The sequence below is a fragment of the Miniopterus schreibersii genome (assembly GCF_964146895.1).
Source record: "Miniopterus schreibersii genome assembly, chromosome: 1".
In the NCBI taxonomy this organism is placed as follows: Eukaryota; Metazoa; Chordata; class Mammalia; order Chiroptera; family Miniopteridae; genus Miniopterus; species Miniopterus schreibersii.
Window position 1 is genome coordinate 4,708,839 of NC_138101.1, and position 71,287 is coordinate 4,780,125.

Below are 71,287 nucleotides of genomic sequence, written 5' to 3' on the forward strand. Positions count from 1 at the left end.
TTGGGTCCTGCCCTAAGGGTCCTGTAAGACAGGTGGGTCCCTGATGGAAGTCACTACTTCTCTCAAGCACATGGAAGCTGGCATTTGTCGCATCTTGTTCATTTTATTAGCCCAGGTGACTACACTGCCCTTGTCCTTCCCCTGCAGGTGGCCCATACCTTTTGAGTTGGTCCCACCGAGAAGCCCACCTTAAGTTCCCCCACTATCAGTTTCCCTTCTGTTTCTCGCCCAGGCCCTGACTGCTGCAGGCTGCTTCTAACCAACTGAACGATCTTCCTGATGGATGCAAAGGGGCCCTTTGTCCCATCCTCTGGAGTCAGACAGAAAGGGTCCCACACATCTCTCCAAATAGAAGCCCTTCAAATCCACAAGGTGGATCTTCACAGAACCCCCAATATCTGGACACTGCCACTTCCACGGATGAAGCTGTTGTGACAAAAACCCTGAGATATTTTGTGAAACATCAAATTTAAAAGCTGTTGTCCCTACATAGTCTACTGAACTCGACAACCCTTTGTACACTTTCCAAAAACTCTCCAAGTCCTTCAATAATCTGCTTCCACGTTTAGTCACCACTTCCTAGAAAAACACGCTCCCTGCGTGCCTCCCCCTATGACGCGGGACAGTCGCTCTGAGGGTGTTGAGTGAAGTGTCACAGCCTTTACTTTGTCCTCAGTTGACTGTGCTCAAGCTTCCCCGGAAGACACGCTGGACATCTGTCATGCTATTGTATTTTATTGTAGACGGCCAGTGAAAGAGCTGGGGAGCAGGAGGCGGAGGGGAGAAAACGGGAAAAGGGAGCATGGATCCTAAAGCTCACAACCCCCCCAAGTAACCGTTTTCTGAATAATTTAATAATAATAGTCCTTTCAGTGAACAGAGTGTTGTTTTCCACATATGGTAATTATATATTCTTTCTTTATCCCACATTTTCCAATTAACATTATAAGCATTTTCTCATATTTTCATGTGGCTTTCTGACAAATCCTACGTTAAGGCTGCGAGATATACCATTATGCGCCATGGTGCGTCTGTGCCACCGGTTACCTCCCACAGCCTGTCCCTGGATATGTAGGCTGGTCCTATTTGATTTGTGTACAAGCTTCGGCTATTATAAATACTATTACAGCGAATGTCTTTGGAAGTTCAGACTTACCGTGTTGACTTTTGTAAAATTTCCCTTCTTAGGTTTCATTCTCAGAATTAAGCTGAGATGTGAAAATATTTGAACAGTCACCCATACCCGGTACTGTGACATGTGTAAGAACTTCCACAGAACCACATCTTGGCCAGCAAGAGGTTGTCATCAATGTCAGCCCTGCTCGTGTTTCAGTTCCAACCTTGCTGGCATTGTTTGTGGTCCCATTTAGTGCCGAGCAGTTAGGGAAATGATTACTGACCCAGGGACTTACACCACCAACCATCAGAGAGTGTAGCCCCCAGACAAGGATTTCCTTCCTGACTTTATGCCAGAGGGGCTGATGCTTGTGAAATATGAAGCAATCTCTCTCATTCTCTATATTTTATAGTAATCATCTTTTATTTTATATGTATAAACATATAGTATATATATATCTTCATAGACACTTTTGTTGCTTTCAATATCGCTTTTATGATGTAACTACTACAATATCACGTTAATGCAACATTTGTTCTTAAGCCTTTGCTTCAGGTATTGTAATTTCCTTAAAATATATTCATTGCGGCAGAATCAGTCAGGGAAAGACTAGTCATTGTTAAGGACCTTGGCACATATTGTTCAGTTCCTTTCTAGAATGTTTTTACCATTTGCACTTGAAGTTGTATGATCATGTTCCATTGACAGATCTTATCAGTGTTAAACATTACTCACACAGATTATACACATAAATATTTCATAATTTGCTAGGTGAAGCGGCCATTCATTTTATTACAGTTAACTTAAAATATTCTTAGAGTGTCTGAGCATTAGCTATATTTTTGAGTAGTAATTATTTTTTACCTTTGGGTAGTATGCATTTCTCTCTCGCTCCCGGAATTATGGGCCTTGATGAAAAGTCTCCTTGCTCTGCTTGTACATCTCTTAAAGTTGACCACAGCACCCCTCAGTTTCTTATTTTCCAAAATGTGGAGATCAAATGTCACGGGCCAGGGAGGGAGGACACCCAGCTTGCGTCTGGTCCTTGGTATGAAGCCCAGCTGCGGGAGCCCCAGTTCTGAGCCCCAGTTCCAGCCCCTCTGGCTCTGTGTGTGGTTTTTCTCATGCTCAGTCAGTTACAGAAATGGTTACTGGCCCAGAGACTCCAGCTGTGAAGTGCAGGCCACTGTGCGAGATATCATGCAGGTGAGTCTGATGCTCGCAAAATATTCAAGCAAAATCCAACACCCATCAACCAGGGTCCCTAAAAGTGCCTATGACGGGGGGGGGGGGGTGTATATTCTGAAAGGCATATGCATCTAGAGACAACATGAGATGCGGAAAGGAGAAAGAGATTTTCCCCTAAAAATTTCTGTTCAAAGCCACTTAATTACCTTCCCTCAGCTCAGCTCTTTAGCACCTAGGACCGTTGAGGAAGACAGTCGACGAGAAGTGACTTTCCCACTGTTTAGCACCTGTTCCATGCATTAGCCCAAGCATTGCTACTCAATGACTGTGTGACCACAAGTAAGTAGCTCAACCTCTCTGAGCTTTCACTGCGTTATGTTAAATTAAGGAGCCTGATGAGATGACGCTGGTGAGCTCTGTGACTGAAAGGAGTCAAAATACACAAACCATAACTCAGGAGTGCGGCACAGACCAGAGGGGAGAGGAGGGGTGGCACCCGCATCATTTGTTCATCTGGGTCATAGGGCGGACAGTAGGAGATGATGCTGAGGGAGGGGGAGACCCTGAGCCCTCTGCCGGGTTCCCATCCCCAGTTCTCCCACCCACAGAACGAGCCACAGAGAATGGCCCTTGGACAAAACACACTCTATTTCTCTGCCAGGCTGTGCTCTGTGCCCAGATTTTTAAAAAGTGAGGAGTGTGTGCTGAGCACAGCTGGGCTGCAGAGATAGGCCCGAGGAGGGGATTTAGGAGACGGGTAACAGTGACAGCCGTGCCCTTACTAGGGCCTTGCAGGTGCCGTCTGAACTGTCACATCTTCCCAGCTCGGGGCTTCACCCTCTCTCTGCTCTCTGCTATGAAGCATCTTCCCCACCCTTCCTGCTCTGGCCCCTTCTCCTCTCCCAGACCCCGGCTCGCCGGGCACCCCCCCCCAGCCACCATCGCCGCTGCTGCTATCCCGGCCAGGGGCGCCCTCCCCACCGCGATCGCAGCGTCCCGGGATGCTGCCCCGAGAGCGGTGCCACCCCTGAAACCTGTGCGTGTGTGTCCCGCTTTTCCCCTTTGCCCCTCCAGCTGGAATCCAAGCCCGAGACGTGGGGAGCTCTCTTCGGTCTTCCTTGTGCTCTGATGCCTGCCGAGTGGTGCTCACTGTATACTGTTCGCCGGGTGACTGAGGGGTGAGGCAGCCAACGGACCCCGGAGCAAGCCCTTCAGAAACAGTCCTCGCTATGCCCCTGGGTTCAGAAGCACGCCCCCCCTCCATGTGGCCAGAGGAAGCGTTCAATGGGGGGGGGGACACCGACATCCATCACTGCCTGTTCAGTATGAGCACCAGCATCTATTAACTGCAAAGAGGCTTCCAAGCCACATTTGTTGGGCGCGTGCTAGAGGCCAGTCCGGGTGAGGGGCAGGCTGCACGTCTGGTTGGGGACTCGGCCCGGAGGGAGCAGGACACGGGTTGCTGAGGCCCGGCCCACAGACCATATCTTATAAAGTGCCTCGGCTCTGCCTGGGAGAACCGGGGGGAGTCACGTCCCAGAGGTGGCACATCGGGGGGCTGAGAGCTGCATCTGCCACTGCTGGAAAGCAAAGGGAGGCCAGTGTGCTGAGCAACTTGTGGAGGCACAAAAAACGAGGGCAGGGTTGGGATCCAGGCTAGTGTGTCCCGCACATCCGTGGCTTAAGATGCGGTCAGAAATGTAGAGAAGCAGAGAAAGAGGGCAGGAAAGTAGAGCTGGGCCAGCTTGCAAAAACCCAGAACCGAAAGGCAGCCTTGCCTTCTGCCCGTGGGCGGCCATCCGAGCCCGTGAAGGCCGCAGCCAGCAGCAGGGTGACCTCGGCGCGCAGGCCGCCCGGCTGGGGAAGCGGGGCCCCGCGCGTCACCTGCCGTCGCGTGGGAGTTCCCATCCCGTAGCAGCAGGCGTGTATCTTGTCCTCAAAACTACTCTTGTTTATTAATGACTGTCTATAGCACATTGCAAAACTTGAGGCTGTTGAAATACAAGATTGCCAGAGACACAAAAAATTTCCCTGCCTTTGAAACCCTTTCCAGGGTACCAGCCCCCACGGATTCCACGCAAGAGCGCAAGGTTTCCAACCCCTAAGCGTTCTCCACAGGGAAAGGAACCAAGCAGAAGGAGTCCAAATAGTTGTTGCTTTGTGCACGATGGATGTGCCAAGGTTTTCAGCAGGGAAGACCCACTAGCTCTCGTGTAGTGGGAACCAAGCACAGACGTGACAGGGTCGTGTGTGTGTGTGTGTGTGTGCGTGTGTTAAAGGACTACACAGGAGGGGGCACAGGGACCAGAGCAGAGCAAACTGGAGACGGAGTCAGTGCTGCGTGATGGGGAGAACACTGGCCATAGCCGGAGATGCCCTGGGCTCAAACCCCAGCTTCAGTTTCCCCTCCTCTAAGGGATCATTGTCAGGGTTCAAGGAGACAGAATACACCAAAGACAAAGACATTAACTCTATGTCCACGCAAGGTCACATGCACAGTTAATAAAGAATGATAGTGCCCTGGAACCCTCCTAGCCTGATGGCAGGGTTTCCTTTTCTCTAATGCTCTCAGTTCCAGTTCTTTCTTGGGTCTTCAAAAGGCATAGATCACGTGCCCACAATTACCAACTCGTTGTCACCACCTGTGGGCTGTTAATCTGGTTAAGTTTAGGTTGCTTTCTACCACCTAAGGTTTCTACCGTAGCAACACCCCAGAATCTCAAAGGCCTTGAACCCCCAAATTTGTTTGTCCCCCATGCCACTTGCTCCCGCTGTCTGTGTGGCTGCTCCACCCGGAATTCCGCAAAATCCCTCCCGAAACCAGCTCCCTCAGCTCCCGCCTTCCATGACTTCTCTCCTATGCACAATCTCAGGAAACAAATTCCAGACGCCACCTCCGATGACAAGGCACAGTTTTCAGAACATTCTAAATCTGTGTGGTCACGGCAGTCCCTTGCCAGGCCCCAGTCCTGGACCACCCCAACCTGACTTAGCCACCCCCCTCACACACACACACACACACACATCGCAGACCAGTGTCTCGTGTGGAGTGGAAAACACGTGTACCTCGCAGAACCCCTCTGCCCAAGCCGGGGGGGTGCCGGGCAGACCGTCCAGGGTGTGAGAGCGGCGGACAGAGGGCTCTCGGGACGGAGGAAACCTGGCCACAGAGGAGCCCTCAGTTTTCTGGTCCAAGAACGTCACGAAACAGTTACAGCTCAGAAGAGATGATTTTTCTGGCTCCCGCCCAGAGCGACTTCAAACATTTAAGGTATTCATTTCAGTGAGAACAGCCAGTTACCTAAAATTTTGGCACAGGAAAAAGAGGCGAAGGAGAAGACAGAAAGAGTAAAAGGACAGAAAGGAAAGTGGAGGGGGGGGGACAGAGAAAAATGGGAAGGAGAAAAGACAACGCTTCCTTCTCCTGGGTTTTACCTTAGCAGAGTTAAAGCATTTTCGAACTTGCCAGGAACTTAAAGGCCGTCTAGTTCTGTGACCTTCTTCAGAACAGGGAACCTGAGGCTCAGAGAGGTGCATGAATTTGTCTAAAACCACAGAGCCAGCAAACAGAGGAACCGAAACGCTGTCTGGCAGGTTCACAAGCCCCTGCTGTCTCGATAGACAGCAGCTCAGGTGCCAGGGGAGCCCTCCCAGGTTAAACCAGGGGGTCCGGCTGCCCGGCTGTGTAGAGTCACTGCATTTCTGTGAAGAGAGCACAGCGTTTCTTTGAGCATCTGGCCACCTTCCAGAGAACTGGGCCTCTTCAAGGGGTTTGGGGGGATGGCAGTGAACGGGAGGGAGGCTCCCCGCTGGGAGGTGGGGAGGATCTTGGCTCCCCACTGAGGAATGTGTAAGAACCTTGCACAAGAAACTATTGAGAAATCCCTCCAGGATGGTCAGAAACAGCAAGTGCCCAGGGGCTGGCCCAGGATAACATGCGAGGTGAGCCAAAAGCCAAAGAAGTGCCCTACTTTGTCTCTTCTCCCCCAAACCTTCTCTTTCTTCCAAAAGCCCTAAGGTGATTTGTTTTTTCAGGTATCTAAACCCCTCGGTGATTAGAAATCCCAGCATCTATTTTACATGGAGTATGTGGCGGAGCCCACAGCGTAGAGACTTTGTGACACTAACTGCCCATCCTTTCTTATTTCTTCTAGTCCCCGATCGGTAAGCCTGTGCAGTACTCAACAGATGCAGTAGATAGAGCATGGAGCTGCTGGTTAAAAGACCCGGGTTCGGATTCAGACTCTGTCTTTCTCTGGCTGTGTGTCCTTGAGGATGTTATCTGATGTCTCTGGGTCTCACTTTCCACAGCTGACCACGGGGGATCCTGAGGGTGAAATGCGAGATGCATCCCATCACCAGTTCTCTGTCCGTAAGAGATCTTCGAGGCTTGCCCTCCTGTGCAGGCACTGTTCCAGGCCCTGGGGATTCAGGAATGAACTGAAGACAGAGTGTCACTGCCCTCATGAAAATGGGATTCTAGTGGGGAAGGTCAAAAAGTCAACGCCACATAAAAAAGCTTCGTGATGGAAAGAACTTAGTCCATAGTCCATTTATTTACTGCTTCATTATCAGTCCCATGAACAGTGGCTGGCACATAGTAGGTTCTCAGTTAATACCTATAGAATAATTGAACAATTTACATTTGGCACAATAAAATTGGAATAAGGGAGAAAATTTAAAAACCACATTTAATCTACAAATATATATATCATTGATAATAATCAGTTATTTGAAGAAAAATAAAGGAGACTAAAAGAAATAGAAAGTTATAGGGTAGGGGAAGCCCCTGCGAGGGAGGTGATATTTGAGTAGAGCTCTGGGTAAAAGTGAGGGAGCAATCATGGTGAACACTTACTAAGCACTGAATTAAGAAGCCCAGCGCTGCCCAGCCAGCGTGGCTCAGAGGTTGAGAGTCGGCCTAGCATCCAGGAGATCAAAGTTGGATTCCCGGTCAGGGCACACACCCAGGTTGCGAGCTCCATCCCCGGTGGGAGGCATGCAGGAGGCAACCGATCACTTCTCTCTGAAATTAATACAGATATATATATTTTGAAAAGCCCAGTTCTTAGAGTGTTCCATGTGTTCAGTTATTCAGCTCTCAAATTGCACATTGAAGAGGTAGCATTATCACTGCCATTTTAATGCTGATGACATGAGGCTCTGGGAGTTAGGTGACCTTGTCCACAGTCACACAGGTAGAAAGAAGGGAGGTGGAGATTTGAATCCAGCAGCCTGACACTGATCTGTGTCTTCAACCACGATGGGACACTGCCTCTATCCCATCACATGGGGACACTTCCCAAGCTTGGACTCCTCAGATCCAAATGGCAGAACAAAGGTTCAGTCATTCTGTGTGCTTCAGAAAAAGCTGTGGCACCTAAAACAAATTCTGATTCCTGAGACTCAGCTTCACCCCGTGAACCAGAATCTTCGGGAGATGGAGTCCGGTTGTGCTTTCTAAAAGCTCCCCTGCCGAGGACTTGTATACGCAGCCATCACTGAGAACACTGGTGGGGGAGGGATGGGAAGGAGAGTATATATTCAAGACTCCCCTGAAGAATAGGGGCTGTGGCCAGTGGCGGCATGGAGGCGAACTCTGGTCGAATGGCCCTGTCTTGTGATGCCTTCCCCAGCCTAGGTGACCACGAGGCCACCTTTGTGCCACCTCTCTCTGTTGACCACTCTAACAGGGCTTGCAGGATGAGCACCTCTGTCTCCTCCACTGGGCCGTGGGCTACTCTAGGACAGGGACTTTGTCTGAGCCCCTTGTCCCCATTTTCCATACATGAGAGGCCTCATGGAACATACTGAAAGAAGGTGCAGGAGTGCACATGCTAGGATTTTAGGGTGCAGAACAAAAGACACAAACAATGAAAAGGGAAGACAGGACAGAGTGACCTGGGGAGAGAACTGAGTAAGACAAGCCCGACTTGACCAGCCCCATCTCTCAGAAACTTTGCGCTGACTCACCGGCACTCTTCATCACTCTCTCCCTCTCCGGCCCCTGATAACCTCCAATTTGCCTTTTGTCTCTATGATTTCCCCACACTAGAAATGCCATGTGGTTGGAATCATATGATAGCCACCTTTCGTGTCTGGTTTATTTCAGTTAGAGTGATGTTTTAAGGCCCTTCCATGTCCCCGCATGCATCAGAACAACACTCCCTTTCGTGGTGATTAGCACTTCATTGCATGGAGAGACTACATTTGTTTACTGGGTCATCTGTTGGAGGACACTTGAGTTGCTTCTGCCTTTTGGTGATTGTGAGTAAGAATAAGTGAATTTTAATAAATAGATGGGCGTGGCTAAATATCTCTTCAGTTTGAAAACTCCTTTAAGTTTCTTCTTTTTAAAAAAATGTCTTTATTGATTTCAGAGAGAGGAAGGGAGAGGAAAAGAGAGAGATAGAAACATCAATGATGAGAGTCATTGATCGGCTGCCTCCTGCACGCCCCCTACTGGGGATCGAGCCCTCAACCCAGGCATGTGCCCTGACCAGAAGTCGAACTGTGATCTCCTGGACCTTAGGCCAATGCTCAACCGCTGAGCCACGCCAGCTCGGCAAGTTTCTTTTTTTTTTTTTAAGTTGTTATAACCCCTCGGGGCCAAGGGTAACTAAGTAGGACATACATTGGGAGAAGGGATAAACTGAATTTTAAAGGAGTAATTTTGTGAAAAATGAGAGAAATGACAGCTAATTGAAAAATAGTCATTTTATGTCCTTAGAAAACAGCTGGGAGCCTTACTTGCTGAAATGAGTACATTTCCAAATGATTAGGAGAAAAAATTTTCTATTCAAATTGCCTCTATTCTGCATCTGTCATGTGTAGAGAAGGAAGGAACAAAGAGACCACGCAGCCTCTTTTTTTCTTCTTCATTATTTGAATATTTTGGAAAAACATAAAGATCTTTATCATCCAGACAACTGTCTCAAAAATTGTGTTTGTCAGTGGCTTGGATTTATATGAAAGTTTATGTTTAGAGGCACACAAAAAAATCCATTGACTTTGAATGTGTTGGCCTTGACATTCACAATGGGCAGTGGTGGCTGAAGGGCTGTTCTGATAACAGCAGTGAATTCCTATTCTGAGACCCTTCGGATGTGTCCGCGGAAAGTGCTTTGGAAGAGCAATGAATGCACATGCATTGCATGCCTGTGTGCCTGGCTGTCCACAGCCTTTAAGATGCACCATAACTCCTTAAATGAAGTCTTATTCCCAGTTCACTCATGAGCCAACTGACCCTCTGAAATGGTTAATTGAATGTGTCCAGTGTTATGTCAAGATTCAAAGCCCGGCTTTCATACTGGGAAGAAGATAAACAGATAGAGAAAAAAATGCAAATCACAGCTGGATTGGATACTTGAAGTGTAAATTAGAAGTAGGTACAGTCTTTAATTGTGTGGAAAATGTAAATTGCTACTAAAGATAGAACTTCCAAATTGTGGAAAGTGGAAATGGAATCTGCCAGGCTTTCTTTTTTGAGCTCTGTGTTCAGCTTTCAACATGCGGTATTAAAAGCCTCAGCAACACTCATTCATGTTTGACAAATTACCTAAGAGGTCTGTAGGTCTACCAGGGTTGTGCCTACACAAGACAAAGTCCGCCAAAGTGACCCCAGTCTGCAGTGTGCAAAGTATACCTTTTTCTCATATGGTTTGGTTGCGCTATAATAAAATTCAGGAAAGCATCACAGTGTCCATGCCTGTATCCTACTTATGGGACAAAAGGTGTTTGCAAAATCACTTACTCACTGTCACATATGATCAAATGATTGGGCTGAACATAGTTAAATGCCTTAGGTGAAAATAGTTAAAATTACATAGCAGGCCCAAGGACTTATAATAATGACAGCTTGCATTAGTATAATGGACTCATGAGAGCTTCCACTTGTATTTAAGTATGACCAGAGATCCATTCGGTAGGTGTTCTGTCCACTTGTTTGTCAAGGAGCAACCAGGTGTAGGACCTAGTCTCCAAAGAGGGCCTGCAGTGAACCACGCCTCCTATTTTTCAGCTCCTTGTGGGGTCCTTTCCTCACACTGAATCTGGGCTGGCCCCATCGAAACAACAGAACATGGCAGTAGTCTCACTATGTAACACTTGTGACTTCCACTTGAGTCCTTTGGGCATTCACTCTGAGGAAAGACAGCTGCCATATCCAAAGTCCCACCAGTGACACCAAGCCTGCCATGCTGTGAGGAAGCCCAAATGGCCACCTGGAGAGTAAGAGAGGATGATGCCTAGGCGGCTCCCAGGTGTTCCAGTCACCCCACCTGAGGCCTGAAACATGTAATTAACGAAGCCAAGTTGGACACCCAACCCAGTCCAACCTTCAGACAACTTCAGTCCTAGTCAGTGTTTGGTTACAACCAGGTAAGCACCCAAATAAGAGCTGCCCAGCTATTCCCAGCCCTGCACAGAACTACGAGAGATACTTGATTGTTACATTAAATCACTAAGCTGTGGGGTGGTTTCTTACACAGCCACAAGTAACTGGAAACCAAGTCTACCTAGCCTTTATCATTTTCCCCACTGCACCCAAAACACTAGTAAATGGGGAATATGACATTGATCAACACTACTGGCTGGTATCTTCCACGTGCAAAGAACGGTGAACCGCTGGCTTCCACCTGGGTAGCAAAGTGTCCGGTGGGGAGTTGGACAGTAATTACACAACAAAGATACAGCGTAGAAAGTATTAGGAATAAGCTCTGAGGTCTCATCTCTGAAATTCAGGGAGAATAGACATTTTTGCAAGCTGACTACCTCAGATTGGATGCCCTAGAAGCAAAGCACGAGATGCAGATTTCTATACTCTTGTGCAAGTCATTTGCTGGGAAGGGGATTACAGAAGATGTGGGTAAAGCAATAAAGACATAGGATAAAGGCGAGGTCTGGCCTCAGCCTGATCCATGAGGAGCTCTGGAAGATGGGTTGATGATTTGTACCGCAGAGGTTTTCCTGCCCAGAGACCAGGATGCTGGGCTGCTACCCTGCATCGGCAACCCCTCATCTCACATCGGTCAGGCATTAGTCACAGGCAGCCCCAAGGAAAGTGGAGAACAGAGTAGTCATAACTTCCCAGACCCCTCCAGCTAAGGCAGCTCCTGCCAACTAAAGGGTGAGCCATTAGCTGCCAACTCCTCTGGTGGCAGGGTGGGAGCACTTCCCTGCTAAATGGGAAATGGATGGGGAACTCCTAGCAACGGCTGCAGCCCCATAGTGGAAGTGGATGGGGAAACAAAGGCAGTGGGTGCCTGCTCTCAGGTTCAAAACCAGCCTGGGTTTGTCTACCAAAGTCCTAAGCCCTTTAACCACTAAGCCACATACCCGCCAAGTTTATAGTTTCCACCTACTTGAATTTATTTAATTTCCCCCATAGCAGAGTTAAGTTAAACATCAGCCCATTGAGATTGACAAGGAAATTGAAATTCTGAGAATGTGAACCTAAGGCCACATGGTCTAATCAATCAGTAGAGCGGGGATTCACCCCCAGGTCTGCTGGCTCTAGTTGCTTTGTCGCTCAGGTCACCTAATTGAGAGATTGAGGGAAAATGGATGATGATATCAGGGTGATGAACCAAGACCATTTCCTATATCAAGACTTCAGTAAAGGCAAGTCATCCAGAGTGTCCGTAGCTTCCTGCTGCTTGCTGGCCATTTGGAGAGCTCTTGCGTTGCTCTGGTCTCCAGCTCAAGTTCAGGCTTCCTCAATGAACTCCTCGGAGGAGGGAGCATGCTTTGTCATGCACCAGTCGTATCCAGGCCCAGCCAGTCTTTTGCTTGAAGAAGATCTGATGTGGTATAACCCATTCTGTGCACCCCCACATCCTGGATGCCATCATTTCCCCCATGGGCTCTGCCTAATAGACAGATGCTCACGCAATACGTCTTCCCCCCCTCCCCATGACTGCATAGACTTTATTGTAGCAAAACGAGGATGCTGGAGACTAAATTCCCGTTTTAACAATCAGTGTCTCTGCCATCATGGGCAAAGCCTTTAATCTCAGATTTGGAGCTTCTGCCTCTGTAAAATTAGTACCGTGCCATTTCCTATTTAGAACTGTCATGAGGATTAGCAGCAACATATTTAAAATACCAAGCACATAGCTGGTGCCCAATAAGTGATAGTTATTTTTATGTGACAGACACACCTGCACAGGAGACAGAGACGCATGGGTGCCTGCTAAGTAAGCTGCCACCAGTTGGAAAGCAGATGTCAAGGCCGCAGGTCTGGGGCACAGTGAGTTCTCAGTGCGTTTAACCCCTCTGCATGCCAGATAGACAGGTGTCTGCCTGCAGGTCCCCTACCTCCCTTCTCCTCCCCCTCACCACTGTCTTGATTCCTCCAGCTGCCCTTGTCCAGAATGCCCTGCTCTGGTTGCACCCATCGCCCTCCGTGCCCCGGCTCCGCAGCACATCCTCCAAGAAGCTTTCCCTTGGAAACAGCAGGGTCCCTGTGGCCCATCGGTTCTAAGGGATCTGGTCATAGCTCTGCCATGCGACCTTTGGGAAGACTGTTCATCTCTTACTACTTCTGAGTAATGGCATTGTGAGTGACGTCCCTGTCATTTCTCACCCTCTGTTTATGATCCTCAATGCCAAAACTCCCTATTTCCGGGATAACTACTCCGCTGGCATGAGTAGCAGTCCTCTCTTTCTTTGAGAGCAATGAGGGCAGGTCCATTTCTTACCTCAGTTTCCTCCTCTCTTTAATTCAGTACTTGTTCCTAAATTAAATGAGAAAGCACTGGCCAGTTCACAGTGTCATTTTCCCAGCCTTCCTGGCCCTTCCGTGTGTTTTTAAATTTAAACCCAGAATAGTTCATACGTGTTAGTTCCTGTTGTTGCATTTTCTTTTATATCCCAAGGACTTAAAACATATTAAGCACAGAGCGGGGGCTCAAAAGAAATATACAATTTTAATGAACATTGGAAGTCTTGGTCGTGATCTCTGATTTTTCCCATAAGTAGCAGGCACCCTGGCCTCGGCCTCTTCTTTCTGCTCCTCCCGTTCGTCTCCTGGTATAGAAAGAGCCAGCACCCTGAGCTTGGAGGCACAGTATTTTTGCTGAACTAGCACATATGCAGGCTGTGAGCTGATAACCAGTGTTAGCAGTGAATTTCAGTGCTATCTGATTCCTGGAGAGAAGGGGGGCAGGGGCTGTCTTGACTCAGAAGCTTCAAGTGCCATGAATATTCTAAATATAATAGCTGAGGATCCACTCAGCTGCTCTTAGCTGCCTCTTCCAAAAGACTTCACCTAGCAGCCCCCTGGGCCTGGACTGGTTTGGGCAGGAAACTCACTCTGTCCAGTTGGCATCTCTCTCTTTGTTAATAGAATGGGTATTAGGTGTGTTTGGGGAGGGACCAGGTGCTCATCTGGTTCCTGAGTCATGGCATTAGGGCCCCTATGAAGGTCAAATGCAGGGCATCTTCTGAATCTGAATTTTCAGATTATATCCAAGTTCCAGGGCTAGGTCTGGAGCCATGGCTCTTACTCCTTGAACCTTCCAAACAGATGTAGCCACTAGGAGGCCCCAACGCATTGTCGATGGTTGACCCCTACGAACACATTCTCAGTCAAGACCCCGCATCCACAAATCAGCAAGTATTGAATTCACTCCCACTGATCATTTTGCACTGGACCACCCCCACCATCGACTGTGCCAGCACAGCAGCTAGCTCATGTTCCTGGTGTGTGGCCTTCCTTCCTCCGTTCCTACCCACCACCTCTGAGCCCAACACTCCATGCCTCAAGCCTACCATCCCCATGAGGACACAGGCATTCATAGGTATTTTAAAAAGGCCATCCTCTTGGGAGTTGGAAAAATCATGCTGGGGTCTCCGCTGTCAGCAAATTCCTGGGCAGCCTTGGAAACTTGATTTAAGTTTTCTGGGCCCCTCATTGCTTCAGCTCTTACACCGGGTTGATGAAAACAAGATCCGGTGACCTGCTGCAGTGGGAAGCACCCCGGGGACTGCAGCATAAGGGGGGAGCCTGCTGCAAGGATTTCGGCCACGCCCTCGGGGGAGCTGGTGGCCAATGACCTCAGTGGGTTCTGAAGAAGAGGGCTTCCCTCTGAGATCCAGGCAGCGCCCGGGGTGGGGGGGCGTGGGCCATGGTAAGGTCAGGCCCAGCCACAGATGCTGAACCTGAACCAAGGTGACTCACTTCCTGCGAGCACTGCTGAGCTCGCGGGCTCTTGCTACCCTTCCCTGTGACTCACACGCACCTCCTGGGATGGAAGACCTTTGGCAAAGAGAAAGAATCTGCCAGGCTAAGCAGGGAAGGACTGCCTCTCAGTCCGGACCTTTTATTTTGAGTTCAGAAAGAGAAGTGTTGAGAGAAACAAAAGGTGGGTTTAGCTATAGGAGGACTCCAGGCCCTGGCTTATTCACAAAGTGAACTTGGGCACGTTCCTCATCTCTTTTGTGCCGTTTCCTCTGTTTTGAACTTGCCATAGTGATTCCTGCACTTCCCGAGGTAGCTTGGGGAAACATTTCAGTGAGTTCTTGGATGTAGAAAACAATATCAATAATGTCCATCTCACTCCTCTGCCTTCAGTATAAACCATGTCAGGAAATGGCTTTATTTGGCCTGCTCATATTTTTCACTTTACTGTAATGAGTATGTTTTGCTTTCATGAGAAAAAAAAAATCTATTTTATTTAATCCTGTAAAAGGCTGGTTGAAGGGAGACAGAATGAGAAAACTGAGGCTCTTTCAATGACCCAGCTGTTCGGGGGCAGAAGCCAAACTGAAACGGGGCTGTCACTTCTCGCCACAGGGATACGGGGCTCCTTCTGCGCCACCCTCTGCTTTGTGCTTTTCTCTTTTTAGCTCTGAACCCTTGGGAGTTTACATTTCTTCCACCTTCAGGACTCCAAGTTAAAAGGTGATTTTTAAGCATGCACATATCTACGTCTCAAAGCAGATGGCATACATGTCTATAAATGCATCCTGAGCTTTCAGAAATAGATCAACAGACACCAACCTAAGCAAAAGGCTTTCCCTTTAGTCAGCTTTTTTTCCAGAATCTACAAGACAGGGACACGCAGATTTCACAATCCCTCTTTTCTATTCTAAGCGGCTCTGCCAAGGCCCACTGCCACCTGGGGCAGCACACAGTCCCAAGGTCGTTCTGAAGGTCATTGCTTGAAACCCCTCTACTGTGGGTTTTGCCCTTTGCTGAGATGGGGAGTAAATGCGAGCACTCTCTGGATCACAGGTGCACCACGGGGGGCTTCTTGCTGGGCATTAACTGAGTCTCCCGTCTGAGCATCGCTTTGTCCACCTTGCGTTTCCACGGGGTTAACATCCCCCCTCGGGTTCCCGCTGGAGCCGGAGCGGGGGAAACTGCCTCCTCCAAGACTAGCGGGGGGTGTCAGGGAACATAAACCTTCCAGGGCAAGTAAAGAAACAAGCACGATGAACACAGCGAGACGCTAAAAATTAAAAAGAGCAATGAAGGAAAGAGAGGAGGAAAGGCGAACGCAGTAGCCAGCAAAACCTTTTTTTTCTGAAGTAACAAAGGGTTACGGGTTCTCCAACGAGTGCAACATAGACAGCTATTTTGAGTCAGGGGCAAGTTAACTATATTCAAAGAAGACAGCATCTCCAGAATGTTTTTCTTTTCTTTTCTGCAGTGAAATATTTTAGTTCCTTCATATAGAGACGTATTACACAATGTTAACAACCATGAAATACAATACAAAATGCCCTCGCTTTAACAAGTAGAAAAATATAACTAGTATATATGGCAATTGTGAATCTAATACTGTACAGAAGTAATTTATGGATTTTACAAATAAATTATAGCTTAAACGCCTTTTTTAAAACTCTTCCCCCCCCGGGGGGGCACGCCCCGAACTTACAGTAGGAAAGGTTCCGAGCCTAGCTTATGGCCTGCCAATCAGTGCCAGTCAAATGTTCTGCCCACGAGCTCAAAGAATTTCTTATTTGGCTCGTGGAAATACTCGTGCAGTTTACTGAGGAGCTTGGGGTCCACCTGGGGGTGCGCCCGGCCTTTGGACTCGTGTAAGCAGCGGTCCCGGCCGCCGTCCCGCAGGCAGTAAAAGCCCTTGGTTTTGTTGAAGTAGAAGTTCGAGGCGTTGATCCGCGGCGCCAGCTTCAGAAACCTCTCGACCTTCTGGATCTCGGGGAAGGGGTCCCTGATGAGGCGGTCGCCGTCCACGACGTGCAGGCGGCGCCGCGGGAAGAAGCGCAGCCAGTTGCGCAGGTGCACGTGGTAGAGGCTGCGGTTGAGCGCCTTGTAGTCCACGTTGAGGCGGCCGCCCCGCACCAGGAACTCCTCGATGGCCGGGTAGGGCTTGCGCTTCTGCACGTGGTTGTACAGCACCTGCGTGTAGTCGGACAGCACGCGCTCCGACGGGTCCCGCAGGATGAGCAGCAGCCGGATGGCGGGGTTCATGCCGTGGACGCGCTCAGGCACTTTGGGGGACGTGAAGTACGCGGGGGTCTTCTCCACGGTGAGCTGGTGCGGGGCGGAGAGGGGCATCTGGCTGAGGTACCAGCCCAGGCCTTGGCTGTAGTGTTCCTCCCAGTCGAAGAAGTGCACCTCGTTCTCCGCGGCCGCCACGTCGGGGTGCAGGCTGAGCATCTCCAGCAGGGCGCGGGTGCCGCCCTTGCGCACGCCGATGATGATGGTCTGCGGCAGCTGCCTGGCCGAGCCGTTGGGGGCCGGCGCGCCGTCCAGGGCCTGGTCCTGCGGGGTGGCCGCTTTCCCCACGAGCTCCTGCTGGCCCGGCTCTGCCCGAGGTGCTCCAGGGCGGGAAGGCGCTAGCTGGAGCTGCGCCACCAGCAGCACTGCGCCCAGGAGCAGCGTGGCCATGCTGGACCCCACGGTGGCTTCACTGGGCCCCGCGTCGCTGGGTCATGAAGCTCTCTGCCGCGGGAAATGCCTCCTGATCAGTGACACATGGGTGTCGCCTGCAGCCAATTACTAGGAAACAAAGAAGGGAAAATATTAACCCCAAATCCATAGGCTTAATGGAGCTGAACCACTCTGTAGTCCTGGGCAGGGCACCCACCTCCTTGGGTGTCTCTCAGGGTCTTGATCTTATAAAGCAGGGGGGTGGCAAAGCTTCTGTGCAGGGCCACGTAGGAATGGTTTAGGCTTTGGGACATACAGTCCCTGTGCCAACTCCCAAGTGTGCTGCTTTGCTCTAAAGCGCTCATAGACAATACACAAAGGAATGGGTGTGGCTGTGTCCCAATAAAACTTTATTTATGGACACTGAAATCTGAATTTCATATAATTTCCGTGTGTCATTAAATATTATTTTTCTCTTGTTTTCCAACAATTTACATGCTTAGTTCTATGTTTGCTGACAGAGAGAGAGAGAGGGAGAGAGAGAGAGAGATTTGGCTCTGCAGCCACAGTTTGCCAAACTCTGCTATAAAGGAAAGGGTTGGGAAGTTCTTTGGAACCTCGACAAACATCAGTGAACTATCTACCTGCCAGCCCCAGGCCAAGGGGCAGGTAATATAGGAGTAGACGGTCCTGCCACCCGTCCACCAGGGGCTCCTGATATGAAAGACTGATTGTTTAGTTTCCAATTCTTCACCGTGCCCAGCACCTAATTTTTGCTATGGCCTCATTGCGAGGGGGATGTGCTCTCCAACAATTTGATTTTAATTTGGCCAGTGGAGTGTGGATAGAAATGATAACGCGCCAGTCCCCAGCCCAGGCAGCAAGAGGCCTCATGGGTCCCCACTTGCCCTCTTGCCATGAGTAGAATGTGCCCTGGCCAACCCCTCGTCCCAGGATGAAGAGGAGAGACAGGTGCAGCAGGGCCACCCCGGCTCAGGGTGGTTTTCAGCCACTGAGTTTTGGGGAGGCTTGTGTAGCAGCAGGCACGTGGGAAAGGTGAGCTGATACAACCCGACTGCAGGCATCGACACGATACACATTATGATTACATTTTAGGCAGGGTACCAAGAGGCATGTGCTCATTCATTCTGCCTGAAGCAGCTGGGGAGGGCTTCATGGCGGAGGAAATGTTTGAAGTTGGGTTAGAGGGATAAACAGGTGAAAGAGCAGAAAGCTTCATGCGGGCAAAGCCTTACTGTTTATAAAGTGGTCTTGCAGCCTGCTCAGGTGACTTGTCATCACAACCCTACAGTGTAAGGTAGGGAGGCAGGGCAGTTACAGATGAGAGTCTTGCCCAAGGACACCAACATTCAGTCCATTTCAAAATTCAGAGTCCAAATGCAAAACTCTAAACTCAGGGCTCTCTTCCCACAAACTGCCTCCTTTACGCCTTCTCTCTACCCATCTGGGATTTATCACAGTTGGGCATTAAAGCCCCTCAAGCACACAGACACTGCTGGGCAGGATGGCATGGGGGTCCCAAAGGCAGACGAGTCGTGGTTCGTGTTTTCTGGATGTGACAAGCAATGATCCATGTCTGACCCTCTCTCAGAAAGAAGAGACTGCAAACTTTTAGTAATCCCTGTCTAAACACAGGGATGGCGTAGGGGCAGGCCAGGCTCGGGGGCCGTGGGATTTCCAGAGCTAGCAAGAAGTCCCCCATCAAGAGGGCCCATCACTTCTCTAGACCAGGTTTAAAATTCACTTAATTAGTTAAAAACTTGTCTGGAATTTATAAACAGAGAATCACAACCAGGGCTTCCATTTTTATGACAAACCAATTGATCTACTTTCCTCAGATATCAACTGTATTAACTGTTTGGGAAAAAAATGTATATTAAAGAGCAGGCAGTTAACTAGCTGGAAACCTTCAGACGCTCAGAATGCTGGAGGACAGACTTGCAAGAGCGGGTGGCATAATTGTTTTGGGGAAAAAAGAGAAATTTTTAAGGATGGCTGGCGAAACAAGATGTGGTTCAGGTTGGTTCTGCTGATTGGATAAGCTCAATTTAATGGGCCATTTGGCTTAGTCAATTGAATATTTCAGTATGTTTCAGGCAAATTCCATTTCCTTCTCAACTGCTCATTTGGGTCAACAGGATGGACCAGCTGCGCTTGCCTGTTACATGCTATTTTTGTGTGTGTGCACACGTGCATGTGTGTGCTTGCAGGAGTCTGTGCATGTGTGCACCTGTGCAGGGGGTGGGTGGGTGAAGTGAGGGAGAGAGCAGCTACTAGATCCTACCCTCTGTTTGGCAGGTGGTGCTATCTCCATCTCACTGCTCTGTTTTCAGGCTCAGGTCTTAACTCCAGGTCCCAAGCCTTCCACACCTGAGTGACAGTCAGAGACCAGATCCGAATGTCAGTGTCTGACTCTTCTCTCCACCCTGCTATGTGGCATCCTGGTTAGCATAGGGCACATCTGAGATCTTTCTTTTAAAGGGGAATGACCAGTAGTCATAGAGTGAAGAGACTAACTAATAGCTTGTCCTTTCAAAAATAGAAAAAAACAAACAAAAACTGGGCAGTTAGTAGTTTAAAAGCTCCTCATTTCTACTTTAAACTTTCTAAAAATGTATTTACTTATTGTAAGCCTCCTACATTCCAAAGATATTTAATATTTGAGCTATATGGAAAATAAGTGCTTAGCTAAAGTCTCATAAACATACAGCGACAGAGAGGGAAACAGAGAGAGAGAGAAGTCCATATATGTCTGAGCTGCACAGAGAGAGATCTATGTGCACAGCATATGCATATATGAAACTTTAGCCAAGTTATATGCACATATATATCATGTGTGTATGTATACATGCACACACATATGTACATCTAAATGTATACATAAAATATATCACACACACAGTGGCCATCAAGAGCCGGCTTCCTCCTGTGGAATGAAATCCAAACTCCTCTCCTGGCCCTGGAGGCCCTAGGATGGGACTTGCCCGCCCCTCGGCCTCACGCTGCTCCTTCCGACCCAGCTGCAGCCCCCCTGGCCTTTCTGTTCCTCTCGACACAAGGAGCTCTCTCCAGCCCTGGGCTCGGCATTCACTACCCCACCCTCATTCCAGGGCGCTGGGCCCCAGGTTTCTGAGGCTGGCTCTTCCTTGTGACTCATATTTGATTTCAAACACTGGCTTCCCTGCCACAGGAGCCCCCCCCCCCCCCCCCGCTTTCTTTTAATCACTTTCTTTCCCACCATCCGTTACATTCCTCATAGACTATCCGAAATCCTATCTGCTCGTTGCTGTCCGCCTCTCCAGCTGACGATGCCGCTTCAGAGCCGGCTCCTTGTGAGGGTCCCGGCCCCCGGACACCCCCTAGGGCCGGGGGATTTCCGAGACAAGTGGGTGCTGGAGATGCTACTTGCTGAATGGATGTGTCAACTGCAGTGGAAAGTGAGGCACATGTCCGAAGGGCCTGAGAAAGACTTTTAATTCAATAAAAAGGGATCCCACTGGTGTGGCTCAGTGGTTGAACATTGACCTATGAGCTTGGAGGTCACTGTTCGATTTCCAATCAGGGCACAGGCCTGGGTTTCGGGCTCGACCCCCAGTAGGGGGCGTGCAAGGGTCAAGCAGATTAATGACTCTCATCATTGATGTTTCTCTCTCTCCATCTCCCTTCCTCTCTCTGAAATCAATAAAAAACATATTTGGAGGGAAAAAAACCAACTTTAAAAACAGGGAAACTCAACAGCTCATCTATGAGAAAGACTGCATCGGGGCAGTGAGTTTTTCATGCCTAGAGAGTCAAGCAGGAACCAGATGTTGAACCAGGGGCTCAGCGTTTCTAATGGTAGTTGGACAGGGTCACCTGAGAGTCTAGAAAATATTTTAATTAAAAAAGAAGGGGAAGCAGTGAAACAACCCTTCAAAAATATTTTAATTTTGTCCTTAAGTCTTCTCATTCCATGATTTACATCATGACCTAGATTTCAAATGTAATTAACTACAATATATTCTCCGAGTGCCACTCTTGGAAGTTTCATGGATAGAAAGGAATACCAAGAGTATTTCATGGGAGGGAGGGACAGTCAGTGCGTCGGGAACAGTGGTGTCTGATTCCTCTGCCGGACAGCTCCCCAGCCCGGGACACGAGAGACATACAGCTGTCCCCGGCAAGCATGTCCCCCAGAGAACAGGGGTGATTAAAACATGACCACACATCCTTGAAGGGGTTTAACAACAGGTGGGAAAGGGAGAGGTTACTGACTGAGTGCCCACTGTGCCAGGCGGTAAGCACTCAGGTTTAAATGACCCCTTCGGATACTTGCTCACCACCAAGAGGCGGTGAGTCTCATTTTATTTTACATTTTTAAGCAACAAGAAGGTAGAATGCAGTTAGTGGAAAAACAGAGAAGTTTTTGCAATTGGACAGATCCAAGCTAGAATTCTTATCGCTACCTGACCTCCGATAAGCTTCGTACCTGTCTGGGTTCAACATACAATTCTGCCAAATGGGCTAAAACCTACTTCCTACGGATGCCACGGTGGTTAAACAAGACTCCCCACGCGATGGACAGTGCAGTGCCTTTCTCCCCGTGACAAAGAGGAAACCACGCCATTCAAGTTGAATGACCTTCTCAAGGTCACAGACCCAGGAAGTGTGAAAAGGAAACTTCTGCAGGCCACCGAAAGCCCGCTGCTCTTCTCCTGTGCCTGTGAGGCCTCCCCTGGGCAGTGGGAGTGCGTCCCAGACGGGGTGCTTAGCGAGAGCAGGATACGCTGGCAGAGAGGGCCAGAGCTTCCTTCTACTTTCAGCAGGGCCTGCCTCTCTCCCAGCTGCCCAGGGTGTTGAGTGACTTCATTTTCTAGAATGTACTGAAACCTGATTAAAGACAGTTGAACAACAGACCTGTCATTCCCTATCTGACCGATTTGGGACCTATCAACAGGATAAGGTTATCTGTTCGGCTGTAAGAGTCTCACATGTCTTCACTCTCATCCTTGCACAACTACTATGAACACTTTACAGTCATGTCAAATGTCCCTCCTGCAGGTCATCTTGGGAACCAAGAAAGAAGAAACAGATTAAGCCTGTGCCTGTCAATCTAGACATAAATATTTATTTTCTAGAAATGGCCTATACATAATACCCTTCAACAAATGTTGACACTCGCTTTGTTTGGATTTACTATGGCGATTGCTGTGAGGAGGTTGGGTGGACAGTTCGGGGTAGAGAGGACCCAAGGTCAGTCCATGTAACGCTGACAAGTTTCCCTGGGCCACATTTACTCTCTGGGACAAAGAAGTGGAACTGGCCTATTTTCTCCTTGGAAAAGGGGTGGGGTCTCCAGACGCTCCCTCCTCCAGCCTGTCCATGCTCCCTGAGTCCCCGCAATGCTGGGAGGTTCCATGTAACAAAAGGGTGACTGGACAATGAACAGGATTCCAGGATTGAAGGAAGGAGGTACCCAGGCAAGCCAGGGAAGGTGGCATGGTGCGGGGACAGGAGCAGGGATTCGGGGCCACAAGAAATAAATCGCAATGTTGTTTCTGAGCCTCTGAGACTCCAGGATGCCATGGGGATGAACAAGGCAGCCTGTCCCACAGGAAGTCTGAAGTCAACTCAGGCAGCCAGGTGATGGATTAGGGCAGAAGGATCTGGATTAGGAGCTGCAGGTGGCAGGTAACTGAAGCTTCCCTCCCAGGAGCTCTGGCTGCCTCATTATGATGGCCCAGCCCAGAGCTTTCCAAACTCTGCCGTGCACTCCAGTCCCCTAGTGATCTACTTCCAAGTGCTGATTCTGAGCCGAGAGGTCGGGAGAGGCTTGCGTGTCTGTTCCTAACAAGCTCCCAGGGAAACGGGCTGCCCACCCTGGGCCCTTGGACGGTGAGGGTCCCATGAGCTTGGAATGCCTGTGCCCATTTGGATTTGCATTCTAATCACCTTGGCCTTGAGCTGGGGAGGCCGATTTTCTTTTGGTTTTTGTTTCTTACTGTTGCTGGGCAGTTGTTTTTTTTAATATATATTTTTAATTGATTTCAGAGAGAGGAAGGGAGAAGGAGAGAGATAGAAACATCAGTGATGAGAGTCATTGATCGGCTGCCTCCTGCACCCTCCCTACTGGGAACTGAACCCACAACCCGGGCATGTGCCCTGAACAGGAATCGAACCGTGACTTCCAGGTTCATAGATTGACGTTGAACCACTGAGCACGCAGGCTGGGCGTGGGCAGTTTGTGTTCAACTGCAGGATGAAAACAACTGTGGAAGGCAAAATAGAGAGGGATGGGCCTGGCCTCAGAGTTGGTGTTATCCTCAAAGGGGGCTGACGGATTTCAGAGAGGACTTAGAGTCCCCAGCCTGGCTCAAGCCTCAGCTCTAGGGCTTACAATCCTGCAGGCAGCATGGAAACTCGGAGCCTTGGGTCGAATGTGCTGGCCCCACAGCCCAACCGCGAGGATAAATAACACAGCCTGTGTGGATGCTGAGGACATTAGCATATTGCCTGGCCCGTGGCAAGCCCTCAAATCACGGAGCTATTTCTGTCCCTAAAAAAGAAGACCGTGTGGTATAAATGGGATCCAGGGATAATTAGTCAGACTCATTTGTTCACGATCCAAAGTACTGCAGTGACTCAACCAGACCGAGGCTCGGGGAAGAAAGGACAGTGACACCTGGACAGCATCCAGGCTCTCTGTTTAGAAGGGACACGCTTCGTGACTGCCCCCGCGTGAGTGATGGACGGCCAGGTGCGTGGTCTGGGAGGGAACACGGGGAGGAGCTGCCTCTTGCCAGCGTGTTTAATCCGCGCCGCTGTGCGCAGGAGGCAGCGGTGACCTAAATAAATCCTTCATTGGAGGCAGCGCACGTGGAGCTCCGTGACAGGCGGGCGGCGGGCCTCTCTCATTACCGGGTGCAGCTGAGTGGAAAGGGGGGCTGGGGCGGCAGACGGGACGGGCGGCTGCCTCGGTGCATGCCAGTGCGCGGGCTTCAGGCCCAGCTCCTGGTGAGACCCGACCTCCACACAGGTGCCCTGGCTACGGCAGCCTCCTGGACGGCGTGGACGGTGGACACCACTCCGTGGGTGGTGAGCAACCCTGAACCCCATGTATTTCCCCAGAAATAACCAGGAAAGACACACGGGGCATCGGAGGCCAAAGGGCCATGAGCCATCATCTCGTCCTGTCCCCATCCCAGCGGAAGGGAAAACTGAGGTAGGCAGAGAACAGGAACCCGAAAGTCAAGAACGGAGGGGCTGAGCTGAATCAGAAACCAGGGTCCCTGGATGCCCATCCCTCTGGACCCCAAGGCATAGAAAGCTGTGCTGCTTTTGTGTTGGGCTAGAAAACATTAAGGAGTTTGCAGCTGAAAAGAAATATGTACAAACAAAAGTGATCTTCCCCTGGGCTGGCAAAGATGGGGGAGCAGTGGCCTCATTTCTTGAGCCAGCCTGTAGGGGCTGAATGTTTGTGTTCCCCAAAATGCATGCGTTGAAACCCTAATGCCCAGTGACATGGTATTTGGAGGTGGGGGCTTTGGGAGGGAAGTAGGGTTAGATGAGGACATGAGGGTGGGGCCCCACGATGGGATTAGTGTCCTTCTAAGGAGAGAAAGAGAAACGAGAGCTCTCTCTGTCACAGGAGCACACGAGGAGATGACAACCACTTGTGAGCCAGGCAAGAGCTCCCAGCAGGAGCTGAATCTGTTGGCATCTTGGTCTTAGACTTCCCAGCCTGCAGAACTGTGAGAAATAAATGCAGCTGTTGTTTAAGCCACTGGGTCTATGGTGTTTTGTTACAGCTGCTGAGAAGACTAACACATAGCCCTTAGAAGAAATATTAAGTTTCTGCTGTGTAAATCTTCCTAGGAGTAGTGCTCACCTGTCTCCTGGATTCAGGCAGGTGACATCAACCTATGAAGCAGGTGTACCAAGAGGGACTGCAGCCAGAGGCCGCGTGAGCGGTCTGTCTAAAAAGCCAGCTGCTGACAGTTCTGCAGATGTTGGAGGTGAGGGACCAGAACGGTCTGCTCTTTTGCTTTTACAAGATTCAACCATGGATATTTTTGTGAAAACTCCTGATTTTTATGAATGGAATAAATGGATATTAGTTGCCACATAAGGTGAACTTGAGAAAAACAAATAGACTGGAGGGCAAGTCTGCAGAGATTGATGCCTGAAGTCTCTACTTTGCCCACAGGTGATTGCTCACACTTTTACAAAGCTCCTAGGATGTTTCTGAGATTGTACAGAGTTGCAGGGGATATAGAAATAATCTAGCCCGTCAAGTAGAAGATACTCATGCAAGGAAACCAACCACCAGGTTAGTGTGAGCATAGATCTGGCCACAGGTGCGCGAGAGCCCAGAGGAGAGAGACTGAGCTGGTGGAGGAGCAGCGGGCCTGTCTGGTGCGATTCCCCAGAAAAGGTCATCAACCTTCAGGCACAATTTGGGAGGAGATTTGGGGTCTGCTGGGCAGGAAGCCCCACAGGGACATGCATTTGAGTAGGTTTGCAGCAAGAGCAGGGCTGGGCGGGTGGGGGCACTCGGCCTGTGCTGGGGTTGGCACTGGGTACAGTTTCTGGGAGGCAGTGGGGATATGCGCTGCACCAGCCAGCAGGCCCACAACCCGACGTCTAGGTACACAGCAGACTGTCAGAGTGGCTGCCACAAAAAGTCATCAAACAACAGTGCCAGGGAAGAGACGGAAAAGGGAGCCCTTGTAGTGTCAAGTGGGACTATCAACTGGGGTAACCACTATGGCAAACAGTATGAAACTTCCTCAACAAACTAAAAATTGAACTTCTAGCAGTTGTACTTCTGGGTATTTATCCGAAAAAAACAAAAACACTAATTCAAAAAGATATATGCACCCTGATGTTCAATGCAACAATATTTACAACAGCCCCCACACAGAAGCAACCGAGGTGTCTATCTATAGGTGAACAGATAAAGATGTAATATTTCACCCAGTGGAATATTACTCAGCCATCAGAAAGGAAAAAAATCTTGCCACTTTCGACAACATGAATAGACCTGGAGGGTATTATGCTAAGCGAAATAAGTCAGATGGAGAAACTTAAGCACCATCTGATTTCACTTATATGCAGAATCTAACCAAACAAAACACACGAAAAAAGTAAACAAAAGAGAAACAGATCCATAGATACAGAGAACAAGCCCATGGCTGCCAAAGGGGAGTTGAGTAACAGGGTGAAAAGGAAAGAAACAGTGGAGGGAAACACACCCTGGCAAAGGGACCAAGCACAAAGTCCTGAGCCTGGCGCCCAGCAATGCCACACATACAGGCTGCAAGTTGGGGCAAGTTAACAGAAAATGAAACCACAGGTTTGGCCCAAGGGCTTGCTTTTGTCTTTCCTTTTGGACATGCATGTCCTTGTTTAACCTGATCATTTAAAAACAGACATTTCCGTGAGCCCTCGGTATTGACTGGCACTGAGGACGGCCTGGGGATGGAACAGTGACTGACACACCCCTGACTGCCAGGAGCTGATGAAAAAGGTGTGGGAGCAACGGAAACGCGGGCCATAGCTGGCTCTGGTTTCACGTTGCCAGTAATCTTGCCTTTTCTGAGTTAAAACGTTGCTGTTCGTGCCGTAGTCCTGGATAAAGCCACAGAACATGGCTTTTTCCTCTACGCCCCACACGTACACACGCGACTGTGATTTCTATTTGTCCCTTACTTGAAAAATCTTAAAACCAGTATTTAAGTTGAATATTCCTAAATTCTTAAGTGCTAGGTTCTGCAAAACGAATTGTATTTCATTTCCCTCTGACTCAAACTTGGACGAACCTCGAATGGATTAACGTTACACAGGGACTGCCTGCCTTTTTACCTTACTGGTCTTGAAATCTTTAAATGCCATTCGATCTGTTCAGACACCTGAACATTGCCCTTGACACAACCATCCCTGAGATCTCGTTAACTCCTCGTATAGTTTTCATGCCTTCGGATTAAACATAGTACTGTATGTTAAGTTAAATCATCTCCAGAATGATCATTTACTCTTTCCGAATGATTTATATTTTACACTTTAAACTATTACTTACTTATTATAACAAACTATTTGGAACAAGCTGGCATGAAGGGTCATCAAGATGAATGATAAGAGCTCAGAAGGGAGAGGCTGGTGGTTAAAAACATGGATTTGAATCTTGGCTCCATCCCTTATTCCCTCTGAATGGCCAAGGGCAAGTCACATGACCTCTGCGTGCCTTGTTTTCTCACCTGAAATGTAGGGATGGTAACAGTGTTCGTTTCCTAGAATTATTGTGAGAATTAAAGGAGATATTACTACGTAAAGTGCTAAGAAGAGAGCCTGGCATATAGAAAACTGCCACCAAATGTCATCATCATCAATGTCAGATCTCCATCTTTCACTGCTGTGGCTGACAAGTAAGAAAAAAAGCACTCTTCAAGAAAAAGAGAAAAAATTGAGTTTTAAGAGTTATGCAGAGAGAGAGAGAGACAGAGAGAGAGAGAGAGAGATGACCAAAAAAAAAAAAAGCAGACTGGAAGCATAAAGTGGATCTGAGTCCAATGTTTTCAAAGGACAACTATTAGGAGAGCACAAGCCTTTGCACCCTCTTTAGTAGAGGCCCATAGAGAACATTTGAGTAAGAAAAGGCAGAAGGTGAGGGCCATTCCAAACACTCGGGACTGTTCAACTTGGCAGGGCCTGGTGCCTGTGGAACCAGAGTCCCAACAAGTGGCTCAATGCCAACCAGAGCCCACTGGGCCATGAAGGCACAGTGGTGGGGGTCAGAGACAGGTAAAGGTGGTGCCTCCTTCAAGATGACAACTACAGCCCTGGCTGGTGTGGCCCAGCTTGTTGGAGCATCATCACCTGCACTTAAAGGTCATCGGTTCGATTCCTGGCCAGGACACATGTCCAGGCTGTGGGTTCGGTACTGGGTCAGGGTGGGTACCTGAAGCAACTGATTGATGTTTCTATGTATCTATGTGTCTATCTATCACCTACCTATCTATCAATCATCTCCCTCTCCCTTCCTCTCTCTCTCAAATCAATAAAAGTATATTTAAAAAAAAAAGATGACAAGGGCAGACATGTCCCTGGAAAGGGGCCTGCAGGCCTAGGGAAGATGCACACACAGCCACCCTGACTGTTGTGGAAAGGACAGACACCAGCTGACAATGACTTTGCCCAGAGAACAGTTTCTCGGGTCACTCTGACTCCTGTGTGGGGGGCAAAGGATGGCTTCCCATCTGAGCTCAAGGAACCTGAGCCAAACCCTCCTCGTGTCATGGAAGACGGGTGTTTCTCTCTATAATGATGGTATTTTCACTTCCGAACTCCCAGGACCCGAGGCCCTTCACCCCTCCCACCACATAAACCCACATTTCACTTGGCAATCATGCGGATTTGTCCTGGTTTTTCCTTTGGAGAATTAGAGATAAAGTTGAGATCCTGACCCTCCTTCCTGCTTTGGAGTGGGAGCTGTTTCCCGAGGGACACAACCAATCCTACCTGCAGTCCTGACAATGTCACCTGTGCAGTAAGTAGCCTTCCAGGACCATGGAAAACGCAGTGCCAGGCTAAGCTGAGATAAACACCCACAGCGCAGCGCCTCCGCCCTAGGCTGCTGGTCCCTCAAGGGTTGGTGGCGGGACTCTGCTCACTCCAGTCTCTCAGAGACCCGGACACACAGCGCACCTGCTGACGCGGAGGGTGCGGGTCACCGGGCCGGAGGGGCCGAGAACCTGTACAAAGCAGGAGGGACTCCTAGAGCCCCAGGCTGGATGGGACACGGAGCTTCCACGGCCCAGGGCGAGTCACAGGGCCACGCTGACCTTCAGACAGGAAGGAGAGTGCCCCATGCCACGCCCAGAGGAGAGGTCCCAGTGCCAGGGCGCACACCATTACTTATTGTGGGGCGGGGCCGGGTGGATCAGGAAAGCACGTGTGTGGTAAGGTCCAGGCCACGTCGGGCCGGACGAGAGAGGCACAGGTGCAGGGGATGAGAGAGGGCACAGGTGCAGGGGACGAGAGAGGCACAGGTGCAGGGGATGAGAGAGGGCACAGGTGCAGGGGACGAGAGAGGCACAGGTGCAGGGGATGAGAGAGGGCACAGGTGCAGGGGACGAGAGAGGCACAGGTGCAGGGGATGAGAGAGGGCACAGGTGCAGGGGACGAGAGAGGCACAGGTGCAGGGGATGAGAGAGGGCACAGGTGCAGGGGACGAGAGAGGCACAGGTGCAGGGGACGAGAGGGCACAGGTGCAGGGGACGAGAGAGGGCACAGGTGCAGGGGACGAGAGAGGGCACAGGTGCAGGGGACGAGAGAGGCACAGGTGCAGGGGACGAGAGGGCACAGGTGCAGGGGACGAGAGAGGGCACAGGTGCAGGGGACGAGAGAGGGCACAGGTGCAGGGGACGAGAGAGGGCACAGGTGCAGGGGACGAGAGAGGGCACAGGTGCAGGGGACGAGAGAGGGCACAGGTGCAGGGGACGAGAGAGGGCACAGGTGCAGGGGACGAGAGAGGGCACAGGTGCAGGGGACAAGAGAGGGCACAGGTGCAGGGGATGAGAGAGGGCACAGGTGCAGGGGTTCGAGGCGCAGGAGCCGCGTGAGGATGGGGTGGAAAGTCCACATTCCTGACTTATCTGGGAACGACGGGCGCGGCCCTGAGGTCAGGACAGGAGGTGTGTGTATGGAGCAGATGGGAAGAGATGACGCCTGAACTGTGAGAAGGTGGCTGCCGGGCGGGGGCTTGAATCCCATCACTTTTACCCTGAAAAACAAAGCAGCCGAAGAAGGGCCTGCTCTGAGCACCCGCCCGCGGTCAGGTCAGCGCGCTGCGGGAATCGCCGAGGTGGGTCCTGGGGACTCTGGAAAGGAGGGCACCGGGCCCTTCGTTTTTCCAGCCAACGGTTCTTTCTTGGTGCCGGGCCCGGGTTCAGGTCTCACCCAGGTTTGGTGCTCTCGCATCCACCCCCATTCTCCTACAGTTTAATCTACTGAACAGATTAAACATTAAATTAGCAAGTGTATAAACATGCACAAGGAAAAGTCATGAGGAATGCCTGACGTTCAGGTGACTAACCTTTCCCAAGGGGATACGGCGAAGTGGTGTATCCGGGCTCAGGCCTCTTCTCGCGGCCAAGAGCCCTGATTCTGTAAATAATGGGGGTTCGTGGTGTGGGACAGTCTGCTTCAGGGGACAGGGCAGGGGCCTGATTAGAGTTTGCAAAGTTTGCTCAGGTCAGGGGGAGAAATTAACAGAAATATAAGGGTGAGCGAAAGTAGGTTTACTGTCGTGAGTTCATGAAACATAGTTTATACTTGCATTTTTATTGATCAATTATCGTATTATTTTCCATACGAACAACTGTAAACCTACTTTTCGCCCACCCCTGAACTGTAGATCGCAAAGGGTTGCAGAAGTTACAGAGCCAGGGAGGGGAAAAATTCGAAGCCTAGAGAACACGAGGTTTGTATTTCAGCTGAGGATGGTGCTAAAACAGACCTTACAGAGCTGGGCAGGAGCAGCCACATTGCAACATACAAGCATGTCAACCGTTGCTCAAAGGCAAGAGGGAACAATACAGGGTTGCTGTGTTCCACTAACAGTGCTCTTCCACTGCCTCAAATGTCTGTGTGCCTCAGTTTCCCCTTCTGTGATTTTGGCTTGCGGGCATGTGACCAAGTTTTGGGTAATGGGACCTACAGGGGAATCTTCTGCAGGCTTTTGAGGAAGATTTCCTCCCCTGATTGAAAGAAGAGAGCCCCCCCAACCTCACTCTCTTCCCACATTGGAACAGAGAGGAGGGGGGCTGCCTGGGGCCACCATGGCCCTCTCTCTGGCTGGACAGAGATCAGCCAGATGGACCGAGGGCCTGGAAGATGCTCCACAGCTAGATCCTTGATGACATTCTTTATCTGCTTTTCAAATGAAATCAGGCTTATCAGAGAGAAAAGCTCATGAGGCCTAAGGGCTGCGTAATGGAAACTCGCTACCAGGCTCTCGAATGGGTGTTTGACATACATTATAAAATGTGGTTCTCCCGGCAGAAGTCCACGGGGAAGTATAATTCCATTCAGCAGACAAGGAACCAAGAGTCAGGAAAACAAAATCACTTCCCCCGTGTCCAATACCTCAAATGCCACACGCACGCCCTTGGGGAGCGGGGCTGGGGGTTTCTCCCGCGCTGAGTCACCAGGAACCCCGCTCTGCTCCTGCCCCACGCGTGCTCCAGCCTCCCAGATGCGGTCCTTTCCTGGGATGCGTGTGAAGATGGGGCTTAGGGGTGAGGAGGGGGGTCAGCATTTCACAGGAGGAGTCGGGGCAGGAGAGATGCCAGCCTGAAACTCTCCCTCGTAAGAGCTGCTGATGCGTAAACGCAAATTTAAAACCAAACCAAAAGAAACAACCCTCTGGAAGTCAGAGGAGCACAACAGGGCCACCATGGCCGATCCCTCCACAAGATGGCACTCGGGTCCCTTGTCTTGGGTTTTTACTGTGATTTTATGCCATCGAAGAACACTGCTTATATCGCATTCCGCATTCTTCCCAGTTCACCGCCAGTCTTCGTGTCCTTCCCTCAAGGTCACGGGCATTAAGACAGGGTCCTGAGAAGCCTTGGGAAGGGGAGAGGCTGTGGGCTTATGTCTGGGGATTTAATCAAGGACTTCAGAAAACTGCCCTGCTACCAAATGTCGCTGATTTCCACGCTCTCAGATGCTTTGGCCTGCTTGCGACGGCCTTCTGCCCCGTCTTCCCTCCTGTTCTCTTCTCAGGCTCGCCCGCCCTCCTTCCCTCTCTCTGGACTTTATGTCTTTCACGCCTCACACCTTTCCTATATTGCTGCTTCCACTCTGTTGGCCCAGGAAATAAAATCATGAGGTTTGCTTGAATTATATAAATTAAGACTAAAGAAACAAAGGGCAAAGGACTCAGACACTCTCCAGGAATTCGATGAATGCCATGCCTGAGATTCAGCCTGTGGTCTTTGAGACGTGACATCAAGTGGGCAACTTAGAGGCCCACGTTGCTTTCGTCATCTCATTAATAGCGTCTTTTTTTAAAAATGCTGACTATGAGCCAGACACTGTGCAAATGTTTGGCAAAACTTATTTGGTTTAATGCGCACTAAGCGACCCTGTGCTATAATTTTAATTATGTCCATTGCAGATGTGGAACCTGAGGCTCAGAGATGAGAAGTGACTCACCTCCTAGTACGTGGCTGAGAAGTAGCACAGTGGACTCTAACCGGGTCTCTTTGGCTGGTGAGGCCCGTGTGCTAACCACTGGGCAGCTCCGCCTTCTTTCTGGTCCGTATCCCTCATGAATACACCGCTAGGAAGCAGCTCAGGTTGTGCGAGGAGTTAGTACTATTATACCCCACAGAATCTGATTATTTCAGCATGAGCCGCATCTCACTACTGAAGAAAGCACAGAATTCTTCTTTGGAAAAGTCCACAGGCAACAGAAGTCTCGTTAACTTAGTTCGCAGGTTAGTACCTGGAATGGAAACATGCCATTTTCGCAGCCACCCTCAGAACAACATACTTCTGCCATCTTAGGGGAGATCTGGGACTCAATTTACAGCCTGAGGTCCCCGCCCTGGGAGGAGCTGGTCTGAAAGGCCTGCTAACAGTTTTATTAGCTTTGGGTTCACCGAGGAGGGAGCAGTTGCAGGTGTGAGTTTGCAAAGCACAAAGTACCCCTTCAGTGAAGTCAGTGGGGCCCTTGTGTGTGCCCGGTCCTCCCACGCCCGGCCCCACAGCAATGTTTGTGTTGAACGGGCGCTGCCTTAGTGGGCTGAACGCTGCTGCTCCGGTGGCCTCACGGGTTTGAAATACTTTTTCCCAAAGGGCGCTGGGAGTAACCCGTGCTTGCCTTCCTCACATGGGAGAGAGTCTGGCTCACTTATGAAAAGCACTGAAGATTCTGATTCGGTCCACAGGTCTTTCGCTTCTTTCAGGGAAAGATAAGGTTGCCTTGGTCGGATCCGTTCCTTAGCTCATCAGAGCAAAGGCCCCTTCCTTTCCTTTCTCCTTGGACCAGACCCTGGCTGAGTCACTTCCCCTTCAAGATTCCTGGTCTCTCCCCTCTCTTAACTTCTTAGGGTTCTAGAGCTTTCACCACAGGAATCCCTCAGAACTATCGCCACAAGAATAGGGATATTTAATAAAATACAGGACTTCCTATTAAATTTAAATTACAGAAAAACAGTAATTCCTTAATATTTAATGTCTGGGATATAACTATACTAACACTCTATGTCATTTATCTGAAATTGAGATTTTACTGGGTGTCCCCTATATTTATTGGGTAATTCTGGCAACTCCACACAAGAAGAATATAAGTTTTCTTGAGCATCATGCTAGCCATTTTATATTGGAGGTCTCCTTTAATCCTCATTAGAATATAGAAAAAAATGGGGCCCAGAAAAACTGTCTACTTCTCAGGATGATAGTCAGAGTAAGCAGGAGATGAGAAATTCAGACAGATGTGCCTTCAAAAGCTATGCTCTTTCCCAGAAAGAATAGCTCCCAAACCTAATCTGGAACTCTGCCATTGACACCTTCTCCCTTTCCCACCCAGGACACTGGAGAGAATCTGGTTTAAGACATAACTTAAGTCAAGTGCAAGCAAGTTTTTTAGGGGAAGCACCCGGCGCGCCTCCCCTCCGGGCCACTGAAGTATTTCTTTTTCTGAGCACAGCCAGGCGAGCTCGCCTTTTCATTTCAGCTGCCTCCGCAATCCACCTTCCTCCACTGTCTTCTAACTGCTGAGACAGGGCTCCGATTTACTCTCCCAAAGCACAGAGTGAGGGCATTTACATAAAACCATCCGCTGCACGGTGAACCTAATCTGCGGGAATTCTAGGGGAGATGCAACAATTCTCAAAATGCAGCCCGGAAAGTGCTGAAATGGAAGTTCCTGATGAATAAAGGAGACGGAGGGAAATGTTTTAAATCTAAATATATTTCTCTGCCTTATAGAAAACGTGGGCCACTCGGTCCTCCGGGGACCTCAGGAGTCTCCACCTTGAGCCGTCCACTCGCGGCAGGTGGGAAGTCCCGGCCCGGGGTCCAGGGTCTGCAGCCTTTCTTTCTGAAGGTCTGAGAATAGGTGCTTGACTTCCAAACCTCAGCTACCTTTAGCATGAAATGAAGATGCTACGCGCTTCCATCTCCCCTGAAGGGCTGGGTACAGGAGACGAAGGAGGCGGTGGGTATCATCACACTATATAATAGTAAAGAATTACCACTTACATATTTCTTATTCTTTTGTTTCATCTTTTCCATCGATCTTTACTTGGTTTCACTCTTTTCATAGCAGAGTGCTCTCGCACGGCCGGCCAGAACGGGCTCAGCGAAGGCCTGCGCTCAGGGGCAGCTATTCACCTGGGCCGACCACACTGGGAGTCCCCCAAATGGACAAGTGAGTGTCAATAAGGGCTCGGGGCTCCATCGACTTTGACTCTGTGGTCACCCTCCTTTGGCTTTTCTCTCCTTGCCTCTCTTTCCTTAAACATTCCTCCCCCCTTGCAAGCTTCCCAAATTCCCCCAGACAGGATGCTCCCTCCTGGTCATTTTCTCAGCAACTAACTACCGAGAGCACAGCCAGTGCTGCAGAAGCTGCGGGAGAAACATCCCGTCCACATCCTGCTCTCAGGGGGCGCTACTCTGAAGGGGAGGCAGTGAGCGGGGAGCCCATGAAGTGAGAGATAAACAGAACTGTAACAGAGGCCCGCAGTGGAAGGAAGCATTGCAGTGAAGGCAATCCACGGGCGACAAGGGGATGGGTTCTCAGGGAGGGCCTGCGAAGGACACCGGCAGAGGCCCAGACACGATGCCTTTACCCTCCTAGTAAAACCCGCTACCGTGTCTGCCCGCCACGCCAGGCTGCAGGGTCTTCAAGAACCAGAACTCATTTCACCTTGGGCACCACCTCCCTGGCAACAGCACTGAACAGCAGCGCCGGGCAGGTCCGAGACGGGGCTATCAGAATTCAGGGGCACAAGTACATTTCACACATACAACACATTTTTTAAATACTTCGTTTTTTTTGGTGATACAAAAAGGAAAATTCGTAATACAAAATGTCTTTCCCGGGTAAAGGGATTAAGGCTTCAAACATTCCTCGCTAACGATCGGGTGCCGGCTTCTAGGTGAGGAGCACAGACCTGAACTGCTCCTGGCCCAAGTCAGGTGCTCGACTGAGAAGACACTGAACGTCAGAGCTCAGAGCATCAAAACTCAACAGTAAAGACTCCTTCCCACACTCCTCGCCCACCTTTGTTCATTCATGTTTTCCAGACTTAACCCAGTGGCACACGGTGGGGTCTTGATAAATGTGCTCAATTGTCAATTTCATTAAAATTAAGAATATAGTCTGTTATCACGGGTTTACCCACAATAGCAACTCCCAGAATATAATCAAGGGTCCAAACTCCCACACCTAAAAGTCTTGCCTGTGGGACCATGAAACTTGACTTTGGTTATAGTGAGTCAGAGACTAAACTTTGAGATCCTTGGTTTTACCCCGGCTCCCTGACACCATATGGCCCTCTAGCGATTTGTAATTATCCTTAGCACATCACTACCTAACACGGGGTAGATTTTACTCCTTAATCTCGCTTGTATCTGTCTCCTCCACTAGAAGATAAGCACCAGGGCACGGATTCCCATCTGTTTTACTCCCTGTAGTGTCATCAGCGAGTAGAACATCACTTGGTACATGGTTGCAGCCCAATAAACACGTGTTAAAAGAATAAAGTTGATCGTTGTAACCACTGACTGGGGCAGGGAAAGGAACACCACAAACATCTGTAAATGTGAAGGCTACTCACGGGAACAGTCTTACACTGCACTCTGGGTACACATCCTGGCCTTGACATTCTCCGTAACTGATTTCACTAAGTCACACATTGCAGCCAATTTCTTCTCTATCCCCCCAAACCAGAGGCCAGAGGTTGGGGGCCTGTGGGCAAATAGGAGGCCTACCTACAGAGACGTTTTGTTTGACCCATGTGGTATTATTTTAAAAATATTGAATTAGCTGCTGGTACTTAAAAGTCAGTAGATTCTATATAAAATTGTGAACTTACAGCCTATCCTGAAATCAAAAACAAAAACACACAAAATAGATCTGGTAATACTGAGCCTGAGGCCCCCCTGGGGCCCCCTGAGCTGGGTCTGAGCCACAGTACCCCCCTCACCCAGGCCCAGGCCCAGGCCCAAGCCTGTTTCCAAGGCTGTTACACTTGTGCTGCTGAAATGCACTAGAGTCTGCGACCCCTGCTGGAAAGCTACCAAAAAACATGCAACGTGGAGGGAAAAAAAGTAAAAGATGCCCACTGGGATCTATTTCCGTTACATTCAGGCCATTCCCTGGAAGAATGCATTCATTTTTCTAGAGCTCTCACAGTTCCACATAACTATTGACAAAGTATGGCCCAGTAAGCATTACTCTAACGGCCTGAGAAAGCTGGGAGCGGATTCCCTGCAGGCAGAGGAAGCAGAGGAGGCCTCATGCGGGAGGCAGGCCTGGAGGTGAATCGTGAGAGGCTGTGCGTCTGCTGGCGGCACATCAGGCTGACTCAGAGAGAAAGTGAGTTTACTGGGAGTCCAATTACCTCCAGGGATCAATGAGAAGATGAAAGGCCAGGCTTGGAAAGGGGCAAGGATGGAGGGAACCTTGGCACCAAGGAACATGCCAAGATCATGCCACGGGGACTGCACCCCTGGGATATCCTGGGACATCCACGTGGCTGCACGTGCCACTTCGTTCATGGCCCACGGTGGTCAGTGAGCACTCAACTGTCCTTGTGTTCTTTAGTCCCTCAAGACCCCCGGGAGCCCTATGAAGCCCCAGCTCAGGGCCTGGAGATACAGACTAGGAGCAAGAGCCCACCTCCCACTGAAAAGTCTCTCCACAAGAGGACGGCAGTGCCCCCTGCCTAAGAGCGCTGTTTGGTTGCTGGCCACCTTCCAAAACTCAGAAGCCCACGTGGGTTCGAGGACTCTAGGTGGAGGCGGGCGGGAGAAGGCAAGCCAGCACAGGGAGCGGAATGACGGACCAACCTGAACCACTCTAGAATCCCTTGTACCTTCAGAAAGTTAATTAACGTTTCTCATCCACAGATCCCAGATCTTTAAAATAGAAAGGATGCCATCTGCCTGAGCACAGCCCAGGGTGGCTGTGACGACGCCGTTCAGGGATCCGTTCGCAATTTCAGAAATACTCATCAGATATCTATTAGGTGCCAGGCACTTAGCTCTGTCCTGGGCACAGACTCTGAACAACGCTGAAATTGCAATCGAGAGCCAGTACTTTATGCTGATGACAGATTTAGACAAGGGAGACCCAGGTCATCGCCCGAAACTGATTCTGTGTCACCTTTCCCCAAACGGATACACTCATCTGCAACTTTCCTTCTTTTTTTGATTAATCAATAGCAAGCAGGCCCCTTCCTCCAAAAATATATTATCTTAAGACATGTGAAGTGCATTAAGCTAAAAAGAACACAACAAAACAAAAACTCCTTTAAAACATTTTACTCTGAACCTAAAACAAGAAACAAGTGGTCTGAGAAGCAGTGAGGCCTGGTGCTGGTGGGTTTCAGGTCGAGTGTGCACAAGGAGACGCTGGCCTATTGTATGAAATCTGCTTCCTTTAACGTTCAGCCTGTGTAATTCATACAGACACCACACAGACTCCAATCAGCAATGACCCAGACAAAATAAAGTTTGTAGGAAAGGCTAGTGAAGTAACCCTGTACATTCCCATCAGTGCTTCAGAACTACCCAAATGCTTTCCATATGCATTTTCTCACTTCCTTATACTAATCTTTCCGTCTGTGTTGCAGAGGAAGAACCCAAGGCTCAGAGAGAGAGAAATCTTTTGCCTGGTGTGCTGGGGAAAGAAGCTGCCTCCAAATCCAGCTCATCCTTGCATCCCCCCACTGGAAAAGGGCAGCCAGGCTAGAAAGCACTGGGTCACTAGTGGGATTTGAAGAAAGAAAAATACTCACGCCAGAGTGATGGGGAACCACCCAGGTCTTTTCCGATACCAGTGGGAAAATGGAGGCTCTCCACAATGGCTGGAAAGTTACTGCTCTTCCCACCCGGCAGCTAGAATGCTGTAACTCCTCACTCTTCTAGGACAGGACTGTGTCTCATGCAGGGGCCCTAGCTGAGAGGCACAGCCTGGAGCCTGGTGTCTGAGCTATGACCCTGGGTACAGGCTCAGTTCCAGCAGGACATCAATACATGTGACTGTTCCGCCCTCCAAACTCAAACTCTAGCCCCAACAGGGGGAACTCAGTGCTCACGCGCGTATGTGCCACTTGGAGCGGATGCTGCGGTCTGGGAAAGGCAGTGGGCACTGATTAAGCAGTTTTACACCAGCCAGTCCATCTTCCTGGCCCCTCTCTAGTCACCATCACATTTTAATTCAAAAGGAGCTTTCACATGGCCTTTCCTTTCAAAGAGCTCTGGGGACTTTTCCAGAAAGAGAACTTCTTTTGACAAAGAAAGGACAAGCCCCAACTAGACTGCAGAGGCCTAGTGAAGGGTCCTGGACATCCACACTGTGCAAAGCACTGCTTCAGACCGTGGGACCTGAGGCTTCACACCAGGCGCACCAACACAGCTAAGGGCCTTGGGGTGTTCCTGATTCCATCTGCAAGTTCACGGTACCACTTTCTCACCCGTTTTCCATGCCAAAACAAAAAAAACCTCCCATCTTAAAGCTACAGTGCCTTGTTCACCAGGCAGCCTTGGCCTGGATGTGCAGCAGAGGAAAAACGCTCAAGAATCATCGGTAAGGGATCCTCATTCACACTGCTGTCATGATTACCCGCTGACTTGAGAGTGCTTAGTCACAAAGTTGTCACCTCTGTCAAACTGCTGATAGAGTCAGAGGGACCCACTGACTCCAGAAGGCTCCTTTCGAAGTTGGTCTTTCTCAGCCCAGAGCCTGGGGAAACCTTATGTAACAGAATGGTCCATTTCAATATACTATTTCCGCAGTCCTAAGGGAGGAAAGCATCTAAGCCCTGGAAATACAGAGCTTAAGGCGGGGGCTGGCCACTGAAGCGCTCATCTGGAATTTCACCAGGTCAGGCTTCTTGTAAATTGTTCCCAATCGTTAGGAGAGCAGAAAGCAGAGTGAGAATCCCCAACGCGGAAGGGTGGGCTTGACAAACGCAGGGAGGCAGAAGTTGGGTTGTCTCCCCCCCATTTTTTTTTTTTTTAAGATGGAATTCCTGAAATTAACCTTTGAGTGGAAGTTGGTAATTGCATTTGAACAAATTAAGGTGAGATTTGGCTACAAAGCGAGAACGCAAAAGTCAGACCTGAAGCATCCTTCGTGCCCCCCAGGGCACCGGCGCCCAGGCGCAGGGGACGCGTCCGGGGCCGGCTCCCCGGCGGGCGGCGCAGCGGAGCCGGTGGTACCAGGTTCCCAGCGCTCTGGCTGCCAGAGGAGCGGGCGCACTGGGCTCCGAGGTCCCCGGCACGCAGGGGGACCGCTTCTGGGAGCGCAACTCAAAAGACAGTGGATTTGGATTCCGCTCCCCAAAACCCCCCTCAAAGCGTCTTGGTACAAGTACTGGATAAAAATAGCCGGCGGATAACGCTGGGGGAGGAGCGAGACCTGCGCAGGGCGAAGCGAGGGAGCCACTGGTCTGGCAAAGTAGGGGGCGAGCGGAGGAGGGATGCGCCCCCTCGGGAGAGGGGCCCATGTGTGCCAGAAGCGCGGACGCGAGTCCTTGAGCGGTGAGACCTACAGCGCCACCCAAAACCGGCGACCAGCACACGCACCGGCGCCCGCACCCCGGCTCCCGATCCGCAGCTTCCCACCCCGCACGGGCTCTGCCCGAGGTCTCGGAGCAGGGGGGCCGGCGGGGAGCAGCGCGCGGTCCGCCGCCCCGCCCGCGAGCGCACCGGGGCCGTCGGGCTCCTCGGGGCGCCCTCCGCTCTGAGCGGGGCTCCCGGCGCCCACCGCAGGCTGGCGCCCAGCCTCCCCCACCCTCAGCCGCGGCCGCCACCCAGGGTGCTCGAAATAGAAACAGAGGCAGGAAAGGGTGCGGGGGGGGGGGCGGTAAAAAGTAACTGGAATAATCAGGACCGTGCACGAGTGCCATGGGGGGGGGCTATTTGCTGTCAGGCCGTCGCCTCAATCTCTATGCTCACGAGCATCCCCGCCCTTCGGGAGATGCCCCGTATCTGCTCCACTCCAACCGAAGGCAGAAGCAAACCAGACCCCGGTTCCCCACCCTGGATGCTCCCCCGACCGAAGGACTTTCTGCTGACGGCATCCGCGCCCCAGCTCCCAGCTCAAGGGGTACCCGGGCTCCGCGGCGCCCTGCGCTCCCGCTTTCCCCGACAGTGCTGGGGAGCAGAGGCGGGCGGGATCGAGCCTCCCACTCAGCCAGGGCAAAAAACCCAGAACAGAAGAGTCAGGAACCCGGACACCTGCCGGCAAAAATGAAACAGTCCCTCCGGACTCGCAGAGCTGGGGGGGGCGCAAGGCAGGAGGTGAGGCGGGTGGGAAACCTGCACCCACTACACTCGCTCCAGCCCCGACTCACCTTGGGCCCTGCGCTTGCCCTAAGTCCCGGACTCCAGGTCGGGGCACCCCCGAGCGCCCCAAGTCTTGCCACTCCGCAGCCGGGCGGCCCCAGCCGGGCAGCTCCGCACTCACCTGAGCTGCGCTGCGCTCCAGCCGGTCCGGCGCCAGGAGTCGGCTCTCGGGCCGGGCCATGGGCAGCGCCGTCGAGCCCCGGCGGCCGGCGGAGCGAGGTTCGGGGCACCCCGGGACAGGTGGCAGAGAAGGGGCGCGGGCAGCCAGAGCCCTGAGAGCGGCGTCGGCTCGTGGCTGCCAGCGCGCCAGCGACTTTGCAGGCGGGAGGCGGGGAGACCAGCCCCGCGGAGGGAGGGGCGGGAGGCGGGGCGGGAGGCGGGGCGCGGGGCCGCCCGCGGGGAGCGCGTCGGGCGCAGGAAGACCGCGAGCGCCCACTGCCGCCCGCGCGCTCCGCTGCTGCGCCGGGGCCCTGGGAGCTCCGCTCGCCGCTGCGCGCCGCCCGCCGGGCGCGGGACCGCCCGCAGGTACGGGAGGGGTCGCCCCGCCCACAGGAGCCGCCACCCCTCGGTGACAGGACAAGGGGGCGGGACCAGCGCGGCAGGGAGGGCGGGGCCGGTCCGGGAAAGGTGACTGTGCCTCCGCCGCAGACCAGGCGCGTCGCGTCCACTCCCTTCCCGCTGGGAAAAGGCAGGTCCGAACCCCGAGGCCACCCCTTCCCCGCTCTCCAGTCCCTCAGGGTCCTCGGGACCTGCGCCCCTCCTTCGGGCGTCCGCACCCACCCCGCGTTGCGTTCCCAGCAGGCGACCCGCCTTAGCCTCGGATGCTCCGGAGCCGCACCTGCCGGGAAGCAGGGGGAGGCGGCGGGGCCGGGCGGGGGCGCGGGAGGCCCGGGGGCGCGCGCGGAGCCCGCGCCCCGGCGCTGCGGGTCGCCATGCGCACGCCCTCTCCCTTCGGCTGCGCGCCCGGCGCCGGGCGCCGAGCTACCCGCGAGCGCGGGGAATCAGCTGTGCTTTGCGGGCGCACGGACTGCAAACGCCAGCCCTGAAACCACGCGGGGTCTCCCTGCGCCTCCCCGAGGTCGGGTAGGCGGGAGGTTTTGCGTGAGAACCCACCAGCTTTAGGCAGTGCGACTTCAAGTTTAAGATGTGTAGGGCCGTGGGTTTGGAGTCGCCTTAAGAAGCTGGGCTGCCTGCTTACCCGCCTACCCCAGCCAAAGCAGGTCACCTCGACGGCAGGCCAGCACACTGGTTTTTAATAAATGCCAAAGAAACATCCAAGTGCATTAATTCTTTAAGATGAGATTTCAGCAGATCTTCCACATCTTAGATATTTGGAAGATAAATATTTGGAAGAATTCAGATAGGTCGCTTGAGTTTTGCCAATCTTTCATTAACTTTGCTGGGTTTAAAAACACTCCCATCTTAGGAATGGTTCCCATAGGAGATTGACCTCTTTACTCCTAATGCTGCTGGCTGCCCTTTCAAAAATCAAAGCAATGACCAGCATTTTCTGGCCATCTGATAAAGCCAAGGCCAGAAACATCTGAGGCCAGTGCCAAGCTTTATTTTGGAAAATAAGCTTTTAGGGGTTTTAATGCCTTTGGCTACTTCTTTGAGCTAGACTAATGTTGACATGTCTAAAATATATATTTAATAAATAAAATATACATATTTATATATTTATATGAATTTTTAAAAAGTCAATTTAAAGCTCCACTCGGAAGAGCCTTAGCATTTAAATTTACATTAGCTTTAAAAGAAGTGCTTTTTCCCCCATTCTATGAAGCTGTATAAAACCATGCATGAGGTTGTGTGGGTCAAATGGTAGGTAGTGTAAGATAAACCTTTCCCAATTACTGGTGTCCTTAAGCTCCTACCAGCAGCTAAGCCCAGTGCAGATCATGAGTTCTTCAAAATAAGGAGCGGCTTTGATGTTCTAAGTTGCTAAGATTACTTTTCCATGAGAGTTCAAAGTGCTTTTGTGCCCAGAGTCTGAATCTCATAGCTCATTTGCCAGGTGCAAAGGGAGGCTGGCAGTGTGATTTGCACCCAGGGAGCCATAGGCGGGTTAAGGGATCTGCTTAGTCTCCCACTGCAAGTCCCCAAAAGGAACTAGGACGCAGGTCCCAGCCCTGAGTCTCTGTTAGAAGTTTCATTTGCAAGAAGTGACTCCAAGCAGATCTAGCAAGTGACAACAATTTGAGGACTGGAATTTAACTTGTCTCATTTTTTCATTTCAGCCAACATTCATTGATCAATGATCGCTGTTCTTATGTTTTGATAAATAAGACAGTTTTAATTGGCTCTTTTGTTTTCATTTAGTTTTATGTCTCTGCCAATACATTTGTCATTTCTCCTAAGCCCCCTTTCTTGACCTCTTCTGGGCACGAATTAGATTTCCTAACAGGCATATGAATATCACTATAACATCAACATTTTAGTGAAAGTATCTGCTTAGAGATCTGTCTTCCCCACTAGATTAGAAGGGCTTTGAGCATGGAGACCATAACTTAATTATCTCTCCCAAAATCTTGCATGGTGTGTGAAACAGTGTAGTCTCAAAAAAATGGGGGTGGAGATGGGCTTCTAAACTTAACTTCCCTCAAGGAGTCATGGTTTAGGTCAGACATGTCTCCATTTCAATTCAAAGCTGTCAGTGTCCAAATTGGGGCTCATGTGAGACATAGTGGTGGTCAACTGGAAAAGTCGCCATCACTCTTCAATGTATGGCTGGAGACCCTCTTCCTCAGTGTCACCAACTGGAAAATCAGAGGGTGTTAGTAGATGTTTATATTAGAACATACCAAAGTCTTTATTGAGCACCTGGTATACGTTCTACACTAGGCCAGGCACTATGGAAAGTTAAGACATCGCCACTGCCCTGAGGGAGCAGAAAATCATATCTCAAGGAGAGATAAGACTAACACCCATGACCTATTACTACCCAAACTCGCTGACATCAGCTAAGTTGCAAATTGTGTTCTGCAGAAGATGAAGGCTGAAGGAGTGAAATGGAAACAAAGCAACTCACCTGTGAGTCTGGTCAACAATCAGTCATAAGACCAGCTGAGAGGGATCCAAGGCTTTTGTGCCAGGCACTGTGCCAGACGGGTTACATGAGTTGCCCATTTTGTCTTTGCACCAACCTTCTTAGAAACTATGATTTATTCATTTTACAAAAACAAAGCACAGAAGTTTAAAGTCATGGCGTCAGTGAGTGGGAGTAATTAGGGCACCAGCAAAGGAGGAGATTCATCCAAGGTAGATGCCCTTCCCATGAAAACTAATTGAGTGGTTTGCTTGTTTTCTTTTATGTTTGGTTGTCTTCTCCCCAGGTGTGTGACGGAGGAGGCCAGGAGGAGGGGCGCTGGGATGGGGGAGGGAAGAGCTTGCTCCGGGGCAGATGCCAGCATCCATAGCCCCCCTACTTGCCTGGGCTCCATGTGATTTTATCTGTAACTCCTGTCCGTGGGGCGCCCCTGTAAAGCCTTTCCTCCCATAATGGCCATTTCAATCTTTCAGGTTAATAGCTCGAATATTAAGCAGTCCAGTGGGATTCTTTATAAGCAGAGGAGATTGGGATCAGGTTAAAAATCCGATTTTAAGAAACTTTCCAAGTCCTGATTTAGATGGTGCACTAATGGCTCTTCCTGCTGAATCACCTGAAAGTCAAGTGCGTTTTTAAAAGGTCCTTGTTGTATAGAAAGCTTGATGTGTGTTGTCCAGTGGTAATTGTGTGTCCCTGTCTGCACAAAAGAGATGGTGTGTAGAATAGATGAGAGCGGCTATGAAACGCCACTGTCCTGGGGCTGTTGGGTAGAGAGGAGGGCGTTGGGTTTGAAAGATATTTTTCTCTCTTTTGACCAACACAAAGAGGGTGTGACTACACTGTGTAAAAGTAGCACCTTCAAATAACTCCTCTAATTTGATGGTGCTGAGGTCTAGAGTTCTATTTCTTTTACTTGCTAATTAGCCAGAGCAGTGGGCTTGCAAGAGAGAAATGAGGGTCATATCCCCCAAACATGGGGTTTGTGAAGGATTCTGGTTCCTCCCAACTCAGCTCAGCCATCACATGACTCCCCCCTCCAGCCCCGCCCCACTCCCCCGCCTTTACCTGTATGTCCTTGAGAACAATCCGGCCACCTATGATTAACAGATTGATGTTTTTTCTGAACACAGGATTTTTCTCCCTTTTATGACACCCATCTACTCCTGGCACATGTGGTTACTGGGTGGAATGATAACTTTTGTCCTTGTGGGACCTATCCTTCAACAAAATAAATAAATTAGCTAAAAATTACATATTATGACTGCATTGGTGTAAAGATGAGCATATTATTCTTATTTATTTAAATATTTTCGGCGACCTAGAAGCTAATTTTTCTTCTGATTTCAAAAGAAATGAAAGCATTTTGGAAAGGCCCTGAAGGGACCTTGGGCTCCCGTGTCATCTGATGGCGAGGTCGGCCCCTCGTAGGTGAGACGTTGCAGAGGATGAATGTCTCATTGAATCAGGTGAGGCGAGATGATAAAAATGCAGTTTCACACCCAGCCTCACAGCCCCTTTCTTGTGTTGGATAAACAACTCTAGACAACACACGGCTTTGATTTCTGATCCCGTGCCTGAGTTTGCCCAAAGAATTGCAATACTGCAGGCCCGAAGTGGCCCCCTTGTGCACGGCATTGGACCCTGCCCCCCTGGAATTCCTCAGGACCATGGGAAATTGGGCGCACTCTTTGATTCTAGGTTTGCTGGGACTAAAGCTGACTGATGCTTTGATGAGCAGGTCTTGATGCCTTTCTCTTTTAGGCATTTTTCAAGGATACTGGGAGGTTCAAACTCTTTGCAGAATTAAGAGAGAGAGAGAGGAGAGAGAGAGCTTTTTCTCTCTCCAGCTCCAGTCCGGTCACTTTTGTTGAAACACTGGGTGTGTCTTATGTAGCAGCCCTGTGGTAGGTATATGGGCAAAGATTTATAAAAATAAATTGAATATATAAAGCTATTTACTTTATTAAATTTAAGAAAATGTAATCCCTTACCTGAAGGAGCTCACAGACATGCAAGAACAGATAAGTTACCATTCAGTCTAATAACCACCATGAGCTCCTTGCCCTCTGCACACTCAGAAGGTCTGAGGAGCATCTGTACTGTGGTTTTCACACTCTCACGTCTACCCTGAACTCTCAGCTTCAAGCCACATGTGACTTTTCTTGGAGTCCCCACTGAAGTCCTCTAGAGTGTGGCACTCACTGTTGTCCTTGACAATCGACAGTGCTTCCTCCCCCTTTCTAAGCCTTGATTCAATTCCAGATTTAAAATAAAGCCAAAGCTCTGAGAAGTCTCTCTTTCCTCATTTTTAATACACGTTTCTTATGCAAGGGTTTGCAATGACACTCACAGGAGCTAGCCGTATGTAGCTTTTCTACTTTATGGTAGTAATACGTATTTCACAGAATGCACTGGTGCTCAGACAACGTAGCCCGTAAATGAAAAAATAATAGCATTTTATATTTAAAGTGATCAAGTATCACTATTGTAAACTTTACATTATTGTAAACTAATGTAAAGATGGCTAGCTTGTTTAGTTTCGCCAACTCTGGTACTTTATTTAAATGCAACCAATCAGTACACTCTGTGCTCCGTCCTTTCATTCAGTATTGTGTATGAAATCCAGTCACTCACTGCATGGAGCCCGAGTGCCTTGTTCCGAGTGGCATGATGTTCTATGAGTTCCCTGAATGCCCTCAGGCTTCCCACTGTGGATGGGAACCCATTTGGGTTGTTTCCAGCTTAGGACTTTCCCAAGTCGGGCTCCCGCGATCACCCTTGTGCATGGTTTTTGGTTCACAGGTGGAGATATTTGCTCTCACTCTACACCTGGGAGTGGCTTGTTAACTGCCCAGTTTGAGTGGTTGATGCCAGAATGTTTTCCAAAGAAGTTAAACCCACTCACTCCCAGCAGTAGCATGTGAGTTTCCATCACTCTGCTTCCTCCCAGCCCTGGGAAGCATTGTGTTTAATTTTAGTTATTCTGTTAAGTATGCAGTACTGTGTCATTTGGTTTTAATTTGGACTTTTGTGCAAATGAAGTTGAGCACAGTTTCCTATGTTTGATGACTACTGGGATATCCTGTTTTATGAAGTGCCTGTTTATGTCTTTTGCCCATTTTTGTATTGTGTTGTTTATCTTTTTGTTATTGATTTATAGAAGACCTTTATATATTAGGGCAAGTCCCTGTATCTCCATTTTCTTATCTATGAAATGGGAAGACTAATAATGCCTATCTCACATAATGTTGTTATAAGGATCATATGAGTCAATACACATAAAAGCTTAGAACCATTGGGTGCGTAGGTTAAGTGCTCAACAGACGTTTACTGTGGTGATTGCCAAGATCACAGTGCTGGCAGGTTGTGGACACAGGACTCGCAAGAGGCCTTCTAACTTCCATTCACCTGCCTTCGTCTAGGACAAAGTGACTTTACCCTTCCAGAAGGACAGGAACTCACCACAGTCACCCTTAATGGTGTCCACCTGGGGCTCCAGGGGTAGCTTTACAAAGAATCGCTGCTGTCATTTTCTTACAATCCCCACGCTACTTTTAAGGTATTAAACCTGTTTGTGTCTGGCCGGTGTGGCTCAGTGGTTGAGTGTCAACCCATGAAGCAAGAGGTCAGGGCACATGCCCAGGCTGAGGGCTCAATGCCCAGTAAGGGCGTGCAGGAAGCAGCCAGTCCATGTTCTCTCTCATCTATGCTTCTGTTTCTCTACCCCGCTCTCTTCCTCTCCTCTCTAAAATCAATTTAAAACTATTAAAAAACCAAACCAAACAAAAACCCTGTTCTTTTCCTCTGAGGAGAGCAAGGTGCGATTCAAGTTGAAAATTACCGAAGCCGCATTCACCTCACGCACTGCACAGTGCAGCTGGCGTTTGGCATATTAATTCCCAAAGTTTCAGCCGAATGATGTTGAACCAGTAGGTGAACAAACACAACGCCTCCCCGAACTCAGACATAAAGTGCATTAAAAATTAAAGGATGTGCAGTGTGATCAGTGAAGCCTTTTAGGCTACGTGTCCCTCTCTGCCCCATCCAGCTCCCCTCTGCCCAGCAGCCGCGCTCGGGGAAATGGGGACAATTCCTCTTGTTCCCCGTCGGGAAGGGAAGGGCTCTGCTCCCGCGGCCAAGGCAGAGAGCATTTCTTAATGGCAAACAAACAAACTCTAATCAGCCTGCTTTTCTGCCTCCATGTGTGAAATTTTCACAAATACATTAAATAAATTCTCTTTTGAGGAGGGGAGCGTGAGGAGAACCATAATTTCGTCTTTTACAACCCAAAATGACAACCTTCCGTTTGTTGTTTCTCAAGGAGAATAGCTGCTGTCACCGTCCCCCTGGCCCCCAATGAAATTCAGCGTCTTGTCTCGCGCTTCTCTCTGGACTCACCCCCCCCCCCCCCCCCCCCCGATGACCTGGCCCTTCCCAGAGGCAGCCTCTCAGCTGTTAAATTCCCTTCGCCTCATTTCAATGGCTGTAGAGTTCCCTCCCGCAGTGCAAAGTTTCTATATTTTTTCACTTGTCTCTCTGGGCAAGAAAAGCGGCCCAGGCAGATCAGAGCTCACTGGCCCACCAACCTGCGCCCCGGAACGTGCGACACTATTAAGAGTGTCCAGGCGTGGACACAAGGTTTAGCGCTGTGAGCACGCAAAACGCAGCGTTTATTCTTGTATTATTCTTTATTATTGTATTATTTATGTGTATTACAGCTGCCAACCTTCTTTTGCCCACCCCTGAGTGTGTGATTAGAGTGATTTGAGAGAGGGAGAGTGGTTGGCCCAAGAGTGTCCCCAAAATGGTCTCCCCCATCCTTGATGGAGGCTCCTTTGAAAGAGTCGTGTCTTTCACAAACTCTTGTCCTCTCGGCCCCCACGGAATGTCTCCCAGGGTCTCGTAGGAAACTACTGTGTCTTTCTGCTGTTTGCTCTGGCCTCGCTGTGGGGGTTATGCACCGGCGCCTGCTGTGTGTCTCTACCCCCTGGCGAGACGGCGCCTCGCTGCCCACTGGTGTTGGGGGCCGGCGACGTGACGTGCTTCCGTAAGACGTGAGCAGGTTAACTCGCCTGCGGGGGAGCTTTCTAAGGCAAACCATTTCCAGCTTTGTTTCTCTTCTTCCATTTCAAGTTCCTTCACCCCGGTTCCCAGGATGAGACCACGTGGAGCCACGGGGACTCAGCTGGAAAGGAGGCTTCGTGGGACACCAGCAAGAACCAAGTGTCTGAGGCTGGGGACCTGCTGTCACGTCCAGTCTTTCCTTGAAACTGTTTTGTTCACCCGTCTTGTTGAAGGGACGTTTCTTGAAGACAGGGAAGGCACCTTCTTTGGTGAGCATCTGTCTAGTTAGGTGCTTGGCAGGCGGCGGAACTGATAAATGTTTGTTGGGTGACAAAGGACTCAGTGAAGACCTCCAGGGATGAGTATCTGTCCTTCACTGTGGCAGCTCTGCCCGCTGGGAGATTATCACCCTGAGCAGAAATCCGATCCTCCGGGCCTTCCATTACGGGCACTGGCCCTGTTCCTTGGGTTCATGTAAAACTCCCAACGCCTCATCTGTAGTACAGCCTTCTGGAGTTTTAAGACAATGCTACTGCCCACTTCGGGAGTTTTCGTTACCGATGGACTATTTCTGTCATCATTGTTTCATTGTCTTCCACGAGTCCAGCCCCCTCCACCTCCTGGGGACGCCCCTTGGCAGGTGCTCTAACCTACCCATGTCTCTCCTAGGATGTGGGGTATGGAATTAGCCTCAGCCCCCATGTGGAGTCAGAGCACCACAAGTGAGAAAGGGTCACCTCCTCTGGGCCAGTCCTCTATCTGGACTAATTACACAGGCTAACAGAGCCTTTGCTGTATTTGGCAGCCACTTCTCGCTGCTGACTCATATGGAGTCAACCCAATCCCTTAAGCCTTATTTACAAGCCTTTATTGCCAAGCTCTGCCTCAACTTGTGCAGTGGGTTTAGGGAACCCAAATGTACATCCTAACACTTTTCTTTATTAAATTTTCCGCCTCATTTTACTTGGTTCATAGGTCCTGTCTGTTTGGGAAAAGAAAGGCTTTATTTCTGAGAGTGGGCATTCAGCTACGAGCCACCACACAGGAGAATTACCAGGTCCCATCAACTCTGGCATGACTAGGGACCCCATCATCTGGTCCAGGAGCCTGTACTTGACTGAATCACCTACTACGGTGTCTTTATTTATATTCAGGAGAACAGAAGGGTAGCATTGAGATCTAGCACCAACAAGCATCTTTTATTTATGTGTGACACTTGGCTCCCATGATCTCCACCTCCTAGTATTCATGCTGTTGCTAAGTTCCTTTGCTTGAGTGTGGCTGTGTCCTCTAACTTGCATCAAACTCCTAGAATATGGCAAAAGTGATAGATGTGATTGCATGTCCATGATTACATCACATGAGGCTGTAACATTGTTGGGCTAGGAGACTCTCCCTCGCTGGCTATGAAGAAGGATGTGTGTTGGGAGTAGCCCTGTGGAGGAAAGAAAGGAACTGAGGGCAGTTTCTAAGTGACAGTCAGCAAGACACTGAGGTCCTCAGTCTAACAGCCTGAGAGAGTGGATGCTGCCAACAGTCACATGGGCCTGGAGGGGGGTCCTTCCCCAGTTGAACCTTGAAGTGAGACTGCAGCCCTGGCCAACCCCTTGATTGCAGTTTTCAGATGAGACTCTGAAGCAAAGAGCCCAACAATTCAGGCCTGGACTCCTAATCCACGGAAACTGTGTTATGATAAATGTGTGTTTCATAAGCAGCTAAGTTTGTTGCAGATTGTTACTCAGCAATATGAAACTAATATTCCATGAAATCAGGTGATAGAAACCAAATTCAGCTGGAAGCCCATGACATCATGAAGCCCAGAAAACACACCCATTGTCTCTTTTTGGCAGGTTGAGTCAACTTATAGAACCTTAGATGAATCCCATGTACCACAATACCAGGATGTGAAAGGCCACCTAATATCCAACCTCAGACAATAGAGATTTTTCTCTAGTATTTGCGCAGCATGACCTTCTCACCTACCTCATTCAATGGTCCGGGTCTCTTCTTTACCTACCCTTTGGCTCCCTTGGTTCTGTAACCAGGCCTGAGTGTTTGGTTCCTGCCCTCCCAGTGTCCGAACTCTGATTCTCTATTGATCAGGGTTCCAAGTCTTGATCTCTCCCTCACTTTCATTGGGAGGCATTTCCGCCTTGGTTCTGTTACACCTGTATCTTCCAGGCCTGGTTCTCCCAGACCTCCCGCCAAAGGAGAAGCATCTAATGTCCTAGGCCCCTTAATGGAGACCTGCAGCCAGTAGTGTGACCTTCAACACAATAATAGATATTGGTGATGTCAGTGGGGTCACCCCAGGCATTAGGTTTTTTCCACTAGGGTTCTTTTCCTTTCCTAGCACCAGCCTTGCCATCATCATATTAAAATTCTGTGCTCATCTGCACATATAAAAAGAAACTTGTAAGTACCAGTGACTAAGAGTCACCTGCATACATGTACTGATGGCCCATTGGTGGATGACCCCAGGCCATGGTTTGTAGTTCCCGGGAAAGTGCTTGATGTCATGAGACTAGCGTCAATCCTGCTTGTCATTTCCGATGTCAGAGATTGGACGCTGGTGCCTGAGGGAGAAGCTGATGACTCGGCCTTTGTGTTTTACAGTCATGCTATTTTTACATGCAGCTGAGCTGGCCAGAGACCGAAAGGGCTCCTAGATTCCCTTCATCTTAATGTACTTTAAATGCTATGCATAAACATATAGAGAATCCAGGAGCTTAGGTCCCACTCACTCAGGTTGGTTCGTTAAAATCAAAAGGACCTTTGAGTTTAGGGACATGGGCCCTCCTCTTAGACTTGACCTTTTCGGTTCAGGCCATTTCCCTTAATGTATTATTGCTGAGGCAAAACATATGCTACAAGCAACTTGGATCACGCCCATGGGAGGCCCTAGAATTATGGAGAGATCAGAAATGGGACTAAGCTAACTACTCATTCAGACCCCCAATTTTACCAACAGAAAAACAGAAACCCAGAAGGGTTAAATGCTAGATCTAATTTATGCTGTTAACCAATGGCAGCTTCCAGACTTGATTTCAGACGAGGTGGCCATGCTGTTCTGTGAAAGTCCATAAAGAGATGAAAGGCCAGAGAGGAAAGCCAATCACTTCCAAGTACTTGGAGGCGAGGTGACATGGAGCACAGGAGGCTGGCCCTGAGAGGGCAGGCACCAGAGCCAAGCACGGACATTCTCCATCGCTGCGTCTAGACTGTGAGGAGTCTGGACAACAGGTAGGGTTGAAAATAGTACCTGCTGAGCCCGGGGAGACCAGGGCCTGGGAGAAGTCAGGCGTGGAGCCCTGTCCCCAGGGGCTCCGTGTCGGACGGCGCAGCCTCTCAGACCACGTTCTGATATTACAGGACTGTTTATTTTCTTGTTTCTGCTCCTGAGCAGCTAGTAAAAGGCCTATTGATTTTCATTATTTCTAACTCCAGCCTCGCCTCGGCTGTACAGCGGAGGAGTTAATGGAGAGGACTTTTCTGCCTGCGCTGCAGTGTGTGAAGATTACTACCCTGTGAGGCCAGCGGGGTGGTGATGGTGGGAACCAGAGGGGCTGCAGAGCGAAGGGAATCTGAGAAAATGAGGCCAGGGCCTCAGAATCAGCTGCGTCTTCCCCCAAGAGAATGTCTTTCAAGTGCCAGCCTTGGAAGGACTATTCATGTATTTGTTTGTGTACTTACCTATTTTGCTTGCAGTCCATTTAGGGCCGAGACTAAGGCCTCCTCTATCACCTTCTCCAAGACTTGCCATCTGCTCTCACAGTTCTCTCTTCTGTGTCCCCATAGCCTTCAGCTGGAATAGACACCCGTCCTCGTAACCCGCCCCGTGTCAGAGTCGGCTGTGGGTGGGCCGCCACCCTACAGCTTATGGTCTTTGTCACGGCAGGGAGATTGTCTGTCTTATTGTATATCACCCTCTTCTCTCGTTCCTGCCCCAAGTGGCTAAAATAGTGACTTGAAGGCAGCAGATGGTCAAGAAACACATATTTTGCTAAGGAAATGAGGGGCACATTGAGGTTAGGCCTCTGTGTCGCCTCTGTGGTCCGATGGCCCGGCTCTGAAAGGTGGCCCCACCGAGTGCTCACCCTGTCACGCTGTCAGGATCCCTGGCTTTTCTGCGCCCGGATTCCTGTCCGGGAAAGGACAAGCTTAGTCTGTGGTGCCTACTCATGGGGTGGAATGAGTACGAAGAGGCACTTCATGAACAGCGCTGGGAACTTGGCATCTGCAGGTCTGGCCTTTAAGAGGCCCCTGGGGAGGGAGATCACACGCACTGTGCCCCGTGGTCCTATCTCAGCATGTTGGCGTCCCCCAGAGCATGGCAGAGTGGAGCCTAAAGCTCTGGCCTGGCTCTGTCCACAATCCCTGGTCCCCATCCTGACACCACCTCCAGCATGATGAACCCCACATCTCAGCCCCCCTTTCCCTAACATGTAGGAGGGGGTGTCCCGGGGTCCCGGTGTTTTTGCCTCAGTTTCCCTGCTTTGACTCCGCCACAAGTCTCCCACAGCCCTACTGTAAAACCATCACCTGGAACAGGCATCCACCCCCCTTCAGCCTCCCACTGCCTTCTTTACTCAATCCGAAGAGGCTTAGGATTTGGACTCTATCTCTATCACTTGATGACTGCCCTGAGAATTCCAGATTTTATTTTCTAATATGTTGGGCAGGGGCTTGGTCCCTGATGCCTTGGGGTGTGCAGTTGTGATAGAGGATCCTCTTGCTCTGGCAGGCGGTTGACTGGGAGGGGGGTTTCTTTGGAGGCCTGGTGACTGATAATCACCAAGGCCTGAGTCCAATGTGTTGAAAGCTTGTGGACATGTTTCTTTTTCAAGATAATTCATTCTGAAAGTGTGGTCCAGGACCAGCAACTTCTGCATCATCTGAGAACTTGTTAGATATCCAAATTCTCAGACCCCAAGACCTTCTAAATAAGAACCTCTGGAGCTGGGACCGGCAATCTGCATTTTTCAAGGCCCCCTGGGAGCTGCTGGTGCGTGTGAGGTCAAGAATCACCACTCTGGCCTTCACGCACCTCTTCTGGGTGGTACCATCGATGACCAGGAAGGTCCCTACTAGGTGTCTATTCGCACCTTCAGCAGGTCCGAACCTTTACAGTGGTGTTCTTCAAACCCATGTGATGACAAAAATCATAGGACAGAACTTCATTCTTGGGTTCCACCCTGACCCTCTGAGTCAGGGTCTCTGGGGGCAGAGCTGGGGAACTAGGTGTTTAACCAGAGTTGCAGGAGAAGCTCATCAGTGAAGTTGAGGAACCTTGTTGAAGTTGGGAGAGGTGGCCCTAGACTGCGGTGGCCTCTTTCTACCTAGCACGTTAGAGATGAGCAGGAGGGGTGGGGAGCCGTCGGAAGAACAGAGTGCTATCAGATTATTCATTCTTTGTGTCCCTATGAACTGGACAAAGCACAGCCGTGGCGTCTACAGAGGAGCCGCATGACGCATCTCTCCTGGCGCCCGCATCTGTCCTTGCAATCACTTCCAGACCGCACAGTGGCAGCCTCTCCACCCCATCTTTACGTCCCTGGTATCCAGAGCCTCTTCCGAAGCGAAAGTGAGAATACGCTCAGCCCTGGTGTGTCAGCCACTCCAAGCAGCCGTCTTTCTGCTCCTGACCTTTGGGGGGGCGGGGGGCGACACTCACTCACACGTGCCCTCGTGTTCTCGGGCCGCTTTTCCCCCTTAAGGCCCATTCAGTCTCCGGGCCCTCATCAGCCCCTGGGTAATGAGTCCTGTGCTGAAACAACTCCTACCCATTAGTAATTTTCCCTTTGCTCTAAGATAAGGTCCAAAACTGTAAATATAGCCTGGCCCTGCCCACTGGGCCCAGGCGGAGGACTCTCTACAAACACCGAAGACCGGCTCCTGCTGACTTAGGTGAAAGGCGAGCTGTGGTTAGCAGGGCTCAGGGAGGCAAGAGGGCCAGATGGTCACCAGGAAGAGCTGACCATCAAAGGCTGCATCGGGTCACAGCGGAGGTCAGAGCGGAGGTCACAGCAGAGGCGTGGACTGCTCTGCTCGGGCCACCATGGCGATGACAGTGATCTTTGTTCCCACATGAGTGCATCACCCTCTCAAGATCCAAACCCCAGAACTGGCTGTCAGCTCGCTGAGCCCAGTCCACGTGCCATCCTCCTGTTGACCCACCACAGGGTGAGAAGGACCATGGCTGCTTTTCTGTCTCACGCGAGGGGCAGGTGTTCCTCAGCTGGGCGCCCGCTAACAGGGGTTTCCAGGAGGGCGACTGGGACAGCAGGAGGGGAGGCTGGTCGTCAGCGAGCTAAAATTGATGTGTCTGCTACGCCGATTCTGCAGCTTGTGACGATGCAAATATTTGAAGAAAAACATAAGGCAAGATTCAAAAGCTTTTTTGAAATTAGTAGTAGCAAATGGTATCCTCTCCTTTCTTCCCTCTCCTCTCTTCCCACCCACCCCACTCCTTCCCCTCCCCTCCTCTTCTTCTCCTCTCCCCTTCCCCTCCCCTCCCTTCCCCTCCCCTCCCTTCCCCTTCCCTCCCCTCCCCTTCTAGTTTCTCTCTCTCCCCCCTCAACACCTCTCTCCTCTTACTGGCAGTGATGTTCTACTGCTCGATATTAGCAAAGTCATAGGTCCTTGGAGAAAGAGGTGGAAAAAGAATATTCTGAATTGTAAGAAAGGAAATTAGAAGCTGTGTCCATTGAAGTTGCCTAATCAAAGCTGCCAAGAGTTTTTGATCTTGTTTTGGAGTCTCCTCGGGGTCCTTCCCTTCATTCCACAGCAACCCAGTGCTCATTTAATGTAGATCCTCGGAGTGTGAAGGTGCCTCTAGCATTTAACCTGGAACTTGCCCCTTGGATATTCCTCTGTAAGAAATAATCTAAAATAATTGGGAAGCAGGTTTAAAAAGAAAGATGCTCATTTCAGCTTTATTTATAAGAACCTTCTAGTTGGAGACAATTGTGATGGGATAAATATCTACTTGGCATGCTCACTGTATGGTGCACCAAGTTTCCAAAGCACTTAAAACGTGTGCTCAAAAGCGAAGTGAAAAAAAACAACAGTGCATAAAATATAATTGCAATGTCATGAAAGAAATTAAAATAAAAAATCCTACCAAGTGAGAAAATAGATGAGTTAGACACACAACATTATTGCAGGACTTGTCTTTAGGTGATGGGATTATTGGTGACACATTTATTTATATTTTTTTAATATGCTTTTATTGAACCATGCATGATCTCCTGGTTTATAGGTCAACATTCAACCACTGAACCACACAGGATGGGCTGGTGACACATTTAAACCACACTTTTGTTCGTCAGCTTTTGCATTTCTTGAATTTTCAAAAATTTCACTTGAACCATGCATGTATTTCTTTACACCAAATAAAGTTTAGCAAACTACAAGGTGGCCTTCCTTGGGCACGAATGCCACGTACTTGCACTTTCTTTGTGGTCTTTTGAGATTACCACTGTCTAGCTGAGGTCACCAATGATGTCTGTCCCTGTAACCAAGTCTAGAAGGCATCTTCTGCCTCATTCGACTAAACTCTCTTGCAGCATTTAATGTGGTTACTCAGTCTTTCTGGACACCCTTGTCTACTTTTTTCCGAAACACCATTTTCTCCTGGACACACACCTGCTTCTCTTGACATTCTTGACTCTTTTGTCATCTGCTCAGTTTTCTTTAACTGTTCTTCGTCTTCTGCAAAATTCTAAGTGCTGGAAATCCCTCCCACTCACGTCTTTGTTATCGAAGTGATCCCGTGCCCTTCTCTCTGGTCTGACATCATGTTGCTTTCGGGGTCCAGTCCTCCTTCCTTTGTGGTTGGGATCCACAGTCTAACTACTTCCTGGGCATCTCTTTTAAAGTATCTCTCAGGTATTTCAAATGTATGTTCCAAGTGGAATTCTTTATTATCTACTCTATGGCGTAGAGACTGAATGAAGATCAGATTGATTGTGTCAATTGATAGAGTCAACATTGGTCAGATGAAATTTTCTTATTTTTTTAAATTAACAATGAATAGAAATAGCAGTTCTAATATTTTTTCCCCTGAATCTCAATGGCTCATCTTGGTTCCCCTCTAAAGTATATACAGGTCCCTTAATATCAAGTGTTTGAATTTGCCAAAATCACAGATGATGCCTTCTCTGGGCTGGTAGGATTCTGAGTTTAAACAAAAAGAAAAATCAGAAATGCAACAGAAATTCCTGGCTTCAACGAGACCTGGACAATACAATGCTTGTATCTGATGCAATGTTTATATCTGATGCAATGTTAAGTAACATTTAGATAGAACCCACTTAATTCCTCCCCTCTGTGGAGGGCACTTTTAAAATAAGGTCCTAAGATACCTGGACACAACCCGCCCACTCCCACATCATTGCTTGTGTGGAGAAAAGCAGAAAGTTTTGACTTCATTCAGTGACTACGTCAAAGTACTTGGAGGGCAAAAAACATTGAATTCCAACAAGGGGCATATATAACTATTTCTTCACCGGGATAACATCAGTGGGAAATTTTTTCTGTGTTCCTTAGCAAAATTAAATGACGTGAGAGCATAATTTTTGGACAAATATTTGGTACAGAGACTCGAGACAACCCTGTTCAAGGTCTACCAGTGTGCATTACGTCTTAAGGGAGAGGTGCAATTGTCTTGATGTATTTATTAATTTCATGTTTGTTTTCTTCCAAAAGAAAACAAAGCTCTGCTTACAGGATGAGTGTTGGTCAGCTTTGGGGTTATACAAGGGAATCTGGGCCAGGATCTTTTAGACTCTTGTTAGTCAAAATGTGATGCAGGAACCAGCAGCAGCAGCATCTCCTGGGAGCTCATTAGAAATACAGATTCTCAGGCTCCGCCCAGACCTACTGGACACAATCTACACTGTCAACAAGACCCCTGACTGCTCATTTAGACACTCAACTTTGAGAAGCATTGTTCTAGAACTGTGAGTATTTGGCTTCCTTAAAACATAGCTTCCTGTTGCTATTATTAATCCAAATCCTGCTGATAATAATCTTGGCTATTTGCCTTTTACTTAATAAAAAATTACTTAATAAAAATTTTAAGCTTAGGAAATCATTTAGTGGACTCAGGAATAAGAAAACAATTCATTTAAAATTGGGCAAAAGGTTCAAAGATACATTACCCTGAAGAAAACTCTGGCGAGGAAGCACATGAAAAGATGCTCAGCGCCCGCGGTCATGAGAAGAATGCTGTGTGCCAGGGCCCGCCCGTCAGAACTGCAATAGAAGCGACCGTCGTCATAATCCCCGACGGTGCTAAGCTGGCGAGGCTGTGGACTCACTACGCTCTCAGACATTGCAGTGGGGACTGCAAGCTGCTCCGTCACTTTGAGTGACAGTTCGGCAGTGCCTTAGAAAGTTAAAGGTGCACTCATCCTACGATTCATAACAGTCCTCTTCTTAGGAATTTGCCCAAGGAAGGAAATAAAGCTGCGTCCCACAAACACTTGCATGTAAATCTTTACAGCAGTTTCATTAGTAATCGCCAAAGCCTGGCCCCAGCCCAGCGTCCTACAGCCGAACACACAGGTGCACCTGTAGAATGGGACACGTGCCTGCCCCACCTAAACATGGGACGTCATGCAGACGAATGAAGCTGTGGGGGGCACATGCCATCGTGGTGACCATGGTGACAGGGTAGGCGGAGGCCACGAACGGGAAGCACTTGTGTGTGGCGCGAGCTGTTTTCCTACCCTGATTGTGGCGGGGGTTAGGCCACTCCAGGCATCTGTCACATGTCATAAAGGAGTACATAAAAAAGGGTTCTTTAATGTAGACATATTAAAAATAAATTTACAAAAATAATGTACTGTTTGCAATGTATGTGCTTCACTTTTCTGCCGTTCCAAAGAGACACGGCTCAGCCAGAGGCATCTCCCAAGGCGGCAGGGCAAACGGTGTCCCATGATGGCCGCTAGGGCAGCAAGCTGGTGGCCTTCGCCCCTCACCACCCTTCCCCCACATCGTGGTGGAGGAGCACAGGTTGATTGCTTTGTTTGTGCTTGTCCCCCCTTTTCCGAGCTGCGCTCTCCTCTCCTGACATGAGGCAGGACCCGTGACACAGCAGCGAAACGGAGCAGTGATGGGCGCACTCTGGTTACACTGCTGCACCCCAAGCCTGCTTTGGTTGTACTGGGATGGAAGCAAAGGTGCGCCTCCAGTTCAGAGTTTGGAGGGTTATCCCTGGGAGCCGGAGTGAGGGGGCCTGAGGGCAGGGCACCCGGCGTCACAGCCCTCGGTGCACACGCAGGGCGCCCGGCGTCACAGCCCTCGGTGCACAGACAGGGCACCAAGTGTCACAGCCCTCGGTGCACACGCAGGGCACCCGGCGTCACAGCCCTCAGCGCTCGGCCTTCGTCTCAGGTAAGGGGGCCTTTCAGGCCCGATCTCTTCCCGACGGGTGCGCAGGGACAGATGAGAGCCTGGCCCAGGGTGGGTGACTGCTTCTCCTCCTGGGATTCATTTCCATATTTGGAATGCTGCGTGCTCTGGCGGAGGGAGCACCGAGTTGGAAATCCAGGTGGCTCGGACTTTGCAAGGACTTTGCTGCCTTGGGTGAGCGCCTTAGCAGCCTAATGCCTGAATTAACTCAATCGTTACCGTGGTTGGTAATTGGTAATAAAATGCAATTTACACATGTCTTCACAAAGTCACCGTTTTAATCTCCAGGTTCAGATGGAAAGGCTGGCTGAGTGGGGTCAGTGTTTGGTTTCCAGGACTGGGGTCCTCTGGACTGTCTTCTAGGACTGGGGAGCTCTGGGCCCTCTGTCTTTCCCTCCACATTGCTACCGTAAAGACCCTCAGTCCACGAAGCAGATTTGACCCTGGACCTAACTCATTGCTGAGTCACAGAATTTGAGACATGGCCTTTTTCTTTTTTGAGTTTAAAAAATATACACTTTAGATGAGTTGAGTGAGGTCCAGAGAGGGGAAGAGAGTGGGTAGAGGTTACTCAGCCTGAAAATTACAGACTTGGGCGATTAGACCGTAAGCTTAAGAAAGACCACTCTATGGGACCTGAATGTGTGCTTGTTTACCAACCCCCCCCACATATACATATATACGTACACATACACACACACACACATATGCATGAGGTGAATGGGAGCGTTTGGTCAACTCTAACCTATGGCATATGTGGAAAATTTGACAGGTCACCCCATTTGTTTATCTGGACGATATTATCATCTTGCAATGTGACAAACAATGAAATTTATCGGCTCCTCCAAGCAGTCAGAGCGGAAAAGAAACCGAGACGATTAGTACAGGCCCTGAGCAGTGAGCATCGAGTAGACACCACTTGCTTTCTTTCGTGACTGTGAAAATGACCATCGGCCTCTATAGAAAGGAGACGACCCACAGGCGTCATCAAAGAAGCACTGACTGAGTGACTTTAAAAAAAACAAAACACAAAAAGACTATAGTTTACACGAGGGAGAGAGGAAGGCCCTGCCCGACTCTAGAATCTATCAAATCAGCCTCATTTCACGGAGCATCAGCCCTTCAAGCTTTTAGTTCATAACTGCTTTTTATGGTTCTCAGTAATTTGACCATTGTCATCATTTTAAAAATAAATATAATTGGTGCTCTGTGCAAGGACTGAACAAGAAGTGATGTTGTTTTGGTCAGAGAGAGGAAGACAGAGAGGGAGGGAGAGAGAGATCGAGAGACTGAGAGCAAGAGAGGGAGAGAGAGAGGGGGAATTACTGGGAAGGGAGGAAAGAAGGAAGGAAGGAAGGAAGGAAGGGAGGAAGGAAGGAAGGAAGGAAGGAAGGAAGGGAGGGAGGGAGGGAGGGAGGGAGGGAGGGAGGGAGGGAGGGAGGGAGGGAGGGAGGAAGAAAAAACCATCCAAGAAGTTGCAGGTGAGGAAGCTGTAAGACACCTTTCTCTACAGAAGAATGAAGTGTGTTTGAATGTGTGTCGGGCCTGCTGGATACATGGGAATAACTGTCCCTCACCCTCCTGGAGCTGCTGATTGCACTGCAGCCTCTGCCCAGCCTCCCCCTCCTGCCCCAGCCTCCCCCTCCTGCCCCAGCCTCCCCCTCCTGCCCCAGCCTCCCCCTCCTGCCCCAGGCCTCCCCCTCCTGCCCCAGCCTCCCCCTCCTGCCCCAGCCTCTCCCTCCTGCCCCAGCCTCCCCCTCCTGCACCAGCCTCCCCCTCCTGCACCAGCCTCTCCCTCCTGCCCCAGCCTCCCCCTCCTGCCCCAGCCTCTCCCTCCTGCCCCAGCCTCTCCCTCCTGCCCCAGCCTCCCCCTCCTGCACCAGCCTCCCCCTCCTGCACCAGCCTCTCCCTCCTGCCCCAGCCTCCCCCTCCTGCCCCAGCCTCTCCCTCCTGCACCAGCCTCCCCCTCCTGCCCCAGCCTCTGCCCCAGCCTCCCCCTCCTGCCCCAGGCTCCCCCTCCTGCCCCAGGTCTCTGGATGACAAGCACAATGTGGCTCTGGTGACCCTGCTCTCGGAGACCGTCTCCAGGCCACCATGCCTTCACAGGAAGGAGCTAAGAGACCCAAGTGCGCCTTCTCAGAGGACCTCCTCGCAGCTTGGGAACGTCCTCCCTGCTGCGATATTTGAAAGCTGGAGGAGGCTCATTCCCTTCACAGGAAGCTGACTGCCTCTGGGTGGTCCCAGGGGCACCTTGGAGAAACTGGGACATTACAGGACCTTCACATTTCACATTAGAGGAGACTGTGTCCCATCCACGCTTTCCATTGAGCCTCACATTCTAGCTCTTAGTTGGGGGGCGGGGGGAGTGAATAGAAGGACATTCAGGAGCCAGGTGGGATGTGGGGAGCTACCTAAAGTACCCAGGTCAGTTCCTGCAGGGGAAAGCGAGGCTCTGGGAGGAGGGCAGGGGCACCGGACCTTCTCCTCCCTCAGTGTCAGGGAGCTGGGGTCCCACAGAGACATGGGTGGGGCAGGAGGGGGGCATGGCAGATATTTCACCTTTTAGGGATTTAAAAAAAATATTAACCCCCCCCTCGGACCAAATCATTGGGCTTTTCCATCACTTGGATGGTTTAGCCAAATCCGGCAGTCACAGGCCCTAGAAGAGAAACCAAAAGACTACCCAGGAGGAAGCTTAGTTCCCACCCGGCCACGAGTTAGCTTTGCGGTTTTAGGCAAATGACTTCCCCTTCTGGGCCTTTCTCTTTCTTTTAATTTTTATAAAGGTATTGAAACTGATCAGCAGTCCCCAAAGCCCCCCCCCCCCCCAGCTCTGAGATCTGTTTTTCAAGTGACATCTGACGTGGGGCTCCAGCATGTGGGGCCAGAACAAGGAAGCTGCTCTAGTTGGCGTGGCTGGCTTGGGCTTCCTGCCCGGAGCAGGGCCCACCCCGCCCCTGCCAGAGGCTGGTCAGGGCATCGCTACAGCCTCCTGGGACATCCCCCAAAGCAGTGTGCAAATGCCCGGGCATTTTATCCACAAGGGTCTCTAACATTCTGCAAGTCACCCCTGTAAGTGAAAGGAGACCATGCAAGGTAAGCACCGAGCAGAAGAGAAAGCACATGGTTTTGTGACTGTGACAACTGTGATCTTTGGACCAGGGGAGGGCCCTTGATCCTGACCAAAGGGCACGTGCGCTGCAGGCCTGGCTGGCACCGGGCAGAGCGAAACCCAGGCGCAGTTCCGTGGGAATAGAGGTCTGAGAAGGTGTTGAGCAGCCCAGGGGAGGGGGGGAGATTGTGATCTGAATGGCTTTTCTTACTAAAGCATTAGACACAGGAGCCAGGGCACCCCCACGGCTGTGGTCAGGACATCCCCATGGCTGTGGTCAAGGCACCCCCACGACTGTGGTCAGGGCACCCTCAAGGCTGCCGTCAGTCTCCAGGCTGCCACCCCACATTCTTCTTACGGTTGGCTTGCTGGGACCTGCCAGCTCCCTCTGCTGACCTGGAAGGATGACAGGGGAGTGAACCTCCTAGGCAAGGTCGGCCCACTGGTGGGATTCGCACACTCGCCCCCCACCCAGCCAGGGCGGCCCCGGCTGCACCCTCTGGAGAGCCTGTGCTCTCCCCAGTCCAGATTCGCCACCTACTGAGTTCCCACTGGGCTGAGCCAGATTTCACAGGTGCTTCCATCTCTGGACATCCATCAAGGTGGCAGTCCTGTCCCCTCGAAGCTTGTCTTACACCCAGGTCTGGGTCCCAGGTCCTGGCTGCCTGCTTCCATAGCTCTGTGCTCACTAGTGACAGCCACGTTCCCTGCAGTGGGACTTCCAGGGGACAGATCCCGGGGCTCTGCTGTCCACAGCTCGGGCCCCAGAGCGCTTAGCATAGCACCTGGCACCTGGGTGCCCCGTAAGGACCGGCTGGAAGGGCTTAATGGCTCTCAGCACACCACACTGTGGTCTCCAGTTACTCATCTGTCTTCCTGCTCCTGAGGGCTGGGTCCTCCTCTTTCCCTGTCCGACATCCATGGATGACATGTCCCTTCTTGTCCCAGAAGGAAGTGAGCCCGATCTGATTTCACATCCAGGACCCTGCCATGTCCCGCAGGGAGTGTACCCTGTTTCAACTTCCTCGCATCCAAACACGAAAACGGAGACGTGATTTCACACCCACAGCTGGTAAGAAGGTAGAGAGAGAATCCAGGTGACCCGCCCGAGACAATCCACAGCCAACGACGGGCCCGCGGTCATTGCTCGCTGTTCGAAGACACGTCGATTTGTTGAAAGGTCTGGAGCTCATGGAATTGCTGCAAGTGGGTGCTCCTTCTCTGGGTAGACTTTTTCCAGGTTCAGCAATTTTAACATTTGCCATGTTTGTTTTATGTCTTCTCTCTCTTTATATATATACATATAGACACACATTTTATATGGACACATATATCTGCATATTATATGTGTGTGCAAATTCTAAATTTTAAAATGATTATTTGTTTTTTGAACCATTTGAAAGTAGGTGGCATCATTCTGACCTTTTACTTGTTAATATTTCAATTCCTGAGAATAGAAATATTCTCTATTGCCAATAATATTGTCATAACCCTGCTGGGTGCCAGGTGGGTGCTAGACTTATTGGGAGGATCACTTTGTGAGTTGTATAAATGACTAACCACTGTGCTGTGCACCTGAAACTAGTATTGAAGGTCAACTGTGCTTGAAAACAATTTTTTTAAAAAGAAAAGTATATTCTCTTGACCACAATACTGCTACATTTAGGGAATTTAACATTGTTACAGTACTTTTATCTAATCCACCTTCCGATATTCCATAGTTGCCAATTGCCCGAACAGTGTTCTTTACAGAATCTGATTTGTTCAGTGGCCAAATCTGTTTAATCTCTTTTAATCTGGAATGTTCCTCCATCTTTCCTACTTCCTCACACCGACTTTTTTAAGGAATGCGGGCCCCGCCCTGGCCTCTTGGCTCCATGGTTAGAGCATAGGCCCAAGGACTGAAGGCTTTCGGGTTTGATTCCAGTCAAGGGCACGTACCCAGGTTGCAGGTTCCGTCCTGGCCCCAGTCGGGGAGCATGCAGGAGGCAACCGATCGATGTGTCTCTCTCACATTGATGTTTCTCTCTCTCTCCCTCCTTCCCTCTCTTCCACTCTCTAAAAACATCAAAGGAAAAAATATCCTTGGTGAGAATTAACAACAACAGAAAAGAATGCAGGCCCTTTGCAGTCTGTTCTTCAGGGTGGGTTCGTCTAAGCTTCCTCAGGATTAGATTCAGGTGAAATGCCTCCCTGGGGCCATGCTGGGACCTGACAGTGTTTCCTTCGCATGCGTCACATCCAGAGGGCTGTGACATCCACCGCTCCTCAGGGCTGAGGCTAACTCTGGTCATGCAAAATGTCATCTCTTTCCACCACTGTTACTGTTTTTCCCCTTTTAGCTAATCAGCAATCTTGGGGAGGCCCCTCGAGACCGTGTGCATATCTCGTCCCTTGTCCAATGCTCCCCTAGACATGGCCTCCGTTAACGACTCTCGCCCAGCGGGTCCCCGCAGGATGGGTCGGCATGGTGACTTCGCCATTCCACCATGCTCCCTGTTTCCTATCGTGGGCTTTCTACCTCCAGGAAAAGCTCTCTTTGAGTAGGCAAGGCCGTGCACTAAGGAAATTTACTCTATTGTCGGAAGGGGAGAGGAGCCTGATTTCTGGTGAGAACTCAGGCTGGAGAAGGGGGCTGGTGTGTTAACCCCAGAGGAGCCTGGAGAAAGGCCAGGGAGACACTGGGCATTGAGCATGAGAAGCGACAAGACTTGGAATTGTGAAGCCTCCCTGGTATAGAGAGAGCCCGGGCACACGCGGCTGGCAAAGGCGGGGTCCTGTCCCATTCCTGCCACATTCTACATGGCCGACTGAGCAAAGTCTTGTTCCCTTTGTGCCTGTCTGTTCTCCCATAAAACCAGGGCCAACATACTGATCTCATGGCATTTTCCTGGGTTTTAGACAGATGTTGGATGCAAAGTGCCAGGCAGGCTGCTTAACGTAATGTAAGTGCTCATTAAATGTCCCCTCCCCACCCCTTCCCTTCCTGTTGTTCAGATATTGCCATGGAAACTCACCTTCCTGCTTTCACTGAGGTCCCTTTAAAAAATTTGCAATTACTCTAAAAGCTCAGTGTTTTTCATCTGAACTGAGAAATTCTAAAGGTAATGATATATTACATTTTCTGCTAAAAGTAAATTAAATGCAGGGTTCAGGCAGATTCTGAACTCAACCAGGAAGTTTCCGAGACACTTACATTTCAAAATTGTTTCCGCTATTTTTGGTAAATTAAGTGTAACTATTTAATTATTTTGTGTGATGATAATGATATCGCCATTTTATTACCATCACTAAAATACAATAATAATAATTGCTACTTTGAATACGCAGCATTTGCTGGGCGCTTTTCTAGGTGCTTTACCATCATGGTCTGTAACCCCCCCAACCTCCTTGCTCTGTTGGTTTGCTCTCCATGGCAACTTTACAGACGACGGCGCTGATGGTCAGTGTCTGTGAGACCTGCCAAAGGTCTTATGGCTGAAAAGTGGCAGCCCAGGCAGTAACTACACTGCTTCCAGACTGTGTACACTGTCCCTCCAGGTCCCTCCTGGACAATGATTTCAGTATGCTGAAAATTCTGTGCTGTCCACGTGCCTCTTCTGAACTTGGCCTAGCATAGAACTGAATGTAATCAATCATGTAATTGAGGCAGAGGCAATTATTGCTCACCAAATATTCCACCCCTTCCCCGTGCACATTTCCCACTCTGCCTTGCAGTTAGGTCACTCTTGCTGGTAAAAGAAGCAGACGCAGAACGACACGTGTTACTTCCAGGCAGACGCAGTTGCCAGCCATTGTGTTTCTTCCCGCTCTCTCTCCCGGTGTCAAGTGACTTCAGAAGTGACATATTAAGGCGGCTATATTATAAGATGAAGAGAGCTTAGATCCCTGAGTCACTGGATGGAGAAGCATCCAAGGCAAACCATGTTAGACTCTGTGTATGGAAGAAACTGACTTCTGTTGTGTGAAGCCACCAGGATTGTAAAATTTATTTGTTACTGCAGCACAACCTAGCCCACCCTGACCGATACAATAGTGAATCCTTTTTGCTGACCAGTTATCATGGGAGGTATACAAACCTCATTCTGTTGGGTGCCAAGGAGGCTAGGTGGTGTCACCTACCATCATTAAAATGAAAATGTAATGGCATTGCTTCTGTAATTGTGTTTAGGCAAATCTAGCATCCTCTTGTTCTTTTGGGGCGGGGGTAGTGTGGAGATAAAAGGGAAAGAATCTCTTCTTTTACTTTTTTTGAGATTTAAGTTAAGCTAAATAAACAAATTCTCTTCTCCAACTCAGAAGGACCAAGGAAGGATGACCTGAACGAGAGGCGGGTGCTCCTCAGGAGCACGTTTTAAATAATGTTCCCACCAAAACATCTGCAAACATCAGAATCAACGGAAAGGAGTCACAGCTAGTGAGATGTGGCCCGATTGGAGAAAATAATTTTTAAATCGCCATGGGTTTTTAAATCACCAGGAGGCTGGGCTTTGTCGGGATCTTATGAAGAATAGAGGGACTCCGCGATAACGAGGGCTGATAAGGCATAAATGCGGCCTGGCCCGATTCAGCTGCAAACGGCACATGTTTTGAAAGATTATTATAAGTGACTTTCAAATTTGTGTGATTCTTTTCTGAAGTAAGTTTTTGTTAGACTATGAAAATATTTTTCAATTTCCCTGGATGAGAAATGGCAAAAGAGGTTAATTAAAAGTCAACCGAAGACCACTTAAGCACTTCCGCCTGCAGTTTCTTGAGCTTCAGAGTTAAATAGCATAAAGTGTAAAATAGCTGACGATTATGATTCATGATTTAACTCTTTAAATGGTGTTGTTTTTGTTTTTTTCCCTCCTTTTCTTTCCTTGGCTTGATTTAAAATCGTATCCTAAAAGTTTGCAGAATTCTAGGTGTTCAACAACCACGCCCCCGTTTGAGTGAACGAATGAGTCTAAGTTTGCAAGCAGAGAGGGGCTGTTCCTGTCCCCAGAACACTCCCTGCAGGTTCGACAGCCTGTCCCCTGCCCCTCGGGCCCCCACCCCGCCACCTCCCCTCCCTCTGTTGCATTTTCCAGCTGTCACCCAGCTGTCAGGACCCTACTCATTCTGCCGATCGAGTCCAAACCCTTCTGGACATGGGCTGCCCTGCTGATTGCGAGGCCTCTCCATTTTTGATTTTCCATTATATTCTTTAGGAAACCCACTCGGCTTGCATTTTTTATTGTATTGTGAATCAGTTGTGTGTGTCCCTACGTCTCATCTCTTCCTTTATATTGTACGCCTCCTGGGATCACGAAGCCTGCCTGGTGCCTAGTTTGGGCCTGGTAGCGGAAGGAATGAGCAAACCTCCCCCGTCCTGCCTACACGCAAGATCTACGCTCGGCCCTGTCTCCATAGGACGTTGCTCTTTCCATGAGGGGGGAGCAAACATGTGCTCCAGCCCAGCAACAAAGGCAGTGCTCCAAGGCCAAGGCCAAGGCCAGCCGCAGGCTCTTGGAATCGAGAGAGACAGGGAACCGAAGGAACTTGTTGGCAGGGAGAGTCCTAGCCGGAGTTTCCAAGTGAGCAGGAGACATTTTCAGAGTGTCCTGTAGAAAAACAACATCTTTATTCCTCTGTAGAGTTAACTTTGAGCATGTATGGAAGAAAGATTAAGGATTCCCTGCAGTTACGGAGACTCTAAGAAATTGCACTCATTGTGGACAAGCCGTTCACGGGGCACAGCAGGTGAGCCTTACTTTGCCTTCGAAACGCCCTCAGAACTTTCCAGACGTGGAGGCTTCCTGTCCTCTCCAGGCTCTGAGACATTTCACATAACGCCCCTCCTCCTGGAACCACCCCTCCCTCGGCCGGGACAGCTTCATCTCCACCAGGAGAACTTCACACCTCTCCTTAAACATGGCCTCTGTGAGAAGCAAGGGGTGACCTTTCCTTGTCTTCCTTCCCCAACCCCAGCTGAGTAACTGCGGCCACATGCGTCCTGGGCTTCCTGCGCCTCTGCCGACACCTCCCTGCTGCAATTCCTTATTTGACTATCCCTCTTCCCTCGTGGAGCCTCAGCTCTCTGGAGACAGGAGCCAAGCCCAGTCCCCTCTTGCCTAGCATAGAGCCTTGACACAGCAGGCACTCCAACAATATTTGTTGCAAAAAGACAAACGGTCCCCAAAATTTAGGCAGCAAAGAGGAAAAATCCAGGCAAATCAAACCAGAGTCTCATCCTTCAGTTACACCTGGCTGAAGTTGATCGCACTACTAAGGGGCTCCGATTTACACTAGAAATCTGCTGTGCAGTATTTATAGTGCAATGAATTTATTAAAGAGATAGTAAACTAGGGTTCTCATTTGTAAGTGAATCGTAATCCTTTTGGCTAACACAGGGTGCGCTATCCTAAAGGTTTTTGTTCAACAATCTGAACAAATAGGTTTATAGAGAGATGTTCAGCTGCTGTGGCCCACACCTGATCATTGCTGTCCAATTTTGTCCCCAGAACGGAGATTGCTGTTTAAGTGTCCACCTTTCCTGAGTCAGCGATGCTTAAACATTGCTAATGTTATTAACACAAACTTAATGTTGTTGAGTACTTACTGTGTGCCAGCAACTGGACTAAGCAATTTGCATTAATTATTGGAGATCACGGCCTCTTTATGCGGTCAACACTATAATTATCTTAATTCATTAATTTATACACAAGACATTTATTGGGTTCCTGCCACATACAAGATGTTGAAATAGGCATTAGGGTTACAGTAGGGAATACAATAAGTATAAATTTGGCCCTCCTGGAAAGAAGAGAGAAATAAGAGAGAAATAATCACTTCTGTTAGAATTTAAGAGCTATAAAGAAGCATAGCAGGGAAAGGAAGACGGGGGTGCTGGGTGTACAGTTTTGCATACAGAGCTCAGGAAAGATGTCACTGAGTCATTGACAAGGGACGTGAAGAAGGTAAGAGAGGGAGCCCTTCACATATCCGGGGAAGAACAGTCCAGGCAAAGGAATGTCACACGTGAAATCCCAAGGTAGGGACATTTGGAGTGTTTGGGGGTCAGCAGGGAAGTCCATGTGGTTGGAAGACAAGAAGTGAGTGGACAAGGGGAAAACTGTGAAGCTCGCACCAGGTAACACGGGGTCTTATGGGTTATTTTGAGGATTAAGGCCTTATTTTAAAATATGTATTGAAATATATGTGACATACAACATTGTGTAAATTTAAAGCGCTCACCATTTATATGCTGTGATGTGATTGCCATTGTAGAGATAGCGCCTCTATCTCGTGACATAATCATTTGTGTGTGTGTGTGGTTGGAGTAACAAGATCTAAACTCTTAGCATGTTTGAGGATATAATACAACACCGTTGTCTCTATTTACTAACCCATGCATTAGAGCTCTAGGGCTTATTTACTATTAGCTGTAAGTTTGTGCCTTTAAACAACATGTCCCCTCATCCCTGTAACCAGCATTCTGCTCTGCTTTTATGAGTCTGGCTTTTGTAGATTTCACATATAAATGATATCACGCGGCATTCGTCTTTCTAAAGGGTTCTCCGGCTGCTGTGTTGAAAATCGTTTGAATAGGCCAAGGGTAGAGGGAGGAAAACCAAATAGGCGGCTGTCGCAATGATGTAGATAGAGACGAGGGACGTGGTTGGCGGCTTGAAACAGTGTTGTCCTGCTGCCGCTGACGAGAACTGGTGAGGTCTGGGTGCATTTTTAGGCGGAATCCACAGGGTTTGCTGCCGCCTTGGCTGCGGGCTATGAGAGAATGGGAGACCTCAGGGATGGCACCGACATGCTTGCTGTTAGCAATTATGCACAGTCGCTGCTGAGACGGAGACAGGAAAAGGGGCGGGTTAGGAGGAAGGTCAGAGGAGGGACTGGACACATTAAGCCTTAAGTTCCTGTTGAAAAGCCACTGGGGGTGTTGAGTAGGGACTGGACACATTAAGCCTTAAGTTCCTGTTGAATAGCCACTGGGGGTATTGAGTAGGGACTGGACACATTAAGCCTTAAGTTCCTGTTGAATAGCCACTGGGGGTGTTGGGTAGGGACTGGGCACATTAAGCCCTAAGTTCCTGTTGAATAGCCACTGGGGGTGTTGGGTAGGGACTGGGCACATGTGTCTGGAGTTTAAGACCGCTGAGAACTCGAGTCACAGACCTGAGTCCTCCACATGAAATGACATTAAGACTCCAGAAACGAAGTGGGCTTATCCAGAGATGAGTGTAGAAAGCAGAGATTCAAGGGCTGAGACCTGGGGCAGCTCGGCATTTAGGTACCATGTCCGTTCATGGAAATAGATGCTCAGACCCCACGGGAGGCTGTGAAAAATGAAGAGAAAGGAGGCGGGACTGGGGAAGGGAGACTTCAGGCCACAAAGGAGATCTGACATCTCCCAAGGGGAAGAGTCTGGAGGAAGCAGGGCTGGGTGGCGTGAGCCTCTGACACCTGCCGCTTTGACAAAGTTGTGGCCAATCCAAGGCGGAGATCCAGAGCAAGGCTTGCCTTGGGAAGACCCCACACGGCACTCCCCCTGCTCCGTCATTGCCTGGGGGCTCCTGGGGAGAGCATGACCTCCGCTCGAGTTCTGCAGCAGACCCCAGCGGTGCCACTGCTGAAGGCTCATAGCCAACAACACCGCTCTCAGCTGAACATGACATTTTTTCTAGAAGAAAGTCCGAGGAGCACTCTGCCTTGGCTGCCACAGATATTAGTTTTACCCATGAGAATGCTGCAGCACAGAACGATTAGGTAACTAGACCAAAGTCACACAGCAAGTAGGGGGATGTGAACCCTGGCGACCTCTTAACTGCAAGGCCAGACGCCTCACTCCACTGTGTGTATTTGAGAGTGTAAAATAGTAAATTCAATTTTATTTGGCATCATACCTCGAACTCACAGAACTGCTAC

The 71,287-nt window shown here is 49.8% G+C and overlaps 1 protein-coding gene across 3 annotated transcripts; it reads right to left on the reverse strand.

The window, feature by feature from the left end:
• Nucleotides 1-15,815: 15,815 nt before the first annotated feature.
• On the reverse strand, nt 15,816-41,059 carry HS3ST1 (heparan sulfate-glucosamine 3-sulfotransferase 1). 3 transcript variants are annotated; one of them, XM_081140620.1, is made up of 2 exons: nt 40,858-41,059; nt 15,816-17,276 (listed from the first exon to the last, which is right to left on the reverse strand). In XM_081140620.1, exon 2 carries the CDS (start codon nt 17,163-17,165, stop codon nt 16,227-16,229), a length of 939 nt encoding a protein of 312 aa, XP_080996746.1. In that variant the 5' UTR covers nt 17,166-17,276; nt 40,858-41,059; the 3' UTR covers nt 15,816-16,226. The 3 variants fall into 3 exon arrangements, with proteins under 3 accessions (XP_080996746.1, XP_080996747.1, XP_080996748.1); XM_081140621.1 differs by having other exon boundaries at nt 40,745-41,051; XM_081140622.1 differs by lacking the exon at nt 40,858-41,059 and adding an exon at nt 38,183-38,392.
• Nucleotides 41,060-71,287: the final 30,228 nt, after the last annotated feature.

Excerpts from the sequence above, each read along its gene's own strand:
- HS3ST1 (XM_081140620.1), bottom strand. The coding sequence starts at position 17,165 with ATGGCCACGCTGCTCCTGGGCGCAGTGCTGCTGGTGGCGCAGCTCCAG.